Source organism: Lathyrus oleraceus, chromosome 3, assembly GCF_024323335.1.
Source record: "Lathyrus oleraceus cultivar Zhongwan6 chromosome 3, CAAS_Psat_ZW6_1.0, whole genome shotgun sequence".
In the NCBI taxonomy this organism is placed as follows: domain Eukaryota; kingdom Viridiplantae; phylum Streptophyta; class Magnoliopsida; order Fabales; family Fabaceae; genus Lathyrus; species Lathyrus oleraceus.
Window position 1 is genome coordinate 41638058 of NC_066581.1, and position 72089 is coordinate 41710146.

Consider the following 72089-nt stretch of genomic DNA (forward strand, 5'->3'; position numbering starts at 1 on the left):
CAATACACCAAAGTGCAACTCAAAAAAAAGGAACCTTGAGAGAATGTAGTAACATCTTTGTGTGGTTAATATATGGCGTCTCAAAGAAGAGTTGGATGCCTGCTTATCCGAAATCATGGAAAGCAATCCAGAGGGTTTATGCACTGTCGCAACACCCATAAAATGTTGAATTATCAGCACCCTGTAACCTAAATACAAATGATAGATCCCTTTGTTTAAGATGTTCCTGTCTGAAATGAATTTTATTCAATTTACTCATGGAAGGGGTTTTCTCAACAGCATTAACCTCAAGACCTCCAAGGAGACAGAAAGAAAGAAGATCTTTTTTCCTTAAGAGGTAGCGGCTTGTCTGGAGGATAAACGAATAAAACCTGAGATTCAACATTGGGCTCCACACGGGATTGATTTTGATAACCAAGTGCACTTCTCAATTTACCAGAGCCTTCAGACCTCCTCACTAAATATTGCCTCTGCAGCGCCTGAATGTCAGAATTAGGATGGAGTCCAACAACCACCATATTTTCAAACAACTTAGTCGGCTCCTTCCAAGACTTATGATCATTGTACTGTAAATGAAAGTTGGCAGCCCATTGACGCTTCTGACTCGTCAAAATTTCGGATTATAATTCGCATATTGAACTTCAGGAGGATGAGAAAAGCCTTTTATCATTTTCGTAACTTGATACTGCAGCCTTAGCTATTAAAAGCTCCAACTGATCGAAACCTCCCGTTGGAAACTTGGATAAATCTTTCAAATATTGCATAAGCTTCTCAGGTAAAAAAAACTAACTAACACTTGAAGATTCATCAACTCTGTTTATGAAATTTGGCTCTAGTTCTGAATTCAACTTTTGAAAATTTGGATGTCCGAAACTCTTGGGAAATTTAATGAATGGCTTTGGTGTTGCAGGGTGCTGCTATGCCGACACGAATTGGCGGCTGACTTCAACTTTTACCTCACCGTTCCGCTTCTGTTTCGATAGGTAATGACCGTAACCTTCAGCTCATGCACCGTAAATCTTACTCGGCTGTTTTCCTGCTATTGATGTAGATTGATAATTGGCCATAGTTCGACTCCGGCATGTTTTCATTTTTCACTTAACCTGCGTTTTGTTGTGTGCATTATTGTAGAAGCAGCTGCTGGCAAAGTTGAGGAGGTACAGGGAGATCCGGCAATTGAATGTTGGGACCTATTATATGAGGAAGCATTGCCGGGAGAATTCGCACCTCCTGCTTGATTAGAAGCTCCTACAGCTGATGCTTAATAATGGACAGGAGAAAATATGAAAGCAGGACCATGCACTAGATTCCCAGTTGACCCGGGATGTTGACCTTGTAGCACAAACTGCATCTGATGTGTTGAATTTACTGGATTGGCAGTTTTGGAACTTTTAGTTGCAGTGAGATTATGATCACTTGTGGCAGCCAATCCTTTCTCTTGTGCACAATTTTGGTTTGAAACTGGCAAGTGTTTCTCAGATTGCTTGCTAACAACCATACTTTCTTCCAGAAGAAAACAGTTGACATCGTTCCTTTTTGTGGCATAAATTGAACCAGATCCTGCTGACAAAAGGGGGTCTGTCTTTGTGAACTGCTGGTGTAGGATGTTACGAGCAATGTGATAATGGGTTTCGCATCTCTTTCGTTGTAGTTGAGAGAAAACGGAATTCACATGCTGTGCTGTTGATGAGCCAGTGGTTTTATCTGTCTTCACAACTGTCTGCAAGGGAGGCGTGCATCCAATGGGAGAGAGACTGCCCGACGGTCCTGATACAGCGAGCAATTGTTTGAACTTTGGAATTTGACAATGCAGTAGAATGTTCCTTATTTCTATCCTGCTCTTCTAATTTATTGTTTGTCTTTATCTCATTGTCATTGTTTGGCTTCACCATATAATGTTTTAACACATCCAACTTTTTCACGTCCAAATTTGCTGCTTCAAAATAATGCTCCTTTCTTTGTTGTTAATCTCGTTCTTCTGCCCTGTAGTCATGTTGCAGAATGGTTGCAACTTGTCTTGACTTTGACTCTCATGCATTGCCTTGATGTGGAGTTTCATAGGATGTCCTGACTTGCCAATGGTTCTACAAGTGCTTACCAACATCGCCTCTATGTTGCAACATGGCTTTATTTTGCTAGGCTTATTGGCTCAAACTAAGTTCATGGCATGATGGCATTGAAGACCATGTACAAATGGCCAAAACAAAATCAAGATGGAGTTGTAAAATGGGGTTAGGACTAGGATTGGACAATTGGTGGTTTAGGATAGAAAAGAATTCAAGTTGACTTTGGTCAAAGTTGACCAAAAAGTCAACTGTTGACCAAAGTCAACAATTGGTCAAAGTGTCAATTTTTGTGTATTTTTCTTGTAAATGGAATTCAATGTAATGGTTTAAAATGGATGAAATAGATTGAAATGGTTTGAAAATTATTGGGAATTGGTTTCACAATTGATTTAATCATGACTTGAATATTTGACTCTTTTTTTTTTAAAAAAAAGAAAAATAACTTGACTGATAATGTGTATGAACAAAACCATGAAATGAGACCATAAGGTTAGGGTTTTGGCATTGTATCCAGGAACCAATAACATGACTAGAAAGTGGCTTGAAACACAAGGAAACCGGTTGTTCAGATGACCCAGACATGTTAACAATCTCAAGAACAAACACCATGACTTTGGACCAAGACCAATTCTCACATAAAAAAAAAACAGAGTAAGGTTAGGCCAAGTACGCTAAACAAACATAAAAAATTCAGGACCAAAATCGGGGTATGACAATTGTCACTGTGTGTGGGGAAGAAGAATACATTGTCAGTAGTGTGCATACCTTCAGATATGTCGAGATGGATGGTGAATTCTTCGAGACTCCGTCTCAGTCATTTGAAGTGGTTCCTCCGCCCAATCCTGTCCTTAAGTCGACTTCCCTTGTGCCTGAGGTTATTCGAGCTTCTCCTGCCATGGTTTCCCTGAAGGACGCTCAAGCTGTGGTTGAAGATGGTGGCTGTACTGGCTGGGGTCAACTGATCAACATACTCTACAAGTCTGATAAATCTGGTCTGGGATTTAGCTCTGAAGAGATGGTCAAAGATCAAATCAATGCTGTAGAAGATGCTGACAGTGATTGCGACCTGGATAGCTGGATCTACCCAACAATTGGCGACAGACTCAATAATTGGAAGGCTGAAGACACTATCCCGATCTCCTTCAGTCAGGAGTAATTGTTATTGTCCATTTAGTATTGCAAATTTTAATTGAACTTCTTAAAGCATTGTGTCAATACCCGGGGCACAATAGCTAATTTGTTAAGGGTTTTGTCATTTCATAAGCATATTCATATTCAATAAATCAATGGACTTTTTCGCATTCGAATATTGCGCTCTTTATTTTTCCTGTCGTCTTTCAAACAAGCTAGGCATTCTTACACACACTCACGTCATAAATCGCAGATCCGTATCCACTCTGGATCCTATTGACAATAATTCCGCTACTGTTCATTATGACTTTGAAAATCCGATCTACCAAGCCGAAGATGGAAGTGAGGAAGATTGTGAAGTCCCTGGAGAGCTTGCCAGACTGTTACTGCAAGAGGAAAGGACTATACAGCCGCATGAAGAGTCACTCGAAGTCGTAAATCTAGGTACTGAAGTGGAAAGAAAAGAAGTCAGAATAGGAGCAGGATTGGAAAACAGTGTCAAAGAAAGATTGATTCGGATGTTACATGACTATGTAGAGGTTTTCGCCTGGTCTTATGAAGACATGCCCGGGTTGGATACTAATATAGTGGTGCATCGGCTGCCTACGAAGGAAGACTGCCGTCCTGTCAAGCAAAAGGTTCGCCGCATGCGTCCTGAAATGTCTGAGAAAATCAAAGCCGAGGTTATGAAACAATTCAATGCCGGTTTCTTAGCTGTTACTTCTTATCCTCAATGGGTTGCTAATGTGGTGCCAGTGCCAAAGAAGGATGGTAAGGTGCGAATGTGCGTAGATTACAGAGATTTGAATAAAGCGAGTCCCAAAGATGACTTTCCGCTCCCGCACATTGATGTTCTGGTAGATAACACCGCTCAACACAGAGTATTCTCATTCATGGATGGATTCTCGGGTTATAATCAGATTAAGATGGCACCTGAGGACATGGAGAAAACTACGTTTGTGACGCAATGGGGCACTTTCTGTTACAGAGTAATGCCGTTCGGTCTAAAGAACGCCGGGGCAACATACCAGCGTGCTATGGTGGTTTTGTTCCATGACATGATTCATCATGAGATAGAAGTATATGTGGATGACATGATAGCTAGATCTCATACTGAAGAAGAACATCTCGATCATTTATACAAACTGTTCGAGAGGTTGAAGAAGTACAAGTTGAGATTGAATCCAAACAAATGCACTTTTGGAGTAAGATCCGGTAAACTCTTGGGCTTTATTGTCAGCGGTAAAGGAATTGAGGTTGACCCGGCTAAAGTGAGAGCTATTCAAGAAATGCCAGTTCCCCGTACGGAGAAAGAAGTCAGAGGTTTCTTGGGACGCGTGAACTACATTGCTCGATTTATCTCCCACTTGACCGCTACTTGCAAACCCATCTTCAAGCTACTGAGGAAAAATCAAGAGATGATATGGAATGAGGAATGTCAAGAAGCTTTTGACAAAATCAAGAAATATCTCCAAGAACCTCCAATTCTGGTACCGCCCGTTGAAGGAAGACCTCTAATCATGTATTTGACCGTGTTAGAAAATTCAATGGGGTGCGTATTGGGGCAACATGACGAGTCTGGTCGAAAAGAGCATGCCATATACTACCTGAGCAAAAAGTTTACTGACTGTGAAACAAGATACTCACTGCTCGAGAGAACTTGCTGTGCTTTGGCCTGGGCTGCTCGCCGACTAAGACAGTATATGTTGAATCACACCACTTTGTTGATTTCTAGGATGGATCCCATCAAATACATGTTCGAGAAGCCTGCCCTCTCCGGAAGAATAGCGAGATGGCAGATGATCTTAACAGAGTACGATATCCAGTACACTACCCAGAAAGCAATCAAAGGAAGCGTGCTGGCTGACCATTTGGCTCATCAAGCGGTGGATGATTACCAATCTATGAATTTTGAATTCCCAGATGAGGATGTCATGTTTGTTACTGATAATGAAAAACCTAAACCAGATGAAGGACCCGAGTGGGGATCCCGATGGATTATGGTCTTTGATGGATCTTCTAATGCATTGGGCCATGGTGTTGGGGTTGTACTCATTTCTCCTGGAGGTTACCATACACCTCTCACTGCTAGACTATGTTTTCATTGTACCAATAATATGGCTGAGTATGAAGCATGTATTTTTGGACTCAAAGTTGCTATAGATTGGCGAATCAAGTTTTTGAGTGTGTACGGAGACTCAGCATTAGTAATCAGTCAGATCAAAGGGGAATGGGATACTAAACATCCAAATCTCATCCCTTATCGAGAGCAGGTGATGACATTGATCCCATACTTTGAAGAGATAACATTTGAACATATTCCACGAGAGGAGAACCAGTTGGCAGACGCATTAGCTACCATGTCATCTATGTTCAGAGTCAGATGGGGCAGCGAAGCTCCCATGATTACCATTGGACGGTTAGATGAACCAGCGTACTGTTATGGACTTAACACCGAGAAGGTACAGGAGAAACCTTGGTTCCACGACGTAAGAAGATATTTAGAAGCTCAGGAATACCCTGAAGGGGCATCCATCAAGGACAGAAAATTCCTGAGGAAGTTCTCCGCTAAATTCTTTCTGAGTAACGGAGTATTATACAAACGTAATCATGACTCGACTCTGCTTCGCTGTGTGGATAAAAAGGAAGCAGAAAGGATTATGGAAGACATGCATGACGGTATTTTTGGGACTCATTCTAATGGACATACAATGGCCAAGAAGATTCTGAGATCAGGGTATTATTGGTCTACCATGGAAGCGGATTGCCACCATCACTCCAGAACCTGTCACAAGTGTCAGATCTATGCGGACAAAGTACATGTGCCTCCTGCTCCATTGAACGTGTTGACAGCTCCTTGGCCCTTTGCAATGTGGGGCATCGATATGATCGGAGAGATTAAACCTACGGCTTCTAATGGACATCGCTTCATTCTCGTCGCTATTGATTACTTCACAAAGTGGGTAGAGGCAGCCTCATTTGCTTCTGTCACCAAGAATGTGGTGGCACGGTTCATCAAGAATAGTCTTATTTGTCGATATGGCATCCCTGAAAGAATTATCACTGACAATGGTACTAATTTGAACAACAAGATGATTACTGAACTCTGCACGCAGTTCAAAATTAAGCATCACAACTCTTCTCCGTACCGACCAAAGATGAATGGCGCTGTAGAAGCTGCTAATAAGAACATCAAGAAGATCATACAAAAGATGACAGTAACGTACAAAGACTGGCATGAGATGTTACCGTTTGCTCTCCATGGTTATCGCACTTCAGTACGCACTTCGACAGGGGCAACTCCTTTCTCTTTAGTCTATGGAACGGAAGCTGTTTTACCAGTGGAAGTCCAGATTCCCTCTCTAAGAATCATGAAAGAGGCGGGCTTAGATGAAGATGAATGGATTCAGACTCGACTCGATCAGATAAATTTGATTGATGAGAAGAGACTTGCGGCTGTTTGTCACGGGCAGATATATCAGAAGCGCATGACCCAAGCATTTAACAAAAGAGTCAAGAGACAGGTGTATCAAATTGGTGATTTGGTGATCAAGCGTATTATTCTACCCCAAGGTGATCCCAGAGGCAAATGGACTCCCACATACGAAGGGCCATTTGTAGTTAAGAAGGTATTCTCTGGTGGAGCCATGATACTTGCTACAATGGATGGCGAAGACTTCCCGCATCCCGTGAACGCGGACATAGTTAAAAAATACTACGCATAAAAGAGACCCGCTAGGTCGACGTACCTAGGCAAAAGTAAGGGCATCCCGGCGAACCAAAAAGGTTCGGGCAAAAATTAGGGACATATATAAAAAAAAATGTACACCCGGCAAGTCGAAAACCTGAAAAGGTGGCTTGGGCAAAAAAGGGTATCCTGGTGGGCTGAAAACCTGAAAAGGCGGTCCAGGCAAAAATTAGGGATTAAAGCGTATGACTATGTCCCGTTCTCTGCTCCTTTCAACCAAGTTTCAAGGGACTGAACAAGCCAATCACTTCTATCCGACAGCAGGAGATGAGATGCTTGAAGACATAAGGGCAGTAGTAGACTTAAAATCAATAGGACTTTTTCTGCATAGCTTTCTCTTTGTTTTTGACAATTTCCTCTTACTAGGATTTCTGTCTCCTTGTACACAATTTGCCTGTTTATAGGCCTTCTTTCAAAAATCAATACAACCCTCTTTCGAAAAAGATGCTTTTGTTTTTTACTTTTCTGTTTTGGTTGCGTAAATGTCCGTTGATTTAATTTGAATTAATATGTGCATTTGAATATGACCAATGTTTACCCGAGTACATGCATAGAATAGCAATAGCAATTACTACCCTACTGCAGGATCAAGGAAAAGGTCTAATCATGCTTCCAATGAATCCACTACCAATTCTCTTCCCCCAGCAAGCCTGTTTTTCCCCAGAAGAAGTTGGCAGTATTCCCCGGCACAGCCAGCTATTCCCCAACAGAGGTCGGCATCATCAGACAGATTGATCATCTCATCCATCCCCAGCCAGGCTCTGTTGAATATCTCTACCATCAGACAGAAATCAGAACCCCCAGCCGAGAGAGGGTCCTCAACACGAATATCTCCAATCAGTAGAGGGGGATTTATTTTCCCCAGTAGAGTCCCCAAGCAGAACTTCTCATACGCATAACTCATTCATTACATCATTTCACAGCATACGCATGCATACAACATTCGCATTTATTTTCGAAAGCATAAAACGTCTCATGCATCATGACATGGCATAAAGCTAACCTTTCTTTGCAGGTTAATTATCCTCTTGATATAGTCAAAGTAAAAGGCTCATTCAGGCAGACGCCTTTATCAATCACAGACAAGATTCAGATACATATTCCAGATGCAGTTCATGGGAACATTCATTCTGACAACACTTCGATATCCTCCTAGCGATGGCATCTTTAAGCCCATCCCAGCAAGTACAACGTATACAGATATAGCCTAGCATACGGTTCATGCTGATTCAGCTCAACATATGACTCTTTCAACTCAGATACGATCTAGCATACGATCCATTCTGACCTTCAACCACTCAAATACAGTCTAATGTACGACCAAGTTAGACCTTTATCTCCTCAGATGCTACCTTCGGACAGGTACATTCCTGAATGGTAGTCTAGTATACGGCTACTCCCTTTCTCAGGTGCTACCTTCGGACAGGTACATTCCTGAATGGTAGTCTAGTATACGGCTACTCCCTTGCTCAGGTGCTACCTTCAGACAGGTACATTCCTGAATGGTAGTCTAGTATACGGCTACTCCCTTTCTCAGGTGCTACCTTCGGACAGGTACATTCCTGAATGGTAGTCGAGTATACGGCTACTCCCTTTCTCAGGTGCTACCTTCGGACAGGTACATTCCTGAATGGTAGTCTAGTATACGGCTACTCCCTTGCTCAGGTGCTACCTTCGGACAGGTACATTCCTGAATGGTAGTCTAGTGTACGGCTACTCCCTTGCTCAGGTGCTACCTTCGGACAGGTAAATTCCTGAATGGTAGTCTAGTATACGGCTACTCCCTTGCTCAGGTGCTACCTTCGGACAGGTACATTCCTGAATGGTAGTCGAGTATACGGCTACTCCCTTTCTCAGGTGCTACCTTCGGACAGGTACATTCCTGAATGGTAGTCGAGTATACGGCTACTCCCTTTCTCAGGTGCTACCTTCGGACAGGTACATTCCTGAATGGTAGTCTAGTATACGACTACTCCCTTTCTCAGGTGCTACCTTCGGACAGGTACATTCCTGAATGGTAGTCTAGTATACGACTACTCCCTTTCTCAGGTGCTACCTTCGGACAGGTACATTCCTGAATGATAGTCTAGTATACGACTACTCCCTTTTCAGCAGCTTCAGCCTAACGTACGGTTCATTCTGCAACTCAGATGCGATCTAGCGTACGATCCATTCTGATCTTTCATCCCCAGCAAAGTCATCTGCCTAATGAACAGCTCACTCTGGTATTCAGACACGGTCTAACGTATGATCCATTCTGATCCCTTATCCCCAGCAGTATAGCATACTCTGACTCCCCAACGAAGTCAACAGCATAATGGAGGGTTCACTATACGGTCTGATGTATGACCCGGTGTGACACCCATGTCTCTAGATATCGTCTAACGTACGACACAATCTGGAAATCTCCTCAACAAGTTTCTTGGATGGCATCTTTAAGCCCATCTCCGTCAAGACAAATGAACAAGTGCAAATTTTTGGGGCATTCTAAGTGTTCAATAATCTTTCACCTCCAGACCACGAACGGCACACGTCATTCTACTCTCTCAGTTCAAGAATATTGAACAGGGGCAGCTGTCATACCCCAAAATTTGCCCGTTGGCATTACCAAATATTTTCCAAGACCCTCTGACTTGTTCTGCAAGGCACTGGTATCAAATGGACAAAAGCCCACTCACATAAGGCCCAATCCACAGGCGGCCCAAAACAGCTGGCTCGCTAGGCGAGCAGCTCCTTCGCCTAGCGAACATTTCATCATGCCACTCGCCCAGCGAAGCGTTGGATCCAGGAAAAAGCCCAGACCTAGTTTGCTCGCTAGGCGAGCAATTCCTTCGCCTAGCGAAGTTGGCGAAAGTTTGAGATTTTTGGACCTCATTTTAAGCCCATTAGGTCACCATTACCTCTACTATAAATACCTGCTCCTCTGCCACGAAAAAGAACACACACAGAGACGGACTCACTCACCCGGAGACACTCACACAGAGATCCCGAGAAAACCCTAGCACCGAAACCCTGCTGGTCCAAAGAGTTCAGAAGGCGGAAACCCTGAAGGCCGCTTACTCGCTCCGAAGCTACCGTCGCCCAACTCGATCCGGCTCGCCAATCCAAGGCTGCAACTCGATTTGCAAACAGGTTTGCCTCACTATTATCGCTTTAGTTTCTTAATTGGCATATGATTATCACTTTGTGTCCTTATTTTGCATGTGGTACCACTTTAGTATCTTAATTTGCATGTGATATCGTTTTGTATTTTCACTTGGCATATGGTACCACTTCATGTTCTTAATTTGTGGATTATAATTGAATTCATAAACATTTTGAAGTCTTGAATGAGAATTTAAATGTGTTTGCCTATTGTGAAACTGAACCATATAATTATATGTTGGATGCCATAAGCCATGCTGCAGGTTTAGGTCATAATGTTCTCAAATTTCAAACCCGTGGCCGCTCGCTAGCTCATCGCTAGGCGAGCCCGCAGCGAGCCTTCGCTGAGCCTTCGCTAGGCGAAACAGAGGCGACCGGGCCAGGGGCTGCTTTGCTTTTTGCTGCCTATTTCATGTTTACCTAATGATGATTCTGCATTATTTGGCCTAAATTCCTGGCTGTTATATTTATCTTATGGTGCAATTTCCAATAGTATTTTATGCTTTAATCCGTGTGTTCATGGTGTAAAGGCCAGCATACTTCCGAAGAAATAGCCGGCTAGGTACTCCGCTTTACGCATGGGAAGCCTTCATGGAGAGGGATTCTAAATTATTTCACTTTAATGTGAAGATTCATATTGATTGCCTAATTAATTTTAATGTAGTGATCCTTAATGTGTTGATTTTAATGTATCGATTTAATGCGGTATCACCATAATTACCTAATGAACTTAAAACATGGACTTTAAATAAATGATATCGGACCTCTCTTTATTACCCCACGATTACGTAATACGGTCATGTCCCGCGAACGTGGGGATACACTTAGCAATGGCCCTTCGATTAAATCATCATAAAATAAATCATAGTCCCTCGGATGTTGCCTTCGAAATTACGATTTTGTCCCTCGATGACCCTTCGGTGTAGCCTACGGTTAAATGATGATAGTCCCTTCGAATGCTAAGGTATCCTCACAACTGTTGCCTTCAATGACCAGCCGATGACCCTACGATGACCCTTCTACATCCCAAGGATAAAACTACTTACTTCTCAATAGTAAGGACAGTTTTACCCTCATAAGGATAGGAAATGACCGGAAAGGCCTCGGACAGGCATACCCTTAATTGCTCATTCATAACCTAAAAAAATACTTTTCGCACCTCACACCTTTCAAACTTCCTTTTGGAAAATCACCACTTAGCATACATCCGTACTAGGATCATTGCCGAGTTATATTTTTCTAAACTACTTTCAAAAAACCAAACGAGATAACCACTTTGTATACATTCATGCAAGAATCATTACAAAGTTAAATTCTCATTTTCAAAACATTTTTCACACATTTCTCAACCACTTTTTCAAACCTAGAAAACATAAATGATTGAGCAATTAAGAGCCCATGGATAACCATGGATACAAAGGGTGCTAATACCTTCCCTTTGTATAAAGTACCTCCCGAACCTAAGAATTTAAAATTAAGGTCTTTCCTGTTCTTTTCCACCTTTCCTTAAGGGATAAAAGAAAAGTCGGTGGCGACTCTTGCTAACCGCGACATTGCGATTACAAATCCAAATAAAGTCCAGTTCACCGCATGACACACAAGTATATTATTCACATCAAAACATAATCACAATTCAAATGCTAATGTCACCAACTCCTTCATCAATATGCATGTGGTACCAGGTTTTTCGGGTCAGAGGTTTGTTACTGATTGCATATGTCTTTGGTTCCTCTTAAACCGTGTCCATCTCTAGACATGAGACCGCCACAGTTCCTCTATGAATGTCCTTGTGTTATGTGACGTTGATTCATATCCTCGTTCATGATCTTGATTTGTGTATGTTTCATTTTTGTTTCACTTCTTTCAACTCAATTAGGATGAATGTGTGTTGTACCTATGATGTGTGTGTTGCTATCTTCCATATTTTGGCTTACTCTTGGGCTTTCTTACGATGAGACTCTTTTTGTGCACGTATATTCACTTGCTTGCATTTGTTTGATTGAGCTTTGCTTTAATTGTTTCATTATTTCATATCCATATTCGATAAATGTACCCCCATTGCCATGACGTGTAATAACTTTATCGCTTTATTTTTGTTTGCTTTATTTATGTACTTTCTAACACAAGAATAAAATCAACTCTTTTTCAAAAAGAAAAAAAAATCGATCCAACATCAATTTTTTTCTCAAAGACCAACCATTTCAAACCTTTTATTTTAATTCATTTCTACCATTCACAAATTCTCAAACTTTTCACATTCAAATCATTTTCAACTTTCAAACCATTTTGGTCAAACCTTTTTGCAATCATTAATCAAAAGTTTGATCCCACGTCAAGTCATTTTCCCAATTAAAATAAAAAACATTCTATTTTTATTAAACACTTTTCAATAAAGATGAAAATGGAACATGATGGATACCACGAGCTCTAAAGGCTAAGATTTGATATTAATATCTCGCCCATCCGAGTTCTCACCATTATTCAAAACACATTCAACCAATCAAACTCTTTTCTCTCCATCGTGCGATTGTTCCTCAAACCCTTTTCCAAACGAAGTGTACTTTTTCTTGAGACGATGCAAAAAAAATGTTTCATCCACTTGAACGTATGAATAAGCTTCTAACGTTGCCATCCGGTCGTGATACAAACATTCCTTTCTCCACTTGTTTTGGGTAGCCAACAATACTTGTCGATTGATCCAAAATAGCTTTCGCTAAAATTGACCAACAAATAAACATTTTCTTCCCAGAAACTACGTAAGCCTCGAGTTCTTTATTGCACCCGTAGATACGTAGGAGCAGGATTTGTAAATCTTGTCAGACACATTAATAAAAAATCTAAAAACATTTTCTCTTTTATTTTGTCATATACTTCTTCCCCTATTAATAACTCGAGAAATCTAACATTTATAAGCTAACACTAACGTAAATAACTAACAAAACGGTTCCCGTTGAGTATAACGGACATGGGGGGAGCTAATACATTCCCCTTGTGTAATTGACTCTCAAACCCTTATTTGATTGCGACGACTAATATCATTGTAGTTCTTTTTTGGGTTTTATCTATATTTTCCCTTTCCTTTTTAGAAATAAATAAAGTTCAGTGACAACTCTGTTCAGTCCATCCCGCGAGCGTGTGATTGTGCTTTGCTAAATTGTGTTCTCATTTTTCGAGGTAAAACAACAGTCATGAGTTTTTTTCACTGAATTGGCTTCTATTTTCATTATGTATGATAATATGGTTTGTATTGTGTATGATGATACATATGTTTTGGTGTTACGTTGGATGATACTCATGGTATCTTATCTTGTAGGGCATGGAAGGATGTTGATAATGATGGAGCAAGGGCATGGTGGGATTAATACGAAGTTGCATATGGGGGAACACGTGAAGCTAGCTGCAAGAACTTGTTAATCTCTTCTTTTTATTTTTATATTATTTGTAATATTTGATGTAAAAATGTACCATTAAGGTAAACAAGACAAACTTATTTAATATATTTATTGTACTATTATTTTGGTGTAAAGTGTAAACATGTAAAAAATACTTCTATTAATAATGCTTTTTTCATTCTATTTATTTTCTTGCAAAATATGTAAGAATAACATCTACTAGAAAAAGAAATGTCCCTAGATGTTTTTTTTTTTATCTTTTGCAATTTTGACAATTATCTAAAGTAATACCAATATAATTGTAAAAATGCTATCTTATTCTATTCTCTTTATTTTAGATTTTTTAACTAGAATTTAACTATTAATGCATGGGAAATTAACAAAAGAAATTAGTAAAAGATAAATAAAAATGCAAATGATATCTAAATAAAGTCAAAGGTAAAAGAATCAAACATTGTCTTTGACCTTCTTCAAAAGAAATCTAATGATGGTGCAGATGAAAGCATATTGAGACAATGTGAGAAGGATGAATGTGTTAAGAAAGACCAAAAGGTCAAATCCCTGAATTTATTGGATGTAGATGGATAATTTTGACTGATGAAAACGGCATGACCAAATGTAATAATCATGTTAATGCAAATGAAAAGCGAAAATGCAATGTAATTATAATGGGACAAAATTGGGGTATGAAAACTCCCACGTGTCAAACAAGTATTCCCCCATCTTCTTGCCTAAACTTGTTTATCTCATTCCTAACTCGGATCGTTTTGCTCGATGGAAAGTACATCGTAAGAAAAACCGTTTTCAATTGGGTCCATGAAGTAATAGAATTGGCGGGCAAGGATTGAAGCCAAGCCCGCACACGGTCTCTTAAATAAAAGGGAAATAAAAAAGACAAATGACATTTTGGTCAACACCATTGGCCTTAACGATACCACAATTATCAACAAAAATAGAAAGATGAAGATTCAGATTTTCTGAAGGTAAACCGGAAAATTGGTTTTCTTGCACCATACCAATCAAGGATGGTTTTAGTTCAAAATTATTAGCCGCTATCGGCGGATGCACAATACTACAATGCAGTTCCTCTTCGGTGGGAATAACACGATCCTTAAGAGGATTTGTATCAACCAAATCGACCATAGCTTGTAATATAAGATTTCAGCATCTCTCGAGTAAGAAACCTTCAATTTCGTCTACGGGTTCAACTAAGCTATCAATATAACGAGTTTTATGCATACAATGTTGTCCAGCTTGATCGCCAACAATCTCACATCCTTCACACCTCTGAACCTGACAAAACCATACTATTCCCTCCTTTGTCACGTTTGTGAGGGATAACTACCTCATAAATGTCACAACAGTCTCTAAATATAAAATACATCTCCCTAGCCATGTGATCCTCCGAAAACTGAGTGAAATAGAAACTTGTTAGGATTCTCCTATCCATCAAGTTTTTTTCTTTCCCATTTTCAGAATTCCATTTTCCTTTAGCTCGATTAAAACTTTATTTTTTCTTCTTGACTGTTCTATATCCTTCTTCATTTCCTTCACACTTGCTAGAATCTTGGTAAAACATATATGAAAAATACTAAAATATATGATTTGGCCTAATAAAAATCTGTTAAATTTTTTGTTTGAAAATAAGTTTTTTTTAGAGAGAAGTGAGACGTTTTCTCTAACATTTGTTTATAATGACGAAAAGGAAAGGAAATTAGAGTACATTAAAAATATCTTTTATAATTATCATGGATTATAAATTTGTTAATAGGTAGTAAATTTTGAAGGAAAAGAAGAAAAAAAAGTTACACTAAATATATATTATAATAATTCAAATATATTATTTAAAAAAATATTAAAATTAAATTTGGCATGCAGGGAGTAAATAGTAACAACACCAAAAGCAAGACAAAATTTAAAAAATGGAAAAAGAAAACGAAAGAACGGCAGATATCGAATTTGGTACCCTAACACGTAATCACAATTTCCCCCTTCTTCTTCCCGCCACACTGCGTCAGTTCAGAGAACGAGATCCTACACCGTAGAAATGGAGTTGACGTTGAGTGATAACTCCCTCAAAACCTTTGCACGATGCATCACGTGCCTCGCACGCATCGGAAACGAACTCTCAATTCAAGCTTCTTCTTCACAGGTAACACTAACATACATCTTCAACACTCTCACTTTCTACTTCGAATCAGGGTTTTCGAACCATATGTTCATTACTTTCTACATCAGTGAAAACCTAGCAGTAATCACTTATTTTGTTGCTTTTGATTTTTTGCAGCTTCTTTTCCACACTATCAATTCATCACGTTCTGCATATCAATCCATACATTTCAAACCCAGCTTCTTTGACGTATACACGGTTTCCAGTGTTCCCGTGCAATGTAGCGTGCTTCTGAAGGTTATAATGGTCTTTTTTTTGTTTATCATTTTGCGCGATTTTGAATTGTTTTTGTATGTGAAGAATTTTCTGACTAATATACTTTGATTAGGCTGTTTGTGCTGTTCTTAGGACACCTATAGCAAATATTGATCATTTGACAGTGAAATTACTGGAGCCGGATGCTCCGAAAGTTGAGTGGATTCTAGATTGCTACAGCGGTAAGTTGATTAGTTTAATTAATTGGAAATGGAAATCTCTACTCGTCTTTTGTATCAAACTTGATTTTGTAGTTTCTTTTTTAATTGAGTTTGTAACCCTTTCTACTCTGTAGCAGTTTTGGAATCCAACCTACACACAGAATTTAAATACTGATAATAAGACAGTTTTTTCTAAGTTTGTCAGGTGTTAACACATTTGTTTTTAGATTGGCATTGTATTAGATGTCATAGTGAGATCCAGTATTTTGGTTAGCTGCTCAAGGATCAGTTGAAGTCGACGACTCGATGTAACTTGTTTTGGCTATTTTTAAATCTGTTGCATGTGAAAGTTTTAAAACTATTCAGCAGCAATATTTTCTTAGGGGTGTATTTGAGAGTTGGATTTTGAATTGTTTTGAAATATATTTGATATTTTAAAGAAAATTGAAAGAACAACATGATAAATGATCATACAATACTTCAATCATCACACTTAATTCATTTTTAAAAACATTTTATAGTGTCCGTAATTTAAAAAAGAAAAGTAAGTCCTACCCTCCATCCAAACATACTCTAAAATAAACTCAGGGATGAGGGAATGTGAAACAATGTATGAACTAGAATATCTAGTATTATTTGGGCCGGGTTACTATGTAAATGATGCTACTATGCTAGGCATCTCTATCCTCTAAGCTTCTATTATCTCACAACTCAGCACTGTAAATATGTGTGTGATTCCCTATTGTGAATTAAGAATGATATTTTATTTGTTAACTGCAGGTATGAGAAAAACCTATTGGATTACTTGCAATGTTGAACCTGACATTCAGCACTTGTCCCTTGACAGGCAAAAATTTCCAAGCAACTTTGTCGTGAGGCCTCGAGATCTGAACAGGTTACTTGCTAATTTTCAGTCATCTCTTCAAGAAATCACTATCATTGCAACCGAACCTGCTTCTGTACCTCCTGATTCTGCTAATGAAATTGGTGGAAAGGCCGTTGAACTTCGAAGTTACATTGACCCAACCAAAGGTAACAAAGATGCTTCTGTTGGTATATTTATTGGCAGTATATTCATGTCAACAATTTTGTTATGGCAGACAATGATTCATTGCTACACACCCAACTCTGGATAGATCCTAAGGAGGAGTTTTTGCAGTATGTTCATACTGGGGACCCTGTAGATGTGACTTTCAGTGTAAAAGAACTGAAGGTACAGTTAGCCAAGTCTTTTGATTACAGTGGGATATTTAAGTTCAACAATTTTGACAGAGATTGCTGTCAGATGATATTACGATTTTTATCATGCCATTTTCCATAATGTCTGTTATTACTTATTCTATCTTTCTCCCGTTCTAATGTTAATTTAAACCTTTTAGGAATGTACCTGATGTTTTTATCACCAAACTGCAGGCATTTCTTTCATTTTGCGAGGGCTGTGAAATTGATATCCATTTACATTTTGAGAAAACTGGCGAGTAAGATAAACTTTGAGCCCATATCTTTATTCTTGCTTACATGCATATCAAACATATCCTAGAAATGGTGTCAGAATATATATTTATTTGGCAGTTGATATACTTTTAGTTGCAAAGTTGAGAGAAGATATAAATGGGAAGTTAGGGATATGAAGGAAAACCTCTGTACATGGTCTATACGTAAGCAGAAGTAAAACATAGAGCTAAAAATTGGAGAACAAACAATACCGCAAATCTCATGTTGTGAGTACCTTGGTTGGTTCCATTATTTAAACTTTAAAATGACAAGAGATAGAGTAAGATGTCAACCATAAGATCCAAATAGTATGCATGAAATGTTGTACGGAGCTGAATTTTGATTGATAATAAGAAAATAAGTAAACGCAATGTTGCAGACTTGCAGCAGATATAATGCTACAATTGAGGAGGTGTTACACAAGAAAAGATATAAATAGAATTAGAATCATTTGAGAGAAACTTTGGATAGCCCCAATGGTAAAGCAAACAAAACTATAAGCCAAATCACGAAGAGAAACATAAAGATTACCTATCTATGTTTGAACCAATACATAATAGACTTTGTAACGTCAATTTATCCATGACGTTCCGAAATAATGTTTAGTTGTTTTGTTGTTGTCTTTAATAGTTATGATGTGTTATTGATCTTTATTCTTGAATGACATTGCACTTGGCAATCAGACCAATTCTCATGGCACCTAAATTTGGTTTGGAAGATGGGTCCCATTCGAATTTTGATGCTACCCTTGTACTGGCAACCATGTTAACATCTCAGCTTCATGAAGGCGCAGCATCAGAACCTCCAGTGGTGCCTAACAATACACATGCTCGAACTGAAGAAAGAAATGAATCTCCATTGCAGCAAGAGAACTGCAGATTGAATGCATCAGAGCTTCCGTCTGACCACACCCGTATTTGGTCAGACCTTTCAGGTAGTTTCAGTATTGAGTTGTATGATTTGTCATGGATCTAAATTCTCAGCAGCATTTGCATTTTGCAGCAACTGCAGTTAAGAATACTAGTGCCATGGAAGAAAGGCAGGCCCAAGAAAGAACAACTTTGAATGATAACGAACAAAGAGAAATTCAAAAGATTAGTACAGTGCAAATTTCAAGAGGAAAATTAGCCGCAGGAAATAATCCCAGGGATTCCAATTTGTATCCTTGATGTTACTCTTTGTCTCAATATGTTATCATTTCCAGCATCACGTACCCATAAAGTGTTGGATTGTAGTTCTGCTATGTCTTTTAATAATTTTTAAATTTTTTTGTTTACTTGTGTCTTTGTTATATGGCATCCGTGTCCTATTTTGTGTCCCTGCAAGTAGTTAGCTAAAAGATTTTGTTCGGACTAAGTTTAACATAGATGTTTGATTAAGTCTTTACTTGACTTTACCTTGACTGGTATCTAGCTGCCAACCAACTGAAAATGATCATGTACAAGAGCCTCAAGGTTAGTCCCAGGCTGGTTAATGAGCTTGCATGATGCTCTTATTGTTCCTTCAGTTACTGATATAATTTATGCACTTATCTAGATATGTTGCCAAACAATGGTCAAGCGGTTTCACAGCATCATCCCAGTAATTGGGTAGATGCTGAAGAGGATGACGAAGACGACGCCGATGAGGATGAGCAGTACATTCAGGCAACACCACCATACTATGATGAACAATAATTCAAAGAACTCTACTGTAATGGCTCTTTATCTTGGTAAGTGCTCTAGCTTATTCTTGTTAAATGCTTTGTTTCTTGCCGCATTCTGATTGCAGTCGGCAACCCATCATCTAGAATTTCAAGTTACTGAGTAGTTCATTTTCTTGTACACTATTTAATTAGGGGAGTATTTTGAAGAGCCTGTTAAGAACTTATTTGACAAATCTCATAATATGAGCACTTGCGTTGGTTTTTGGATATGCTTATATAAGTAACTTATGATATGTATCTAATTTGTTTTCAACTTATTTCAATAGTCACCCCAGATTAAACTCCTTAAAATTGTTCAGTGGATAATCCTTAATTCATATGTTTATCCAAAAGCACCTTAAGTTTACCATTTAGAAGAGCATTCTTCCTTTTGCAGTTACATGGGCATCCATACCAATGCTCATACCAAATATATTATTGCCTTATGTCTGAATCATATGCAGCTTCCCTTATCCACGCTCCACAAAAATTAATAGGAAGTACACTCACTCTAGATTGTTAATTTCAGACAGGGGTGCTACACGCCGGACTCCCAAAATATTATAGCGGCACAGCGGATAGTGGGACAATCGCTATGGCGAGGTTTAAAAACTAAAGTAAATACTTAACATGAATACATGAATACATAAATATTTCCAATAAATTCTAACAACATACATAATGCTTTAAAAATAGAAGTTGCAACAACTTACATAAATTTCAACATCACCACAATATAAGTTCTCATCAAAATCAAATTATAAATGTGTTCAAAATGACTAAACGGAATTCTAAACGTAAACAAAATGACTAAATCACATCCACCTCGTCTTTACTTCTAAGTTCCACCACATTAAAATCATCTTGCCAATCACTTGATTCAACTTCAAACTCTTCTTCCACCTCCAACTCCTCATCTCCATTAGACACTAATGTAGCAAGTCTAGAGTTATGTCTAGTAACTCTTGTTGGTTCATTAGCCGGCATTACCAACAACTTCCCAAGTCAAACCGTCTTCTCCCAAAACCAAATCATCTTCCAATATTCCATTTTCATCCTCATTTTGTTGCAACCATTCATAACATTCATCAATATTGTTGAGGAGAATAGGATCAGTTCAATCATTGCTATTGAAACGTTCTATAAGAGGCAAAAATACTAATATTGCCCTTTAATATCATATTTTATATTAGTGAAATAAAAGGCAAAAATACCAATGTTGGCCTTTAAAAAAATTAAAAATTATAATATTGCCCTTTCTAATATCATATTTTATATTAGTGAAATAAAAGGCAAAAATACCAATATTGGCCTTTAAAAAAATTAAAAATTATAATATTGCCCTTTCTCCACAATAGCGGTCTGTAAACTGCTACAAAACCACTATTGCGGCACTATACAGCTATCGCGGTTAGCGGTTCGCAGGCCAAAAGCATAGCGCCGAGGTCCTCTACTGCTACGCTATACTGCGCTATCGACAACCTAGCACTCACTTGAATCACATTGAAACAATTTAATTTCTAAGTCAGAACAGATCTACATTGTCAGCTTCCTTAGATCACAGGGATACGAAATTGGATCTTTTTAACTTATGGTTTTAGATTTGATCATTAAATCTATTTACAGGAAAAAAATTGTCCTTGTTTTACCGTTGGGAGAAATATTCAAGGGTTTAAGAAAAAGGTAATACTTAATTTGATTCAACCTTCCAACAAGACACTGGTATTTCAAATAGCTTGTGGAAGAAAATAATAAAGTGAACAAATGAAAAATAGGAACTGGAATAAAATATTGACCTTTCTTTAGTTGTTCAAAAATAATAACAATATAATATAATAAATGCCATATCTCACATCTTTCTGGTGCATCTTTTGCCAGCTAATTTGGTTGACAATGTGGAGGGCAGAGAACTTGTCTTGGACCACTATACCCATTCAGAAGGATAAGGAGGTAGGTAGCTACTTGTATATTATTTTACATTTGAATATCAGGATTTCCTGCAAGATTAGTTATGGGAGTTCGACTACATGGGACTCGTTCAACTGTTTATACCAAATTCCAGATAATCCTAGATTTGACATTGGTTTCTTCTGGATTCTAATTTAATATTCCTGACATGTGAATATATGTTTTCTTCCAAAAGTCTTTCTTGAATATATGAGAACCTTTCCTTAGTCTTTTCTTAATTTCTGTGATGAAATTGCCAAATTTATATATTTACCGATTGGAGATTATGTTTTATTATTCCCTTAAGTCAGTTCAAAAGTTCAGATGTGTAACGAGATTTGATAGTAGGGACATATGTTGCGAGATCCTACTTATTCATTTTTATCATTTTTTTTTGCTGTTATGAGTGAATAACCAATTTGGTAGATTTTAATTTTAACAAATACTGAGTGAGAATATATTAGCCGAAAGCAAATTATAGCGTATTCTTTCTTTAGCATTTAGGAGGATGTTTCAAAGCGGGGCTGAGGCTGTTCAGCCGCTGACCCAGTCTCTGTTCAATCATAAATGAATAAATCAAAGTGTGGTGATTTAAAAATGACATAAAAGTGTTGTTTTTGACATTGTCATTTCGGGTTTGGTAGATAGTGGACATTTCTCTCGAGTTATTAAGACTAAAAAAATACTCTAAGTTAGTAATAGGATTTGTTTAATCATTTTTGGTTAGTTAGCAGCTGGAAATGCCGGAATGAAAGGAAGCTTCGGAACTTGAACGCGTAAACACCTGTCAAGGGAAAATGTAAGTGCAGCTAAATCAAGTTATTGGGCTCAAGTACGAATAAGAACAATCTAAATTTAAATTATGATTGAAATGATTTATTGGTCAATTTTTATCTACTAAATCCTTTTTATTTCTGATTTTTTTATCTTTATTTTTTTAATAAATATATTTTTAATTAACTTATTGTGTATTTATTATTATTTTTAAAAAATTTCTCTTGCCCTTAGATGTGACGATATTTCGGGTTTAATTAATGAGATTAATTGTTATGTATTGTCGGTGTAAAATTTTTTACACTATCAATACATCATAATTATCCGATTGTATTACTTTTCAAGTGGATAAAATAAAATTCAAATCTTTTAAATAAATCAACATTTGTGATTAATGATAGAATAAAAAAATTCCCATCCTGTTGATTTATATCAATTAAATTTTTATTTATTATATTTGTAGTTTTGGCCTCTTATTAATATTTTATTTTGTTTGATCCTAGACTAGACGGCTTGATATAGAAACTCAACTCAATATAAAAATAATACATAAGGGTTATGTAATATGAAAATTTTAAAATGCCTCTTAAATATGAAAATATATTAAAAAATGCATTAAGTTTTCAGGAAAAAAATCGGAAATGTATTTCTAAAAGTTGTGTTTGATATTCAAAAAATGAAAGTTAACTTAAATTAATATCACTAATTATTATAACATACATAAAAAACGTAACATGACATAAATAATCGTTGATGTAAATTTAATATTACATTTCATCATCAAGTGATGTTTGATGATATTTTAACATTTTTAGAATATTTTTAGTCGATTTCGTAATCTTCGCATCCATTTCGACCAGACATTTAGTTTCGTAACGGTGAAATGTATTTCACATAATAATTAAATCTTCATCCGTCTTCAATTTAAACTTAGTGAACTGCATATTCTATTCATTGTCAATCGAGGGTGAATGATAACTCTTCGATTGCTTGGATACAAATTATCTATATGAATTTTAGATCAACAAGACAAGTGATCTTTGTGAACCTAAATTCAAGAGGGAGTTTCTTCCTTGAAGTAGACAAAAGTGAGATATGCATATTGGAACATTTTGTGTGCGTTTGTGCTAACAAGATGAGGAATGCCCATATTTATACAAATTTTGGATCGATATGACATTAGAAATCCAATCATGTCTTTGAGGGCATTTTGGAGATGTACTTTAGGATACACACGGTCCTGTTTAATGAAATCGGGGTGGGTACAAAAATATATTTCCAAATAAACCCCTATTAGCATTTTTTTAAGAGTGTGGTGCGTTAGAAAATATATTTCCGAATAAACCCGGGTTAATATTTTTTTAAATGGGGTGCATTCTAAAATGATTTTCCGGATTCACCCACAATTGAAATTATTATAGAAGTCACAACATGTTATGAAACACAAGTATATAAAAAATTAGAAAATTGAAATATACATTAAAATGTATGAAATTGTATACAATTTACACCGTCAATATCAATCCAACATTACATAAAAAACATGTGTCACCGCCTAAATACATTGTTAGATAAAAATTAAAATGAATAAAAACACGTGTTTCACCTAAATCTATATCTATGTGTGGTTCTACCTTTGACTTGTGCTTATTTGATTCTCTTTCAATCTGGTTCAACTTTGTAGATTCTTCCATCTTATGGAAAAAAGATTTGACCAAGTTTTAACTTCCTTTGTTGAATGAGATGTCCACTCCGGTGATGTTTGTGGTATATGACATCCCGGTTTCAAGTAAACTTGAACAAAATATAGTAGTTTTGAAAGCCACCCAATACACATAATACTGTCGGTTTGATTTTGAGGTGACACACTCTGAAGTGGAAAGATGTTTCTGAGAAGCAGTATCTTGTCAAATAAATACACATTATATTATACACACTTGCAATAAGATGATCCGTTTCAGAGAAGTGCATCCATTTTCCCTTCGGTGCCGAACCGCTAACACAAGGAATAAGAAATCCATTAATTGCATCAAAATGTTCTTTTTTTGGTATATTATTGTGTATGATTATTTATGCGCATTTAACTCTTTAATAAGTTGTTTGTTGAAAAGTGTATGATTTTCCCATCCTTTACCGAGCAAAGTTGAAACAACTTGATAACACTAGTTAGCGTTACCCTCAACTTGTACAATTCCTTCAATGTATTTGTGCATAAAAACCAACATCTCTTCAATGTATTTGATTTTTGGTAAATATGGTAAAAGAGATGGTTTTCTGATGCGAGCACCTTTGAAAATACATTTTTAAAATTTTGAAGTTGGAGAATCCAAAAAAAAAATGTCTGAACATGTTCAAAACAGAAAGGAGACTGCATCGTTGAATTGTCACTTAGTGTTGGCTTGACCTTCTTATGTGCACCCTTTGTTTTTACTGGTTGCGACAGTGGTTTCAAATCTATAGTTTATGGATAGGAAATCTTTCTCAGTTTCTCTTTGATGTGGAGTTTCATGTGTGTCACCGACTTTCAAAAATGCTTCTTATCTGGTTAAGATAGATATATTCGATTTACCGTCCTTCATCACACCATCATCATCATACCAAAGCCTTTTTAGGGTGTAAACCTCATCCATTCATATTGAGTTATTAAGTTTCATCTTCTTTGAAATTAAACAAGCAAATGGAATACCACATGTCTACGTAAGTGTGCATAGCACTTTGATATATATGAACATACTTTCTCAGTTTGTTTGGCCTCATGATAAATAAAATTCAATCTCGCTTGAGATATATTATCCATCAATTGTGAATAGAGATTATTGTTTATGAATTTGTGTTCTAACATTGTAATGTTGCGACCAAATGATGTTTGTATCTCATTGTGCTGATTTTGGATCATTTGGTTCAAAGAGTCTCGGTCTCTACATAAACCACCTTTACTATTTCCCCACAAATTCTTTGATGTAGCTTGAGCAGATTCAACTCGGTTAGTTGTTGTATTTCCAAAGTGTCTAACCTGATCGGTCAAAGCACACACAATCTTCTCATTCACCTGACCTATAATTTTTCTTTTAACATATTTCAAGAAATCAAAATATTTCTCATACCCTCTTGAAATGTATAACATAATCGACATATAACTCTTCCGTAGAAGAATTTATTATAACAATCCAGGTATTCATTATGATTTCCAATATCACAATAGATTTCACCATTTTCCCATATTCACCCTTTATTTGTTTGGTATCTACCAATGGTATACCTACAAAGCAATGCATATGATGTAGGAAACACTTTTGCAATCGAATTCATCAGTGCGATATCATGATCAGTTACAATGACCGTTGACATGCTCTCTTAGTCATTCAACATAGTTAGACACACTTTTAAAGCTCAAGTAATATTTTCCTCTTTTTCACTTTCCCAAAATGCAAATTCAACCAAAAAAGTATTTTTCTTAGAAGTAACACCAACAATTTCCAATAGTGGAAAGACATACTTATTGGTCTTATATGTTGAATAACGAGTATAACGGAAAATATGTGAACAAATTTATGGAATCAAGATGACTCCAAAATATATCTTAGTTTCTTCATCCTCTCACACTTTTTACCTATATACATGTCATGATTATGTGTACCACAAATCACTTTAATTTTCATGTATTATTTGCCATAAGGCATTTGTGCAACCTAAAAGGGCGCTTACATTTTCTTGAACCAATTTTCAACTTTCGGATATGATTTGTGTTCTTGCCACTTTTTTCTCATCATAATGTCACAAATGCATGTCTTCCATTTGAACCATTACCTGACCTTTTAATTACAACACCAAAGCCCGATTTGGAAGCCTCCGTACATATCCATTAGAGCATATGATCATGAACAACAAAACTCTTGTTCATTTGTAAATCGTTTGCCAACATCTACCTTGACATCAACCGGTTTAGTATCCGTAGACACAATAGGTTTGGAGACAACATCAAGATGCACCATATTTAAGGTCAATCATCACATAAAATATTTAGAAATTGATCAAAGTCAACTCTGAACTAATCCTGAAATATAATTCTTGATAACATGCAACAAAAATCCAAAAATGTATTTCCGGACGCAATGTTTTCTTTTTTAGACAAAAAACTAGATTAATGTAAGTAATGAGGAAGAAAATACATGTACATTACCTTAAATTTCAAACTCTTTTTCTATTTTTGATGAGAAATAAATAGAGAAATGTTGTTTTGAAGTAGAAAAGTTGATTGAGTGTGGAAGGATGTTTTGGTAGGGTTTGAAGAAGAAATGGTGTCTTGATCACGAGTGAAACAAACATGTAAGGTGATATTTTATTGAATTTCCTGCTTCACAATTCTGGAAATGCACTTTCAGAATATTCACCGAGTTTAAAAATACATGCAAAGTGATATTTTTTCAAATGACCATTTGACAAATGCATAATTACACTTCCTTATTTATTACTGAGTTGTCAAATTAACAAAATTATTAAAGGAGTTTGTCCGAAGATACACTTTAGGACTAGTTTTTGGTGTAAAATAGGGGTGTGTCTCCCTTAGAAAGTGTTTTGGTGTAAAATAGGTGCTTCCGGATATGTACTTCCGAAATTAGAAGGGAATTTTCGAATTTATATCGGGTGCTTCTCTAACATTAAGGGTGGGAGAAGTAATTTCATAAAATAATAGTTACATAGTAGTCTTTATTTTGTTTGGGCTTAGGCCCTCTTGTATAAAAATGACTATTACTTGTCTCTGTAGCTCATTTGCTCCATCTTCTTTTTACCGATAAAAGATGATATTATCATCGACATAATAAAAATGAGAAATATCGGAGAACCTTTTAGCAAAGGATAAGTTCATCAAATTAATAAGGGGATGTAATGTCTCCTTGTTTAATGACACACTTGAGTTTAAACCAGTTAGAAGGCATACTATTGATCAAAATATATAAAGAAACAATAACCACACACTTCTTAATAGTAGCAATCAAATTGTTAGAAAAATTCATTGATATCAAGGCTTTCTCTTTATAACACTCCACTTAAATCTATTATAAGCTTTAGTCATATCTAACTTAATATCGACAGAACTTTTAGAAGTATTCTTGTTGTTATTAAGAGTATTATTAAGATAAGATGGAGAAATCCATTATTATAAATATGTAACACTTAATGAGATATATCAAACATATAATATCAGTATAATTATGGTTAAATCATAAAGGGTTCATCAAGCCCAATAAAGGTCGTATCATTTCTAAAGGCGGTGGACTCACTTATCTCCTCCTTAGTGAAATATTTTTTCATCTCTTTTTTAGTCTCCAAGGTAATTATATTCCTGACTATTTCAAAAATATTTTGATTGAGCCTGATATTATTATAGGAGAAAATGGTGAAGACATGTTCATAAACTATGAACATATCCCCCTCCTTGTCATAACATGTGTCATTAAAGCCTTTAATATCATTGTGTTTCAGGAGATCATTGTCTGCCTTAATGTGCATCCCCACAATATAATATTCTTATGATGATTTAGCTACTACAATCTTCTATTGTGAAGATGGAGGAGTCTTTCTCCCATATACTTCCACTTTAAAGAAGTATTTTGGACTTGTGGTTGCTTACAAATAAATTAGTTCAACATATCAAGCTTCATATGTTAGTACATACCATATAGTACCTGCAGGAGTGATAAATGTTGTGCAACCCTAAAACTCAACTTTTTCTCTTCAGATTTTGTATTCATCTTATAGATAACTGACTTTTCTTCGACATTACCAGAAAAATTGTATTCCTTTAAACCTTTTTTATCTTGTTGGCTTCTACTTTATTTTGACCAACTTTAGATTTTCAAATCTCGTATTGAACTTATAATATTTTCCACTTCTTTGTCTAGTTTTATGATGTTACAATTGCTCACACTTGACCTAATATAAAGCATGAAAAATATATCAACATCATTATAACCAAAATATAATATATGAAACCCAGGGTTTGAAATATGCATTAACCATGCATTTACTATTGTCACGTTGCAAAAAAAAAATACTTGAGTGCATCGTACGCTCGAAGATACAACATAGTCACCACCGAACTTTATTTATTCCCGAAGAAAAGGGAAAATATCGATAAAACCCATGAGAAGAGAAAAAAGGGTAAGGAAGTCGGTTATGCAAGGGGAATGTATTAACACCCCTCACATCCGTTGTACTCAACGGGAACCATTTTGATTGTTCTTTATTCAGATGAGTGTTACTATCTAAAAGTTACTTGCGAAAGGGAAACAAAGGTTTACAATTAATGTGCTCGCCAAGATTTCGAAATCATGTGCCTACGTATTCTCATAGTGCAATAAGTAAATCAAATCTCCATAGTTCGTGGTAGAAAATACGGATTTGTTGGTTGTTTTTATTGAACAATGTTAACGTTCACATTCTAGCAGTTAAATGTTACTTGTATGGTCGCGCGTGGGAGACTTAAACGTTGTTTGTTTGCGGTAAAACGAAAATAACACGTCCTTTGTGAAAAAGGTTTTGAATGCCCTAAGTAAAAAATTGAGTTTGATGGGTTGTGATTGATTTTAACTTTGAAAAAGATTGTCTTGATTTGAATTAGACTAAAGTCTATGAATGGAGGTGAGTACTTTGAAAAACTGGGCCAAACGTCCCGTATCCAAAGACATTCAGAACAAGGGTAAGAATACTCCTTCTTATTCTTTCTCCATTTCTTAAGGCCTGTGGCATACAATTTAAATTGTATTTTTAATTTATTTGCAAAAATATTTTAGTATTAAATGGAAAAAGAAGAGGAAATGATAGATGGAGTCCAACAATGATCAGGGCCTTGATGTCCATTATGCTTTAGAGTCTTGGAAGGGAAGTCTTGAACTTGAGATCCGGTGTAGTGCACGTACCAAGGTGTAACTCAATCAAGTAGCCAAGAAACTTATGGTCACTTGAATGAATAGGGGAAACACACTAATTATTCAAAGTAGTTAATTGATCATGAATAAACTTGATCAACTAATCAAAGGGTGTGAACATGTCAAAACAAACATTAAACACATGGAACTGTAAGACATTAGCAAGGCATTAAAAATTGAAATTAATCATATTAAAACCTATTTTTTAATGAATTTTAATGAAGAATTAAAGAAACTCCACAATTAAATTCAATTAAATTCTAAAAGAGGAATTTACTCTAATTAACCAAATTCATGCATTTTCTATGAATTTATCATGAATTAAAATGTGCATGGTCATGAATCAAAAGTATAGATAAAATTGAGAAAAGATTTGAAAAAAAAAACAAGAAATAAGGGATTAACAATTAATTCTGCATGGGTGATAAACTAGAGGGCGTGCAGCCTGGAAACAGAGGCTTTGAGCCTAACAGATAAGGCCCAAACACAAAGTATTATCGTTGGGTTCAACAGGGGGTATACCAACAGAGACAGAAGCGCAAGAATGCAAAGCACCATGGGCTTATTATTATACTTGGCCCAACCAAAAATGGCAAGGGAGGAGGAAAAATTCAGCAACATAATTCTCTCCTATACACCTCATGTTCATATCATTTCTCTCTCAAGAGCACCTCCACCGAAGTTTTGCTCCACCGCTCCAGAGGCGGTGGAATTGGCCAGAACAAACAAATATCACCACCAATATACTCCTCTCAACCTCCTGTTTCTTAATCTTTCCTCAATTCATTCCAACACTCAACCAATTTTCAGAATTGCATCAATAAAGTGATGAACCCTAACCTCTAAAATAAAAATTAAATGATGGAAGAGAAAATCAAGCCACCAAACCTTGGGGCTTTGATTCTCCATTGCAAGATTTACATTGTAGTATCAAAAGTTCAGTAAACAAAGAATTAGAAAAATTGACTGACCCGCAAGACGAAGGTATGTCTTGGAAATTGTTTGAATCTGAAGATGATGAAGATGAAGAAAACTATAGGTATGTTACTTTGAGCCTTCAATCTTTTACTTCTGCAATGAACTTCTTCTTTTCAAGAATTAAATCTGTAAAATTCTGAACTGGATTATTATTGTTGTTATTGATTATGTGAGTGTGAGGGTAGTGTAGAATGTAGTAATGAAGTGTAGAGGGCCTAACTCAATTGGTGACAAGCTTCAAGGTGAAGCTTGCTCCAATAATGGTGTTTTGGAGCTTTGGTGTGAGGTGAAAGAGATGAATTGAGAGAGTGAATTCTGAATTTGCAGTGATTTTTTTCAGAGAATGAATGGTTATTATGATTTTTGTTGATGATTGAAGAGAGTGATGAGTTTATATAGATGAATTGTTTCGGTCAGTTTTTCGGGAAATTATGGTTAGAAGTTAGGGCAACAGTTAGTGTTAGTGGATTTAATGAGGAAATTGGTTACAAGAGTTAACCGTGTTAGTGAGCTGTTAAATTGTTACGTGGAACTGTTATTAAAATGTTGAATATAATTCTAGGGATTGTTATGGAATTTAGCTTGGCTTGTTGTTAGGATTGGAATGAGCAAGTGTAGTTCAAGTGTTGATGAATGTTAGTGATGTTTGGATGAATTAATGTAGGATATGAAGTTGTTATTTGTTGTTGCATAATTTCATTGTTGTTATATGAACTGGTGTAGGAATTGGTTTGTGTTGGAATGGCACTATAATGCTGGAAATGGCATTTTTTGGCTACTGGTTCAGGTGTAACCGATTACAAGCATGAAAACACGTGTTCTGGTGTGTGTAATGAGGTTGTAACACATGTGTAACTGGTTACATAATTCTGGGTAATTGGTTACCAACGTGAATTTTTGCCTATAGATGTTGGAGGAAACCAGGTGTAATCGGTTACCAACATAAAAATTGGTTTACTAGTGTGTTGATACAGGTGTAACCGCTGACCCTCATTTAGGTAACCGGTTACCAACATGAAAGTTTGGATTGTTTTGCTATGTTATGATGTATTGGCTCATGTGAACGTAAGTTATGAAACTTCTTGATCTTTGTGGCTAATTATGTATTGAGTATGCCATGGTTTTGCAGGGCTAGCGCATGGTAGGAACAACACTTTGGCAAGTTATTTGGTCATAAAGAAACTTGAATATTTGGAAGCTCAAACATGGAGGGCTCATGAGGGGATGAAATAAGTAGGGTCTAGGATAGCCAGTTGACTTTGGTCAACTGTTTTGACCAAAAAATCAATAGTTGACCAAAAGTCAATTGTAGGTCAAATGATGCAAAATTATGTAATTGATTTGGATTCTTTTGTGTAATGAAATTAGATATATTTTTGTAATGAAATGGCCCTTTAATTATTTCTTGTGTTTTTTAGAAGAAAATTTTCCCTTCAAATCTTGGTTTGAACATCCGAACTTGTACTTGAATGATCTTGAATGAATCTTGAATTTGAAGGAAGGAATCTTGATTTCTTTGACTTGACTATGAATTACAAAGCCTTGTCTTGAATCCATACTAAATGACCAAGTACATAAAGAGATTAGTCGATCACACTTGCAATCCATAATCAAATCCAATGCCGTGATGTAGTCCTTATGATCTACAAATGTCACAAACCAAAATTAAAGTTCCAAAGCTTTCAGCTCAGGAGACATGATCAACACAAGTCAATTGTACCACTAAGATACCATAAGTTTAGTTCTCAAGAATACCATAAAAAGAGACTTGTCAAACACTTGTTCCATGCACAATAACCTTTGAATTAATGATGCTTATCTAAGAAATGCAATTGTAAATGAATGAATATGGCATGAGTATGTAGATGAATTAAGGATCAAAGGTCATACGGAAAGTGGAAAAGAGGTAGAGAAAATTTTGGGGTATGACAACTATTAAACAAATAAATCAGGTTAGTTGAGAATCCATTAAAATGTTTATTTCTCGGCCAAACATGTTTTGTCATCATTCAATTAAAACCATTTTAAACAAATATATATTAAAAAAATAAATTCAATTTTCCTTTAATTATGAGACATTTTAATAAAATTGAGAACATACAATATCATATTAGATAATTTGTTGAGTGAAAAGTGTAATTTAAGTGTCTGTAATCGGTTATTGCGGGGCTGTAACCAGTTATAACTCAAACGGAATCGTCAGGTAACCAGTTATACATTGGTTGTAACCGGTTACAGCTGAAACATAATCTTTTGGTAATAAATTACACTATGTCTATATCTGGTTACACCTGTTGTAATTTTCCCTATAATCGGTTACTTTAGGACTCTAACCAATTACAATGTAGGTTTTTGTTACTTGTGCCTCACTCAATGTAAATGTATATATACACCATAGGCATCTTAATAATATATGTTCCCATTTTAACCATAAATAATTAATCTCTCTCATTCTCTCTCTCTCTCTCTCTCTCTCTCTCTCTCTCTCTCTCTCTCTCTCTCTCTCCCCTCCACATTTAAAATATTTATTCCTGTGGTTCATTGTTCCAACATTTGGCATTAAGAGTTTGGTTAGATCCATCAAACACTTAGAGTGCGAAAATATTTTCCATCTCTAGTGAACGAATCCTTACGAATCTCCCAATTCTCGATGCGAAGAACTACAATAAGTGGTGTATGCATATGAAAGTGTTGTTTGGTTATCAAGATGTTCTTGAAGTGATCAAGAATAATGTTACTCCACTTGTAGAAGGTGCAACGACTGCACAAAGGACTATGCATAAGGAAGAGAAGACAAAAGAATACAATGTGTTGTATCTGGTTCATTAATGTGTTGATGCATATAATTTTGAGAAGGTTGGTGATTGCACAACCTCAAAGGAAGCTTGATAAATATTAGATAAAATTTATGCAGAAGTTGATAAGGTAAATGTGGTGAGGTTACAAACTCACAAGAGGCAGTTGTAATTGTTTCAAATGGAGTGAAAGGAAACAATTAACAAATTCACAACAAGAATCACAAGATTGGTGAACCAAGTAGAGGTGTGTAGATAAACGATCATATAGTAGTATACTGTTGTAAAAATATTGCGTTCTTTGGTGTCAAGATTTGACAATATAGTAGTTTCAATTGAGGAATCGAAGGATCTCACGATAATAAGCAAGGAGGAGCTGCAAAGCTCTCTTGAAGCTAATGAGAAGAGAAGGGAGGAAATGAATGTTGATAAGGCAAAGATGGAGATCTCTTTGCAAGCCCATTTCAATGAAAGAGACTACCAGGAAAAGGGAAAGTTTCCCATGAATAAAGATAGAGGAATCTTTCAGAATTTTGATGGAAGAGAATCCTAAATTTCCAAAAATTTAACATTCCTAAAGGGTGAAAGCAGTGGAAATATAATTGGGGGATTATAAAACTCTAGAGATGACAACATTAGAGGAAGGGGAGTAAGTAAGAAAGGAGACAAAAGCAGTGTGTAATGCTTTAGTTGTTAAAAGTTTGATCATTTTACAAGAGAGTGTAATGCCAACATCAAAGAACCACAAGAAGATGAAGCTAGAGTTGCAAGACAAGAGTATGATGATCAAAACACACTCTTGGTGACGATCACTGAAGAAAAATACAACTGTAGAAAGTTACAAGATAACTTTAAGAGGCTATAATAGGCTTCCAGATAAGGCTGTAACTGGATACCAATATGTTATAATTGGTTACCAGTAGAAGAAAATGCCATGGTGACTACAATAGAGACTGTACAGTACATCGATAAATGATTTTTAGACTCCAAATGTTAAACTCACATGACAAGAAGAAAATATTGGTTTGTTACAATCAATCGTTTCATGAAGAACAAGGTAAAGTTCGCGGGTGATACCAGTCTAGCGGCAGAATGGATCAGTGACATATTGATCAGGATAAGGGATGGTAACCATTCTATGATAAAGTATGTATTGTATATTCTCATAATCAAGTGTAACATTCTAATCATTGTCCAATTACTTGATAAGGGTTAAAAGATTCATATGAAGAACAAGGTGTTACATGTTATAAGCACAAACAAAGTTTTGGTCCTAAAGGCTCCCATGGCTCCAAATAGAACCTTCAAGGTTGAACCAAAGGTTATCGAACATAGATTTCATGCTATAGTAGATATTAGATAGGAGTGGATAAGACATTATAGGCTTGGGCATCTTAATTTTTGAGATCTCAACGCCTTGCAAAAGAATAAGATAGTAACGAGGTTTCCATCGATTAACATACCGACTGAAATTTATGAAGAATGTATGCAAGCGAAGTAACAAAAAGGAAAGTTCAACAAAGATGCGGCTTGTAGAACCAAGTGTCATCTTGAGATGGTTATTCATATGTATATGAACCAATGCAAGTTGATTCTATTGGTGACAATATATATTTTTGCCCCATTCATTAATTATCATAGTAGAAAACTATGAATGTACCTAATCAAAATAAAAGATGAGGTACTTTAGGTGTTCAAGAAGTTCAGGTCCATGATTGAAAGGAAAAGCGATCACAAAATCAAAGTTCTCAAAATGGATGGTAGAGGTGAATATGTCTCAAATGATTTTGGGAAGTTTTGTGATCAATAGGGTATTATAAATGAGTGTTATACCCCAATTTTGTCCTACCTAGATTATATCATATTCATCTGCAGTCATATAACCATTTCATTCAGTCATGTCTCTGTTCATCTGTATGCATTCAGTTATTGACCTAACCCTGTGAGCTTGATTAATGCAAACCTTTTTTCAAATAAAATATCATATGCATCATGACCATTTCATTTGGTCAGGAAATTTCATAATCATCCCTTAGTGTGCATTATGTAAATTAGTGAAAGATGAAATAAAATGAGGAAAGTCCAAGATTATAACTCTTTGGATTATATTACATTGCCCCCTAACATTTGCATTTGTTCCCAAGTCCTTAGGACTAACTTCATCTGTGAGTTACTTTGGATTTAGTTTCAAAAACATTGATATCATTTGGATTGATCAAGTTCATTTAAGGTTCACAAGTGCAAATTCCTATATTTATTTTAATCATACGCCTTTTAATCATTCCATTAACATTACACTTTTGATATCACGAGATACAAATTAGGAACATAATAAGAATTAGTTCTTATTTATCTTAAATTTTACCTTTTCAATATTATTCCAAATGTTGGTCTAATATGGCGCGTAATTTTGCTTAAGATGCAAATTGATTTAGTAACCTATAGTGCAATCATTTTAATATTGCAAAAAGTACATGGATTTTTTTATTTTTCTTCTTTAAGTTACAACAATATGATATAGAGAAGTACTAAGTAAGTTTTTATTTACAATATTCAATTTATCATTAAAATTGAAAAAAGAGAACAAAAGTACAAAGTTTGGTTATTACAAAAAAAAGAAGGGGTTTGTTTCTTGAAATTCAGCTTGCAGTAATCTTTGTGTGCCATCTCCCTTACTCGTTCATCATCAAGCTTCCCCTAAGCCAAGCCACGTGGTTATCAACTCCAAGCCATCACATATGCAGATACAAAAGACAAAAAGGATAAATTCTGTTAGTATACAAATCAGTGATCATTCAATCATACATGATAATATACATAAGTCACCAAAACATCCACACACACCATATTCATCAAATCCACAATAAGCAAATGTTATACCATACATACATGACCAAATTCAAGCAGAAAAGTGAGTCAGCAAACAAAACAACATACATACATCATGAACCACAATTATGCAAACGTTTGACACACACTAAAATAAAGCAAAACAGGCTCACACCACCACCCAAAAAACGATCCCACAAAATCAGGGTCTCAAAACCCTTTCTAGCATAATGCAGTTTTCCTATTTGATCTTATCCCTCATTCACATGCATTATCAACAAAAATTCTCACAAAAATCTTCTCACACGTATGAAATTTCCACCCATTCACTCCCTATAAATACACCAACATTATGCAGCAAGAAGAGGGACGAAAATCACATTGTTACGCTGCTAAAATCATTCCATAAAGCACACTAAAGCTCATACTCTAAATTACTCATAGTTTCTAATTGAAACTCTGAGATAGTTGAGCTAGACTTACACAAACTTATCTTTTTAACCAAATAAATATGCAACAACCAGGAAATAGAAAATCAAAGAAACCAAACCACACACGTATCACAACATTAACAGAGCCAGAAAATTATTCAATAGAAAGAAATAAAAGAAGTTCTGAGGAAGCTTTACCCGTAGGGTTGGTTTCACATTGCATACCTTTTAAGAAGCTTCAAAAAGAGACTTTGATATTTGAAATCTTTAGCACTGTGTCCTAGGATTCACTAGTCGATTCTTCAAGTAACCTTTAATAAGAGACTAACAGTTGTTTAAGAAATTTCAATGTAAACAAATTGACACGTCCAGTGGGAGGTGTGCTAATTTTTTTTTATCTTATGTAGATATTTATAGTTTTCTCTTTAAAACTTGTTATCCATTCATGAATGTGTCTGGGTTGTTTGCATGCGTTTAAGAAGTGGAAAATCTTTACCAAAAATGACATGTCATTCTGTAGACAACACTAATGCACAAAACAATCCCTAGAATGTGGTAGAACAATCAGTCAGATCGATGGTTGAAAAAACGGTTGTGTCAACACCTGTTAGGACAACTGCTCCGATGGTGTCATCAACACCAGTTGCACCGGTAGGATAACAAGGGGTAACTCCTCCACCGCAATAAAAAAATACTTTGTTTAACCCCACGATCGCAAGACGTTTGATCGATTTCTCGATACCAATGAACAATAGAGATTACCTTTACGACATGTCAACATCGATGTTGACTGACCTACATACTAACATGTGTCTACTTTTAATGATAACGCAATGGAAAAATAATCTATATTGTTAAAAGATTCTCCTATGTCAAAACAAATTTAAAAATACAAAATGACATTGAATTTAATTAATTAATTAATTAATTTAGAAAATACAATCAAATTTATAGATACAATTATTATATATTATTTTATACATTTTTTAGTGAGGTGAAGTTTATTTTTGATGCGGTGTAAATATTTTATATACTAGTTAAATATGATAACACTTAAAATGAAGAAAAAAAATCTTCAAGTATATTTCACATGTAAAAAAATTATAATTTGATATAATTTAATATTTAAAGTAAATAGATAAGATAAATAATTTATTACCATAGTAATTTTTAAGAATTTAAATCAATATTATCTCAATTATTTTAATATAATTTGATTTTAAAATTAAAGAAATACTTGTTATTTATGAGATTTAAAATAAAAACAAATTACCTTAAATTTTTATTAGAAGGTGTTAAGTCAATTTTTTTATTTCTAATATCATGTCATAATTTTGTATGTTTATCTAGTATCTAATAGTATTTTTAATGATAGTTGATCGATTGAATCAATTTTTATATAAGCAAAACATTTATCTTCTTTAAAAGTTTGTATGATTGAAAAATTTGAAGAAGAGGGAATCAGAGGTGAGGAAATATTTTAAATTAAATATATTTAATTCAATTTTTTTAAGAAAATAAAATCATATAAATTTTATTAATTAGTTAACTATTTTAAAAAACACAATCAATTTTAAATAAAAGTAACGCTACCTAAGCGTAACCAAAACTAATGGGTATTAAAGAATTAACATGCCAGGAAATTTATTTATTTTAATTGATTTACAATGAAATAGAAATAAAAAATATGAATTCTTTAATAACAATAATCATTTCTCTTCGAAACTTAATTTCACTCCCCTTTGTAATTATATGAAAATTATATTTATTTTAAAAAATCAAGTAAAAGAAAGCAGAAGAATAACAAATATTACATATATTCATAGACACAAATGCACCTCCAAAACAAATAAAAAATAATTTCACAAAATAAATAAAAAAGAATAATAAAAAACAACAGTGTGATATAGTTCAGCATATCAAACTTCATTTGTTACTACAGACTACCATTTAGTACCAGCAAGAACAACAAATTCAATTAAACAAATTCAATTAAACAAATTCATGACAGTTTTAAATTGCTTTCTTAAATTATAAATCGTAAAAAATAAAAAGTTATGAGAATGGCATTTAGTGTAAATAAAGCGAATCCGAGTGTCATTATTCAACCCACAAGCCTTTTAAATAAGACATTAATGCCCCGTTCCATTTTCTTTTTCACATACCAAAACAACAAACCAACCTCAAAACTCAAAATCAATGGCACCACCAAGCTTCTATTCACACCTCCTCCTCATAATTTGCGCCACCGTCTTGTTAACACTAACGATTTCACCACCGACAGTAGATGCCGGAGGATTCAACTTCGGAATGGAATGGATTCACCAAACCAAAACAACCTGCGAAGGTTCCATCGCCGATTGCATGTTGCAACAAGGTGAAGAAGAGTTTCAGTTTGATAACGAGATCAACAGGCGTATTTTAGCAACAACAAAGTACATCAGCTATGGTGCGCTTCAGAGGAACACTGTGCCATGCTCTCGCCGTGGCGCTTCGTACTACAATTGCCGTCCCGGTGCTCAGGCCAACCCTTACAGCCGTGGATGCAGCGCTATCACGAGGTGCCGGAGTTAATTAATTATTATTTTTCTTCAATTTTTGAAAAAAATAATAATTATTAATTAATTCAGTTTGGTTGTGAATTTTTATATACTTTAATATTGGACGTTTAATCCATTTTATTTGTGGGTCACTGTTGTGAGTTGTGACTCTTTTATGAAAATACTCTGTTATTTACCGTTGTTGATTATTGTTAATTATGTTATTATCAATTAATTATTTAATTGTTGTTATTATTAATATTTAATTTTTTATGGTAAAAATATAAATATAAATATAAATATAAGAGAAATTAATAAATATTTATTTTTTTAATATTCTTATTATTACGATATTGCGCGTTGAATACAGCTATGTATGCCAGCGTGTTGGTGAATGTGTGTGTGTGACTGTAATGTATTGTCGTATTCACGATGTATGAATGATAATTGAATTACATTTATTGTATTTTATACTAGTTTTTTGTTTTGTTACCGTTTTTTTGTTATCCACTGATTTTTTTTTTATTTTTTTATTTATCAAATCTAGAAGATTTGATTTTCGAAATTCGATTTGAAATGGTTACTACCGTTGCCTTAACTTGTTAAAAGTTTAAATGCTTTGCTTTATGTGTTGGCATAAGCATATAATGCTTTGCTTTCCATGCTTACATAAATAAAGCATGAGTAAAAGTGTTGGTGAGTAATAATTGAATTAATTAAAACAGTCTTGGTTTTGAAGGATTGTGAATTCGATTAGTTCTCAATGTTTTTCTTTAATTGAAAAGTTTGATTAAGTTAAATAATATATTATTCTATAGATTACTCAAGAACACATGGTTGAGATGGTAGGATTGAGAGGTTCATGATCGAATTCACTCGTGAGAATTAGTGTTAATTTTTTTGTAGAAAGAGTTTTACTTACGGACATTTTATTATTTTTATTTAAGGGAAACATTTTACTAAATTAGTGTTATATTTTTAAAGGGAGAATTGGTTGCACATTTTACTAATTTTAAAGTAATACCTCTAAAATACTTAACACAATTTACTATTTTTAAATATATAGTTTTGTGAAAATAATCAAACTCTAGTTTTTTTTTAAAATTTGTTTAAAATAAATTCTAAAATGTATTAAAAAATATTAAAATAAATGATAAAAATTACATATAAACTAAAATGAATGATAAAAATAAAAGTACAAATTAAAAATTATATAACAAAAAGTTAAAATAAATAATAAAAATTAAATGTTTTTACACGATGACCGACCTTGTATTAAATTTTTATAAGATCGAAGATTAATTTTTTTGAATTGTTTATTGTGATCAGTCTAATTCATAAGATTATGTTTTTTAGTATCAATTTTAAGAACTAAATATTAGTATTGCTTAATATTAGGTATAGGCCAAGTTTCCGCCGGCAGGAAATTTTATGACAATATTATTATTTTTTAAAAAGAAAAATATATTTTAGTGGTTGGTTGGTAATAATGATGGTTACCAAGTTCATACTCGGTCCAAATGAATTGTGGTCCCCTTGCCAAATTGTGTTTGTATAATATTTAATTAAAAGGCCCACAAATTATACTACTATTTGTGTATCTTTTTTTCTAAATGGGAAGCACGTAATGAAGTTTCTTTTGTAATGTAATGTGATTTCAAGAGGTGTGATTCCATTGGTCGTAGAGATGGGACCCATTTTAAAGAGTTGAAAATTTTAATGTGGAATGGAAAGTTGATAGTGATTTGGTAAAAAATCATCTACTTACCTAATGATTTTAACCTATCATTTGTGTTTGGTCAGCAATTATATTCATAACCTAACACATTTTATTTAGGTTTGGAACTAGAAGTGCAATTTACTTTACTTTGTGATATTGTGACATTTGATTTATGACACTAGTGAGATGTGAGTATGGGTGGGTGGGTGAGTGAGTTTGAATCCACAAGGCCTACTTTATAAGTGTTACTAGGCCAATCGAAAATGACATGTTGTTAAAATTTTGATATTTTCACATACGTGTTTATGGAATGCACCCTTCAAATTGTGGGGAACCAACGCCAAATTGTTTATGAATCGGCCATACTTGCTGCCAATGGATCTTAAACTGTGGACAATGTGGGTTGGTTTGCCAGATATGTGGAGTAAAACTTTCAGTACGGTGGAGAGAAGTGGATCTAACTTTTTTATTGAATGAAAATAATAGGGAAGTAAATTATGATAAATATGAAAAAAATAACATTATAACACTTTAACTAGAAATAACAATCTAGCAAGAAAAAGTCATTAAGGAAAAACTCTCTTCGGTATCAATATTGGGCCCATACCCAATAACAACTAAAAAAACAGCTAATATATGAGATGGTTTTTGATTAAAAAAACAAAAAAGTGTTTTAAAATATTTTTATAGCATTTTATTTATTTAATATAAAAATGAACAAAATATCCTTATAACACCTTAGCTAGAAAAAAAGTGTTTTTATAAAAAAAAAAATTCTTATTTACAACATAAATATTACTTTCATCATTTACAATGATATTTTTTTATAAATAATGTACATTAAAGAGGAAATAGAAAATATATATAAATATAATTTTAATATGAATAAATTTTTTGCATGTCTTCTTATTCTATTTATATATAACATTTAGAAATAAATAATTAACATATTTTTTTATTTTAAATCATTAGGACTCAATATTTAATATGCGACTCCTCAATAATTTGATATGTAACACTTTTACATTATTAGTTCTTAAAGTAGCATACTTTAATTCTTATTTTTTTTTATATTCTATATCCTTTATAAATCTTAGCTAGGAAAATGTATTGCTCTAAAAAATATTTTACTTATTTATATTTAGAAAAATACAAAATATCCTTATAAAATTTTAGCTAGAAAAAGTGTCATTATAAAAAATATTTTTATTATTTAACATCACAAATACTACATAAATCACTTAAAATAATATCATTTATATAAATATTTTATAGTAAAATAAAAAGTAAAAAACAATAATAATTTTTTCATATGAATAAAAAATTTTACAATGCTTCTTATTATATATGCATATAATATTTATATATAAATATAGTTAAGATAATATTTAATTTTACAGAATTATGACTCGACAACTTTTTTATATTATTAGCTTTCAGAAGTTATAATTTTGAAAGTTGTAGAGTTAATACAATTGTCTCTTTTTTAAAAATTGATATATTTTTCTCAAAATAAATATGATCTTTTGATTTCTAAAGAATTAAAATATTGATAACAATTACATTGTGATATTTTCACAGCTTATATTATTTTAGTTATAGTTAGTTATTTTAAAATGTAATTATTTTAATACATATTTTAAAAATAATTTGACTATTTTTTCATTTTATTTAAAGTTATTACTATTTAAGTAAAATATATTATTTAAAAATATTAAATTACACTGATATTAATGTGTCATCTTTAAAAAATTTCACACAGTTCATATAAATAAATAATTAAAATAATATTTTATCTTAAAGCATTATAACTAATTAATTTAACGTAATGTGCAACGTTTTTATATTATTAGCTCTCATAAGTTACTATTTATATAAAGTTGTATAGTCCATAGAAATAATCTTATTTACGACTATATTTATAACCGATCAATAATTTACAAGATTAATCATTTACAATTATATTTATCGACAATTGCAAAGACAAACAATGGTCTATACTCATTGAGTTTAGACAATTTCAGAGAAAAGATGATTCATCATAAAATAATTTATTATATTTGAGAACTAGACATATATTATCTCTTTCTTATCATTCTTCATCATTATTTTTTATGTTTTTACATGAATCTTAATCTTTTTAGATACAAGATTATGATATCATTAATAATATATAGAACAACTTAAAATAGACGAGGAGATGGATCTCATTCTTCAATTAAAATAACTCAATCTTCATAACTATTTTTTATTATCTTTAACCTTTTATTTGTTATTTTGTATAATATTATTTTTTAATTATTTTTAGTGTACAAGACATTTGTGACTCATCATGAGAATGATAGAAGTGAAGCGGAGAATGAAAGATTCTGAGTGATGATTACGTCAACACTCATCAGTGTTGATCTAATCTCCATTTCTTCAAACTTCTTCAAACCTAATTCTTCTCTACTTTTTCCTTTCAAAGAATCGGCATTCTCTACCACCAAACTTAGTTTCATAGAAGCAGAATATTCGTCAAAAACTTAAGCCCTAACCTAGAAATCTCTTACTAGATGAGGGTAAGTTGGTCCATTAAGCAAAGCAAAGAATGGAGACCACTCCTATACTCCGAAGTAGCTTCAAAGGTCATATCCATTCTGATTGAATGAGTCAAAGTCAATAATTTATTCCATCAAAAGCTTTAGATTATTCTTATTGATATCCATGATCTTGGGTTTGATAGTCAAACTCTTCCCAAAATCGACAATCATAAGTGCTTGAGCAGTTGATGAGGATGTCATTGTAGAAGGAGTTTTAGAGTTTCTAGGATTTTCTTTTTGAAATTGGGTGTTTTTCAGAGGAGGTTTGAGAAAACAAAAGCGCGTGTGTGTGTGTGTGTGTGTGTGTGTGTGAGAGAGAGAGAGAGAGAGAGAGAGAGAGAGAGAGAGAGAGTGAGAGAGAGAGAGAGAATGTGTGTGTGTGTGTGTGTGTGTGTGTGTGCGTGTCTGATATAATGAGTGATTTTGAGTGTAAAATAATTTTAATCAAAAATAGAATAAATAGACAAACATGTAAGAGGAATATTACCTAAGACAAAACAACAAGATCAGAGGAGTTTTTATCCAACAACAATAATCCATGTGTCAGAAGACATTCCAGATTTGTGACACGCAGGAGGACATGTGCCAAAAGCAGAGAAAAGTTTTGTCCACTTGTGTGAATTTAAGAGGTTGAGATCCTTCATAGGCTATTATACATCATAAGATGGTTCAGAGCTTTTGATCATAGTAGCTTCTAAATATCATCAGACTCTACTACTCCAATCAGATGTAAGCACAAATATGAAAAATAAGGTGCTTGACTCTGATATAGAATAAGATTTCTTGCCATGTTGATAGAAGTATAATTAACATATTGAAGTGTGATTCTTCTTTCATAAACAAGAAGCCCTTCTGACAGATAATTTTTTTAAAAGAAAGGATTATAATCAGTTGCATAAAACACACAAAGATATTCATACTTTTCTTTATGCAGCTTTAGATATTCTATTGAGATTGTTCTTTGAGAAACATCATTGTTCCAACATTACTCTTCAGAAAACATCATGAGTCTTTTCAGATTCCACAACAACTGGATAAACTTCAAGGATTTTCACAAAGTCTAAAGCACCTGCATTTTAGGATAACATCAGTCTTCTCAGTGCCAATAATCTTGCCTTACCGATTTCTTCCAGATTCCACATTTTCTTCCTCCTTCAGAGTTAGGATTTAGAATATAAGCCTTCTTGTTGTTGTAATTTGAAGTAACCATTGTCCTAGAACAACAGTTATTGCTTTGCTCTTTCCTTTAATATGTTTGTAGCAAAAACGATCTCGTTTTTTGGTACCCATACTCGTATGGGTCCTTCGAAGTTAGTTTTGCAGGGTTTCCTCTTGCTTTGAGCCTTAGCCTTGTGGTAGGGTCTAGACTCATTCTAGACTTTTGTTTATACAAGTTTTATCTTGGATAAGTCTTGACCTTGACTTATGAACCTCTTAGATCCTTTGATTCAACAACTTTGAGTTCTTAAGTTTTCAGAACTTCTGACTTGAGAGTCTTAAGTTCTAGTTTTCTTAGAACTTTTAATCTTTGAGTCCGAGGTTCTGATTTCTTTAGAACTTGTGAGTTATCAATCACAGGTTTTGAATGGTTCCGAACTTTATCATTTTTAGCAGTAGGCATAAAGTAAGCATTCATCCATTTATCAACGGTTCTTGAAGAAGAAGGATCTGAGGGTTTCATCAAGATTTTAGTCCTTGGATTATAAGGTTTCTGATTGTAACCAAGACCTCCTCTTTTCCTCTTACTTACTCCATAGATCATGGAAGAAAGTTTGGTTCTTTCAAACCCAAATATGATAAACTCTTGAAGATCTAATTCATGCTTATCAAGAGGTTTGTCATAAACATTTTTTATTAAAGCAATCTGATCTCTTTCAAGTTTTTCAATCTTATCTCTAGATAAGTTTAGTTCATCTCTTATAAGACCACATTGCTTCTTTAAAATTTTCATATGTTTGGCTTTCTGTTGACATATTTCTATAAGATCTTGACATAAAGTAATTATATCAAATTTAGAGAGTTTAGAAAATACCTCTTATGTATCCTCTCAATCTGAGTCAAACCCAACTTCTAATTCTGAATCTAAAAAGGTTGAAGCAACCAAAGCAAGGTTGGATTCTTCTTTACTTTTTATATTTTCTTCTTTGCCATTAAGTTCATCACATGTTACCATGAGACTTTTATTGACTTTACTTTTGAAGTTATTCTTCTAGAAGTTTTCCTTTTTGGCTTTGTCCTTCTGCAGATCTGGACAATCAGCAATGAAATGATCGGGCTTCTAACAGTTGAAGCAAACTTTCTCATCATCATTGTTTTCTCTGAAACTTGTTCCTCTGAAACATATTTTTTACCAGAGAACCTCTTGTTTTTGTTGGCAAGATACTTAAATATTTTTATGATAAGTGTCATGTCACCATCATCAGAATCTTCATCAGAAGCTTCATCATTAGTGGCTTCTTTTGCTCCCAAGCCTGAGAAGATTTCTCATACCTCCCAATAGATTTCAAAACCATTTACTTTGATTTCTTAATTGGTTATTCATCTTTATTGAGTTTTAACTCATGACTTTGGAGATTACTTATCAGACTTTCAAGATTGATTTTGTTCAGGTCTTTTGCTTCCTGAATAGCTGTCACCTTTGGTATATATCTGACAAGAAGATTGTTAAGAATCTTCTTGACATAATCAGAGGTGGTGTAGCTTTTATTCAAAATCTAAATCCCATACGCAAGTATTTGAAACCTTTAAAACATGGTTTCAATACTCCAATCTTTTTCCATTATAAACATTTCATATTGTTGAACCAACAAATTAGCCTTGGCTTCTTTGACTTGATGATTCCCTTTATAAGTGGAACATGAAGATTCAAAGACGGTTTTTGTAGTGGATTTGTCAATAATCTTTATCTACTCAGTGTGAGGTAGATATTTCACCAGAATACCCATCACTCTATGATGCTTTCTATAAACATTTTTCTGAGTAGGTGTGAGATTTTTTCTATTAGTCACCATGCTTACTCCATCAAATTCAAAGTTGATTCCATCTTTAAGGACATGCCATAACTCATCATCAAGCCATATGATATAGGTGTACATTTTCCCTTTTCCACCAATCAAACTCAGTGGAGTTACCACTGAGTGTTGGTGGTCTAGCAGTATAAGATGTACTTTGATCATGGTTATTATTACCACGAGGAGTACCACCATCAGGACTATTTACTTTAGGACCATCAAGCATGATGAATGATGTATTTTTCTAAAGATCTTTTCTTTACCATTGTTAAGTGTTATTGTATAAATCATGCTTTGATACCAACTGAAGGTGATAAAAATACACAAGAAGGGGGTTGAATTATGTATGTTAATTCCTTTTGTACTTTTGAAAAACCAACTTCCGAATCTGAACAAGTTCAAAGTCTGAACATAGAGTTAGTTTGCAGCGGAATGATAAACAATCAGAAGCAAGTAGTAAAGCAACATACAGAGTTTATCCTGGTTCCTCTCCTAAACTGAGAGTAGTCAAGTCCGCTTGTCCAACAAGAGATTTTCACCATAATCAAACTTATTGCACTTTGCTTAAGCAACCTAGCAAGAGACTTCAATTGCTCCTCCACCAAAAACTTAACCACCTAAACCATCACCTAAATCCACACCTCACAAATAACCTAGCCATGTTCGGACTCAATTCCAAGTTCAAGTTCATCTGAACCCCAAATTGAGTCTGGACAAATTGTTCAGGATCTATCTCTAGTTCAATCTACATCTGAACCTATAATCGAATTTGAACAAATGTCTTTTGATCTTCTTCATCCAGAAACTTCCCTAAACCTAAGTATCCAAGAAAACCAATCATTTGGCCCTTCATATACCAATATCCCATCTTTTCCACCTGTTATCCAAACCAACTTGGAAGAAATCAAAATTATATTTCTTGATAAAACGCATAATCTGGTTGATGAGAGAACCTCTGCTTCTGACCCAGTAACTTATATTGCTAAGTGGGATTCTCTCCAAACCTTTGTGTATCAATCATTCATAATTTGAAGGATGTTACTTCATAATCAGTCGCCTCTTCCAGTAAAAAACAAGAGCTTTTAGAGGCAAATATGACCTTTGTTGTTGCCACTCAACAAGCCATTGCTATAAAGCAAGCAGAAATGTATGACAGGGTGAATGCAATGAATGTCAAACAAGACATTATGAGTGTTGATCTAAAAGTTACTTTGGATCTTCTGAAGAAACCATAGGCTTAGGATTTAGAACATATTTTGTGTTTTATTTATTCATCTTCCTGAACTGATTTTATTTAATATTAAAATTTCCTTGAAATTATATATGTTTTTCTTTCTGTCTGATTTGAAGGTGTGAAAAACACAAGAAATGGGGGTTTGAATTGGGTTTTACAAGCAAAAGCTTTTTCCAAAACAAGAACACACCACTAACAAGTTAATAACAAATAGATAAAAACACAAGTATTTTTATCCTGGTTCGCTTGAAACTCAAAGCTACTCCAGTCCACCCGCCAAGGTAATTTTGCCTTATACACAAGGACTTAATCCATTATAATAAACAAATTAAAATAATCACAAAAAATATCCTTCTTTGTCTTATCAAGGATCCAACTATACCCTAGTCTCCTTAAGGACTCAGAAAGAATAACCTTTTTTGTCTTCTCGAGGATAACCTCTCAAGTAATCAAACAAACAGTTTGAATAATGATTTTGTATGTTACAAAATGCTTTTATACCAGCGGATTTTACACAAATGATAAACAAACACTTAAATAAAAATTGTGTACAAAAGAATGATAGTTTTTCACAAAGAAATAGACTTATCAAAATATTGCATCACCGACGGCTTTTATTCAAGTCTCCAAGTCTCACTTATATAGCATGAGAAGAAGTCCGTTGGAGGGCAAATAGGGAAAGCTCGTAGAGCGGTTGTCTACTATTGGATGGTGAAAGGAGTGATATTACGTACTGTTATTCATCCATAAAATCAGGTAGTGGAAAGGATATTTGATTTGTACTATATAATATTTGATCACGTTCTCATTTGATCTTATCTTCAAGTTCATTAGCTTCTGATGAAAGTTGATGAAGTATAAAATGAAGAAACATAAAGTTGGATTCAGAAACTTTAGAATCTCCGATCAGAACCTTGATAGCATCAGTATTTTGGCTTGAGATCTTCAGTATCTTCAGAATCTTCAGAGTCTTCAGAATCTATAGTCAGAACCTTGATAACCTCAATCATCTGGCTTGAGATCTTCAGAATCTTCAGTTACGTAACATATATTCAGAAGCTTGCCATTCTTCAGAAGTTTGGTGATCAGAGTCACGTCCAGAAGCATGAACTGAGAGAATATTGCAGCAGTAACATAGTGTCTCCTTAGAAGCTTCTCAAGAGTGAATCAGCACAGAAGTAGAAAGATCATCGCAACATCAATATTGAACATCTTTTAGAACTTCTAATAGCTTGCGCAAAAGCGGTTTTGGAACTCATTATTCAGAAATCGATGACGTCGCACATCATGTATTCTGAATTAGAACTAGTTGTTAAAGTTACACAATAATAAACCATTAGGGGTACCAAAAAATTTCTCACACAAATACAACATTGTTATCATCAAAACTCAAGGTATAGATGCAAAACCAAATATTATTCTAACAATCTCCCCATTTTTGATGATGATAAAACATGTATTTTGATTAACAGTTTTGTACAAGGTAATCACAAAAGAATAAATCTTACAAAAGCACAAAGCTCCCCCTGAGATGTATAATCCTAAAAAGATAAAATCAGAATGAAAGAATATTTTCCTAATTAACCTTTTTGAAGTACCAAAGTAAATATTCAATTAGAATCTGGTTGATCTTCAGAAGTTAATTGATATTTTCCAGATCACTGGTTTGATTAACATTAACATTCTGATGAGCTTCACTTAAGAAGTTTGGTTGAGTTATTTTTGAAGAAACTTTAGAGCTAGTAGTTTTCAGTCAGAACTTGATGTCTGGTTCTTTTGAAATTATTTTTAAGAGCTAGATTTCCTTTGAAGAGCATAACTTTTGAAAAGAACTTTCAGAACCTGGTTGAGAAGAAAAACTTTCAGAATTGAGAAGTCTTCTCAAGAACTTGATTTTCCTAGTACCCAATGTTCTAAGTTCATAACATGTATGATAATTCCTTGAATTCTCAATCATCAGCATGAAGGTTTTACAAACTCGGATAAGAGACCATTTCATAAGAAACTTGGTAACTTGTATTCTGATCTTTCAAACTTTATAAGAACTTCTAATGTTTTATCATAACCATTCTTGAATATAACCCTGCAAATCATTTAACAAACTATTCTTCGAAGTAGCTGTTAGCAGAAAACATTAATCAATGTTTGGGTTCTTAGTTAAGGAATTTAGGTATATCAAAATAGTTACACATTTCCCTTATATATGTTTCTCCCCCTTTGTCATCAATCAAAAATACATATAAATATTAAATAAATAATGAGAAACAAAAAAAACAGTTTTCATTGATAAGCCAAAAAGGCAGAGAAATGATACAAACAAACAAAAATATGGAAATACAAAGAACCACAATAGAAATGCAGCAAGTACTTTAATAAACATAAAGGGCACACACACTTAGATAGAAGTAAAAAGCACACACACGTGTGAAGACACTTTTTGAAAACAACTAAGGGTTTTGGGAAAGAGGAGGCGGCGGCGGGACAGTTGGGTAGTCATCCGAGAGATTTAAGGGATCCATCAAAGGATCAATATTATCTTCAAGATAGATCTCTATGTAGTATGCTAAAAATTATGGTGGATCGATTTTTGTGAAGATATGATAGTTTTCCAACGGAATATTACTACCGTTGATTTCTTCTTTGGATGGAGGAGTGCTTTCAATAGTGACAGATCTAAGAGGAGATATAGGTTGAGCTAGTTGTAATTGTTGAAATTGTTGCTGAATTTATTGTTGAGTCTATTATTGAGCAGCCATTGTTGAAGATGAAGGAGATGAAGAACTGTTGCAGAAAGGTGTTTTAGGCTTGAAAGATGAAAGTGTGGGAATATTGTACGCGTAGTGTGAAAATATGAGTGAACTGGGTTTATATAAAAAAATTGCAATGATGACAAGGTGAAAATACGTAGTCATAGGGGAAAACATAATATTTTGTAACCTAATTCCAAGAATTGTCAAACCCAATGTGTCACGCTTTCATCACGCATGCTCAGAAAGTGGGACAAGTGTTACCACTTAGAACCACGTGAAATTAAACAATATGACAACCATTTAGTGCAACGATTGTTCATAATCAGGAAGATAAATCGATAAAATTGCTTCTGATCAGAATATTTTTTATTCATGAAACTTCCTTACTTCAAAAAGCTCATGTTTCAAAGTCAACCAAAACTATTCTCGGAATCTAATCTAGAGTTTTGAAGACTTAAACATTCTGAATTACATCTTTTCATTCTGGACATAAATCCATAAATAAGTTTTTAGAATGAAGACAAATCTATCTTCAACAAGGGGTTTTATAAAGATATCAACCAATTGATGGTTTGTATCAACAAATTTTAGATAAAAAATTCTCTTCTGAACATAGTCACGTAAAAAGTGATGTTTAATTTCAATATGTTTAGCCCTCGAATGCAAGATAGGATTCTTAGATAAAAAAATAGCATGAGTATTATCACATAGAATATGAATGTTACTCTTGAATATCTGATAACCTTTCAGTTGACTCTTCATCCAGAGTATCTGAGTGTTGCATCCAGAAGCTATAATATATTCAACTTCGATTGTTGAAAGCGCAATTGTTGAGTGTCGCTTGCTGAACCATGAGATCATATTGTCTCCTAGAAATTGACAACTTCCATAAGTGCTTTTCCTTTCTATTCTGTCTCCAACATAGTCAGCATCACAATAGCTTACCAATTTGTATTCACTTGATTTTCTATAAAATCAAACCAAGGTTAGTAGTACCTTTCATATACCTAAAGATTCACTTAAGTAGTTAAGTGAGTTTCCCTAGGATATGATTGGAAGCGAGCACATAAGCAAACACAAAAAAAAAATCAGGTCTAGAAGCGGTTAGATAAAGGAGAGAGTCAATCATACCTCTAAATAGTTTTTGATTTACCTTACTGCTTACCTCTTTTATCTCCATAATACATGTAGGATGCATTGAAGTCCTTGCTTGCTTACATTATGATAAGTTAAACTTCTTCAGAAGTTCCTTTATATATTTGCTTTGATGAATGTATGTTCCTTATAAACGTTAATCAATTTAGATTCCCAGGAAAAAACTTGAGTTCTCCCATCCGACTCATTTCAAATTTTGCTTGCGTTGACTTAGCAAAATCCTTGCACAACGAAGCATTAGCAGGACCAAAAATAATGTCATCAACATAAATTTGCACAACCAGAATATCATTCTTAAGGGGTTTTCAAAAGAGAGTTGTGTCCATTTTCCCTCTGGTAAAATTATTTTTCAAAAGAAAGTTACTTAGTCTATCATACCAAGCTCAGGGAGCTTGTTTTAGACCATATAACGACTTTTCCAGTTTAAGAACAAAGTCAGGATTTTGAGAGCTTTCAAAATGAGTAGGTTGGTGCACATATACTTCTTAAAAAATATATCCATTTAAGAATGCACTCTTAATATCCATCTGATAAAGAATGATTTTATGATTGATTGTAAACGAAATTAAAAGACGAATAGACTCTAACCTGAAAACTGGAGTAAATGTTTATGTATAGTCTATACCTTATTGCTAACTATAACCTTGTGCTACCGGTCAATCCTTGTTTCTGACAATCTCTCCCTTCTCATTGAGCTTGTTTCTGAAGACCCATTTGGTTCCAATGACATGGAAGCCTTTTGGTTTCTGAACAAGATCTCAAACGTCATTTTTGGTGAATTAATTTAATTCCTCTTGCATAGTTAGAATCCATTCATTATCCATAAGAGCTTCATCAATAGATGTGGGTTCTATCATAGATACCAAACTTAGAAGAGTCTCTTCAGAAGGTTTGAATGAAAATCTAGTTATGATTGGAGCATTTTTATCTCCCAAAATCAGTTCTTCAAAATGAGGGATTCTTGATCTACTCTTCTTCTGATGAGTTGGACCAAGAACAACTTCTGGTTGAGTCGTACCTGAGTTGTTTGCTTTAGATTCTTTAGCTTTTCCTTCTGAGTCTTTTTCTTTAGAATCAGTATCCTTGGATTCTAAAAGATTGATCTTTAAATATGCAAATTTCTCAATTAGCTTTGACTTTTTAGGGTCAAGCTTATCATTGAAGTTAACATGAATTTATTCTTCAACAATTCGTGTTTATGTGTTAAAGATTTTGTAGCCTTTAGAGCATTTAAAATATCCTAACAATAAATATTTTTATGCTTTAGAATCAAACTTGTCAAGATTCTCTTTATTGTTCAACATAAAACATTCACATCCAAAATGGTGAAAGTAAGAAATGTTGGGTTTTCTGTTCTTCCACGATTCATAAGGAGTCTTACCCATAATAGGTCTAATAGAAATCATGTTCTAAATATAGCATGTTGTGTTAACTACTTCTGCCCAAAAATGCCCAATCATGCCATTTTCTTGAATCATGGTGCGAGCCATTTCTTGCAAAGTCCTATTCTTCCTTTCCACAACTCCATTTTTCTGTGGAGTTCTATGATAGAAGAAATCATGGGAAATTCCATTTGAGTCAAAAATATTTTCAAATTCACCACCATGATCACTTTTAACTCTGATTAGATATGTTGGCATCCATGTTTAAGGTTAAATGGAAAAATGAAGCACCTGTTATCTATATTGACCACCTGAATGAACCAACACATTGTCTAGCAATCGAGGCAGATTCTGATGATAAACCTTTGTTCTATGACATAAATGTTGGTGTAAGCCCTATAGGCCAATACTTTTGGTACTTGTATCGAATTATTTAAAGGCATTTTCTTTATTATGGTTGATTAATAAAGTCCCTAGAATAGATAGTCTGTTTAATGTATTAAGTGTGACTTAATCATGAGAACACATTAAACATAAGGGCACTGTTCTTAAAGTATCTGTAGTCGAGCTTTAATGTGAAGTGGGATAACATTAAAGCATTAAGACTATTATGTTTGTAGACTGATGATCACATCTCATGGATCATGGATAAAGAGTTATCAAGTCTTAAACATAGGTATGAATATTAGGAGTAATATTTATACCGGATTGACCCGCTATGAGAATACTATATAGAAAGTTATGCAAAGTGTCATAAGTTATTCTCATGGTGATAATAGTGTATACCACTCTTCGACCTGAAACCACTATGGATTCTAGATGTAGAGTTGAGTGCTTTATTGCTGATCCAACGTTGTCCGTAACTGGATGACCATAAAGACAGTTAATGGGTACTCCACGAAGCATGCTGAGGGACATGAGTGTCCTAGATGGAATTTGCCAATCCTGCGTAACAGGATAAATGTCTATGGGCCCAATATTGAACTGGACAAGGGTGACACGGTCTATACCTTGTGTTCAATATAGACATAAGGGCAAAGAGGTAATTATACACATAATTATTATCACATGAGGTTTTGTCAGATCACATGACATTTTCGTGACTTGGGTAGCAGTGATGTGTTGCTAGATACCGCTCACTGTTTATTATGTTAAATGCGTGATTTAATATAATTGCCAACGCCGCGAAAACCTATAGGGTCACACACAAAGGACGGATTGATGAGAGATAGAATAATTAAGGAACATCGTAAGGTACAGTGTACTTAAGTAGAATACGAAATATGGTAAGGTACCAAGTACTTAAGTGATTTTGGCATATTATGAGATATAGGCCAAAATGCACTTAAGTGGGCTTTTTGGCTTGAAGCCCATACACGTGGTTCTATAAATAGAGCTCTTGTGCAGAAGTTTTGTATGGGGAATACAACACAACTGAAGAGTTGGAATTTCGTATCTCTCTCTCACTCAAAGCCTTCATTCATAACAGCTAGCACTGCGATTGAAGGAATCCGTTCGTGTGGACTGAGTAGAGATGTTGTCATCGTTCAACGTTCGTGATCGCCCCGTGGATCTGTATCAAAGGTTTTGATCATTATCAGAGATCTGCACCAAAGGTTTGAATCGCCACAAGAGGTAACGATTCTATCACTGATCATGCCCATTCGTAAGGATCACTAAATGGAGAAATTTTTAAATTCCGCTGCGCCTTGGATGGCAATTCTCCAACAGTGGTATCAGAGCCACTTACGAAACCATGAATCTGATATCTGTTTTTGTTATGTAATAATATGATTAAAACAGAATGAATCAAAGATTAAATTGAGATCGATCAAGTTACATATATGTGATATATGTAACCCTGATGCAAAATACATTATATATGATATAATGTTCTTGTTTCGTTCATTCAAAACCTCGATGATTGTTTTCCTTTGAGCGATCAATGGTCGTTTGCTTCTTGATCCGACATTAGTATGGTGAAGCAATGACGTGTTGATCAATCATACTGAATTAACAATCGAGACGTGTTTGACGGTTTGAAATTGGTGCATTAGGGTTAGTGACGGCACAAGGGTTGTGTTGTCAGAGAGTTATGCGATTGGGGTTTGAACGCACAAGAGTTGTGCTTCCTAAACACTTTTTGGAATAGTGTTAACCGGTTAACGCGTATGGTTAACCGGTTAACAGAATGCGAAATAAAATTTTTGAAATTTTTTAACAGTGTTAACCGGTTAACGCATATGGTTAACCGGTTAACGCAAGGCGGAAAACAGTTTTCCAAGACATTTTCAAACAGTGTTAACCGGTTAGCACATTTGGTTAACCGGTTAACGCAAGGCAGAAAACAATTTTTTTTCAGATTTCAAAACAGTGTTAACCGGTTAACGCATATGGTTAACCGGTTAACGCAAGGAAATTTTCACCCATTCGGCTAACTCAGTGCTTTAAAAGTGTCAAGTGTTGATACGAAAAGCGACATCAATTTTAAATGAATTGTTCATTAAAATGTGATGATCGGTCGTCGAAATTTAATTTGATTTTAATTAATTAAAGGAATTAATTATAATAATAATAAAGTGTTTATTATTGTCTTGTGGTGATCGGTTATGGCCTTAGTTTTCCTTTGTTTTGTTTTGGGTTTTTAAAATACGACCTGCGTGTCGTGCCTCTCTCTTAATCTCCCAAATGTAACTTCTTTTCTCATCTCACTCCCTCGTATGTAAAACGAGTTTCTTTCATGTAATGTAATGATATGAAGAAAGCAAAGAAGTCAGTGCCAAAGGAGGACAACCTTGAAGATCTTGCTTGGAGAAGCTTAGATCGTTGTAGGTTAGCTTAGGTTCTCTCATTGGCTTGGGAGAACAATTGCGCTAGGGGCCATAACTGTTTCATTTTGTATGTATGTATGTTGATGCATGTGAATGTATGTTGATGCATGTGAGAGACGGTTTATATGATAAACAAGCCGGTGAGATCAGAAAAATTGCAATTCCCTCAAATTAAATATTAAGTTTATGCTTTCCAAGTTTTAACACTCATCAAGACTAGTATCGAATAACGTAGATTTCGCCTACGCGAGGTGCATGTTCTATATTAGTAAGGTGCGATGGGATAATTGTAATATCCAACTGTTAAAACAATGGGTCAAACTTAACTAAACAAATTATAATAAGATTATATATATGTTTAGAAGCAAGAGTTGGGAATGATCCATATGATGGATTGGAATAAGGAGTTATTCACCCAACTGAAATTTTCGAGAGTTGTATGAGATACAATTGGAAGGAGTTCCTACCTAAATAATCTAGTTTTGTGTACTCCGCCTACGCGGACTTAGAACGAAGTGAAATATGGATCTCGACCCACTAGAAAATCTTCCAACGGGATTTTCCGAATCAGATGATGAGGGTCATTTGTTTTGAGTAAAATAGTGGGAGCATATTTAATTAAAGGCCTAATTAAATATGTCAATGATACTTATATTTTCATTAATCCTTGTGTAGATTACCATGACAACAAACACCTCTAACAACATATTGCGATCAAACCTTGACAAAGAAAAATTGTCTGGGACAAATTTTCTGGATTGGTACCGAGACATGAGGATTGTCCTCAAACATGATAAAGGGAAAGGCAAGGAAGTTGCCAAACCCAAACCCACTAGTGCTACCTTGAAGCCTAGTGGAAGCATAGAAAAGGAAGGCACCTGCTTCCATTGCGGTAAGACCGCACACTGGAAGAGGAACTGCCCAAAGTACCTAGAAGATAGGAAGAAAGGAGTAGAGACTCCAACTTCAAGTATTTTTGTTATTGAAATTAATTTATCTACTTCTGCATCATGGGTATTAGATACTGGATGCGGTTCTCACATTTGTACAAATGTGCATGGACTGAAAAGGAGTAGAGATTTGGCAAAAGGTGAAGTCGACCTACGAGTTGGCAATGGAGCAAAGGTTGCTGCCTTAGCCGTAGGAACTTATGAATTGACTTTACCTAGTGGTTTAATAATTCAGTTAGAGAACTGTTATTATGTACCAGCAATTAGCAGGAATATTATTTTCGTTTCTTGTTTGGACAAGTTCGGTTTTTCATTCATAATAAAGAACAATTGTTGTTCAATTTATTTGAATGATATATTCTATGCTACTGCTCAAATGAACAATGGATTATATGTCCTTGATCTTGAAGTGCCAATTTATAACATTAATACTAAAAGGATGAAACCTAATGAGTTAAATCCAACTTACCTTTGGCATTGTCGATTAGGCCACATAAATGAGAAACGCATTTCCAAACTCCATAAAGATGAATTGTTGGACTCTTTTGATTATGAATCATATGAGACATGCAGATCTTGTTTAATTGGAAAGATGACAAAATCTCCATTCACAGGAAAAGGTGAAAGAGCTAATGACCTTTTGGCCCTCATACATACTGATGTATGTGGACCACTGAACATACCAGCCAGAGGAGGTTTTCAGTACTTCATCACATTCACTGATGATTTCAGTAGATATGGTTATGTGTATTTAATGAAACACAAATCAGAGTCCTTTGAAAAGTTCAAGGAATTCAAGAATGAAGTACAAAACCAACTGGGTAAGAATATTAAAACTCTTCGATCAGATCGAGGTGGTGAGTATTTAAGCCTAGAGTTTGATGATCATCTGAAAGAGTGTGGGATCCTATCCCAACTCACTCCTCCTGGAACACCCCAATGGAATGGTGTGTCTGAGAGAAGAAATCGAACCCTGTTGGACATGGTCCGATCCATGATGAGTCAAGTCGATCTTCCAAACTCCTTTTGGGGACATGCGTTGTTGACCGCAGCTTACACACTTAACCGTGTTCCATCCAAAAAGGTTGATAAGACACCATATGAGATATGGAGTGGTGAGAAACCACATATGTCTTACATGAAGATTTGGGGTTGCGAATTTTATGTGAAACGACAAATTTCAACTAAGCTTGAGCCCAAATATGACAAATGCTTATTTGTGGGATATCCTAAAGAAACAAGAGGATATTACTTCTACAATCCTTCTGAGGGCAAAGTGTTTGTCGCTCGAACTGGAGTTTTCCTAGAAAAGGATTTTATTTCCAAAGGAACCAGTGGGAGGAAAGTAGAGCTTGAAGAAATTCAAGAATCACAAAGCATCGATACACCTATGGAGGAATTAGAGCAGGAAACACAAATGGTTGTGGAAGAGCAACCTGCTCAAGTAGAACAAGACCAGCGTAGGTCAGGCAGGATACGTCACCTACCTGAGAGATATGGATATCTCATAACAGATCAAGGTGATGTATTACTCATGGATCAAGATGAGCCTGTGACCTACCAAGAGGCCATAACTGGTCCCGAGTCTGAGAAGTGGCTAGAGGCCATGAAATCCGAAATAGATTCCATGTACATGAACCAAGTTTGGAACTTGGTAGAGCCTCCTGTAGGAGTTAATCCTATAGGATGCAAGTGGGTCTTCAAAAAGAAGACTGACATGGATGGTAAGGTACATACCTATAAGGCAAGACTGGTTGCAAAAGGATATAAACAAATTCATGGTGTTGACTATGATAAAACCTTTTCACCAGTTGCAATGCTTAAATCTGTTCAGATTTTACTTGCCATCGCTGCATATCATGATTATGAAATATGGCAGATGGATGTCAAAACTGCTTTCCTTAATGGGAATCTTCTTGAGGATGTGTACATGACACAACCTGAAGGATTTGACATACCAGAAGAAGCCCATAAGATATGTAAGCTACAAAGATCAATCTATGGATTGAAGCAAGCTTCCAGAAGCTGGAATCTTCGTTTTGATGAAACGGTAAAACAATATGGATTCATCAAGAACGAAGATGAGCCTTGTGTCTACAAGAAGGTTAGTGGGAGCATGATCGTGTTCCTGGTGTTATATGTAGATGACATATTACTCATTGGAAACGATGTCCCTACCCTGCAATAAGTAAATACTTGGTTGGGGAAATGCTTTTCTATGAAGGACCTAGGTGAAGCAGCCTGTATATTAGGAATCATAATCTATAGAGATAGATCACAAAAACTGCTTGGCCTAAGTCAGAGTACATACATAGACAAAGTGCTGAGACGCTTTAATATGCATGATTTCAAGAAAGGATTCATACCTATGCAACATGGCTTGTGTCTATCATAAACACAATCCCCTTCAACTAAAGAAGAAAGGGAATGCATGAATAAGATTCCATATGCATCTGCAATAGGATCTATCATGTATGCCATGTTATGTACTCGACCAGATGTCTCGTATGCTTTAAGTGCAACGAGTAGGTACCAATCTGATCCTGGTGATGCCCATTGGGTAGCTGTTAAGAATATCCTTAAGTACTTGAGAAGGACTAAGGAATCATTCTTGATATATGGAGGTCAGGAAGAGTTGGCTGTAATTGGTTACACTGATGCTAGCTTCCAGACAGATAAGGATGACTTTAGATCGCAATCTGGTTATGTGTTTTGCTTGAACGGTGGCGCTGTGAGCTGGAAAAGTTCGAAGCAAGATACAATTGCTGACTCTACAACCGAGGCCGAGTATATTGCTGCCTCAAGTGCAGCAAAGGAAGCTGTTTGGATCAGGAAGTTCATTAGTGAACTTGGCATAGTCCCTAGCATTGTGGATCCCATTGGTCTCTATTGTGATAACAATGGTGCTATCGCACAAGCTAAGGAGCCTAGATCTCACCAACGATCCAAACACATACTTAGGCGTTATCATCTCATTCGAGAGATAATAGATAGAGGAGATGTGAAAATATGTAAAGTACCTACACTTGACAATATAACTGACCCATTGACAAAGCCTCTTGCGCAGCAGAAGCATGATGGCCATACTAGATCAATGGGTATACGGGGTATGCCTGATTGGCTCTAGTGCTAGTGGGAAATTGTTGGTGTAAGCCCTAGAGGCCAATACTTTTGGTACTTGTATCGAATTATTTAAAGGCATTTTCTTTATTATGGTTGATTAATAAAGTCCCTAGAATAGATAGTCCGTTTAATGTATTAAGTGTGACTTAATCACGAGAACACATTAAACATAAGGGCACTGTTCTTAAAGTATCCGTAGTCGAGCTTTAATGTGAAGTGGGATAACATTAAAGCATTAAGACTATTATGTTTGTAGACTGATGATCACATCTCATGGATCATGGATAAAGAGTTATCAAGTCTTAAACATAGGTATGAATATTAGGAGTAATATTTATACCGGATTGACCCGCTATGAGAATACTATATAGAAAGTTATGCAAAGTGTCATAAGTTATTCTCATGGTGATAATAGTGTATACCACTCTTCGACCTGAAACCACTATGGATCCTAGATGTAGAGTTGAGTGCTTTATTGCTGATCCAACGTTGTCCGTAACTGGATGACCATAAAGACAGTTAATGGGTACTCCACGAAGCATGCTGAGGGACATGAGTGTCCTAGATGGAATTTGCCAATCCTGCGTAACAGGATAAATGTCTATGGGCCCAATATTGAACTGGACAAGGGTGACACGGTCTATACCTTGTGTTCAATATAGACATAAGGGCAAAGGGGTAATTATACACATAATTATTATCACAGGAGGTTTTGTCAGATCACATGACATTTTCGTGACTTGGGTAGCAGTGATGTGTTGCTAGATACCGCTCACTGTTTATTATGTTAAATGTGTGATTTAATATAATTGCCAACGCCGCGAAAACCTATAGGGTCACACACAAAGGACGGATTGATGAGAGATAGAATAATTAAGGAACATCGTAAGGTACGGTGTACTTAAGTAGAATACGAAATATGGTAAGGTACCAAGTACTTAAGTGATTTTAGCATATTATGAGATATAGGCCAAAATGCACTTAAGTGGACTTTTTGGCTTGAAGCCTATACAAGGGGTTCTATAAATAGAGCTCTTGTGCAGAAGCTTTGTATGGGGAATACAACACAACTGAAGAGTTGGAATTTCGTATCTCTCTCTCACTCAAAGCCTTCATTCATAACAGCTAGCACTGCGATTTAAGGAATCCGTTCGTGTGGACTGAGTAGAGATGTTGTCATCGTTCAACGTTCGTGATCGCCCCGTGGATCTGTATCAAAGGTTTTAATCATTATCAGAGATCTGCACCAAAGGTTTGAATCGCCACAAGAGGTAACGATTCTATCACTGATCATGCCCATTCGTAAGGATCACTAAATGGAGAAATTTTTAAATTCCGCTGCGCCTTGGATGGCAATTCTCCAACAATAAATACATATCTGGAGAAACAACAATATCCCGAGGGTATATCTATTACTGATAAGAAAGTTTTGAGAAGACTTTCCTCCAAGTTTTATCTTGAACGATGATGTGTTATATAAGAGGAATTATGATTTTATGCTGCTCAGATGCATAGATAGACACGAAGCAAGCACAGTCATAAAATCCATACATGAAGGTTGTGAGGGTGTACATGCAAAAGGTCCTGTTATGGCCAAGAAGATCCTTCAGGTTGGTTATTACTGGACAACGATGGAGGTTGACTGTTAGAACTTCGTTAGAAGATGTCACAAATGTCAGATATATGGTGACAAGATATTTGTGCCACCAATTTCGTTGAATGTTTTGACTTCTCTATGACCCTTGTCTATGTGGGGTATTGATATGATTGGGATGATACAACTGGAAGCTTCCAATAATCATTGATTCATCCTAGTTGTTATTGATTACTTTACAAAGTGGGTCGAAGTTTCTTCATATGCCAATGTCACTTGATAGGTGGTTACTCGGTTTATTAAGAAAGATATAATATGTTGTTATGGTATTCCTAGCAAGATCATCACTGATAATGTCAATAATCTCAACAATAACATGATGAGGGATTTGTGCAAAGAATTTAAGATCAAGCATCACAACTATTTACCATATCGACCCAGGATGAATGGTGTTGTAGAAGCAGCAAATAAGAATATCAAAATAATCGTCCAGAAAATGATCAAAACTTATAAGGATTTGCATGATATGCTACCCTTCGCTCTGCACGATTACGGGACCTCCACCGGGGCAACTCCGTTCTCATTAGTGTATGAGATGAAGGTTATTTTTCCAATTGAGGTTGAGATTCCTTCACTCGGGGTTATTATGGAGGTTGACCATTATAAAGCTGAATGGGTTCCTTGTATGATCAGCTGAATCTAATCGAAGAGAAGTATTTGACGTTTGTCTGCCATGGTCAATTGTACCAAAGATGCCTCAAATGAGCTTTTGATAAGAAAGTTCTTCCTCGTGAGTATCGCGTAGGAGAACTCGTGCTCAAAAGACATTATGTTATTCTCTCGGATCCTTGGGGAAAATGGACTCCCAACTATGAATGACCTTTTGTCATTAAGAAGGCATTCTCGGGCCGAGCCATAATACTCACCACCATGGATGGGGAAGATTTGTCGTCGCCAGTGAATTTCTACATAGTAAAAAATATTATGCCTAAAAAGAAATGATGATAAAATCCGGCTAGATTGACTTTCGCAAGGTCAATATAGGCAAAAATAGCTATCCCGATGGACCAAAAAATGAATTGTCCATGTAAAAGTTAGGGATCAGATAAAAGTTATAAAGTTCGCTAAGTTGAAAACCCGAAAGGGCGACTTAGGCAAAAATGAGCATCCCGGTTGACGAAAATGATAGAAAATGTCAAGGCAAAGTCAGGGATAAAGGCATTTGACTATGTTCCTTGAGCCTACCTTACTACACCTAGATCTCAGACGGTCGAAGATCGATTCAATCATTGTCAAACAAAGCGAAATATTGGGATTCAGATCCTATAGTGGATGACAATCGATGTTGTAATCAATGGAAATATACAAAAATATTTCTCGTTGCCATTTCCTTTATTTTATCAATTTTTCCAATTTCCTCTTTAAGGATTTTTGCATCCTTGTACGCATTGTATGTACATTATTTTTTTAATCAATAAAATTTAGTTCATTTATCAATTGCTTTTTATTTCTCTTGCATTTTATTTGCAAAATAACTGATTTATTTTGATTACATAATGCTATAAAATTTAGGAAATAATAAAAGCTACATTAAAAGAAAACCTTATGCATTACTTTAACCTCATAAAGAATCCTAAAAGATGATTAGTAGTTTGAAAGTTTTTACTTAATATCTGGAAATGTCTTAATGATTGCCTGGTTAGATCATATGTCTTTGTGCCTTCCAGAAGGACCATGTGGAATCCCCAACAGTGGTGGTAATACACAACATTCTCATTGATAATTATTTCTTTGGTATAGCCAGTGATGAGTCGAAGTCTCTTATATGCCAGAAACTCCACCTTGTGAATGACATCCATATGACCATATGAAACATTCATGCATCATGAAAATAAAGCATACATCATACAACATGCATATCATGTTCCTCAATTGCAATCAATATCCCCACAGAAGATCAATAAATCCCAGAAGATGAACCTATAAAATCCAAATTATCATCCCAACATTCCATATGACCGTTCTCAACGGGTAAATTTTCAGATACTTTGGTATTTAATCCTCATCTACCTCGAATACCCGAAAAGCTCTCGTTATTCATGCATTTCGATTTACGAAGATTAAATAGGGGCAACTATTTGTTGGTGTAAGCCCTAGAGGCCAATACTTTTGGTACTTGTATCGAATAATAAAAGGTTTTTTCTTTATTGTGTTTGTTTAATAAAGTCCATAGAATAGCTAGTCCGTTTTATGTATCAAGTGTAACTTGATCATGAGATCACATTAAACATAAGGACACTATTCTTAAAGTATCCGTAGTCGAGCTTTATTGTGAAGTGAGATAAGACTAAAGCATTAAGACTATTGTGTATGTAGACTGATGATCACATCTCATGGATCATGGATAAGGAGTTATCGAGTCTTAAACATATGTATGAATATTAAGAGTAATATTTATACTGGATTGACCCACTATGAGAATACTATATAGAAAGTTATACAAAGTGTCATAAGTTATTCTCATGGTGATAATGGTGTATACCACTCTTTGACCTGAAACCACTATGGACCATAGATGTAGAGTCGAGTGCTTTATTGCTGATCCAACATCGTCCGTAACTGGATAACCATAAAGACAGTTGATGGGTACTCCACGAAGCATGTTGAGGGACATGGGTGACCTAGATGGAATTTGCCCATCCTGCATAACAGGATAAATGTCTATGGGCCCAATATTGAACTGGACAAGGATGACAGGGTATATGCCTTGTGTTCAATATAGACATAAAGGCAAAAGGGTAATTATGCACATAAGTATTATCACAGAAGGTTTTGTCAGATCACATGACATTTTCGTGTCTTGGGTAGCAGTGATATGTTGCTAGATACCGCTCACTGTTTATTATGTTAAATGCGTGATTTAATATAATTGCCAACGTCGCAAAAACCTACAGGGTCACACACAAAGGACGGATTGATGAGAGATAGAGTAACTAAGGAACACCGTAAGGTACGGTGCACTTAAGTGACTTATAGAACATCGTAAGGTATGGTGTACTTAAGTAGAATACGGAATATGGTAAGGTACCACACGCTTAAGTGATTTTGGGCATATTATAAGATATGGGCCAAAATACACTTAAGTGGGCTTTTAGCTTGAAGCCCACACAAGTGGTTCTATAAATAGAACCCTTGTGCAGAAGCATTCATTGCGGTTGCATTATTTTCGTTTTCTTTTCTCTCTCTCTCTCTCTCTCTCTCACACACACACACACACACACACACACACACACACACACATACACTCAAAGCCTTCATTGATACCAGCTAGCATTGAGATTGAAGGAATCTGTTCGTGTGGACTGAGTATAGACGTTGTCATCGTTCAATGTTCGTGATCGCTCTGTGGATCTGCATCAAAGGTTTTGATCGTCACAAGAGATCTGCACCAAAGGTTTCAATCGTCACGAGAGGTAAATATTCTATCACTGATCATGACCATTCGTAAGGATCTCTAAAGGAGAAAAATTTAAATTCCGCTGCGTTTTGGACCGCAATTCTCCTTCACTATTATACCCCGAAATGTACCATCCCCTTTTCACCATTTCATTCAGCCATTGACTTGGGAATCATCTGTATACATTCATGCTCCATTCATGTGCATCATTCATTCATTGATATTTGATAGTTAATCGCTAAAGATTCAAAGCTCTTGACTTGCAGGCTAGGATTTATGTGTGGATCATAGCTCAAATGAATGACATTGGCTATTCATTTGATTACAGGGGATGTGAAACCCTAATTGCCTGGTCTTTGAAGCATGAGTTCAATAAAATCTCATCATGGCACTCCTCATGGCTCTCAAATCCTAATTTCTTGATGATATGGTTTTAGGGCTTTATGGATGTTCTCTAGGATTTGTTCTGGTTATCAAAACCCTATTGAAGGTCTCATACATTGGAGACTTGCTTGTAAAGCATATTGATTCATTCAAAGGCCTTATTTGAGGGGTATGCCCATTGAAACCCTAATCAAGGAGGGCATGGTCCTAATGTGTCTTATACTTGACTTTTCATTTGGTGACAATGGAAACCCTAATTTATTGATCTTGGCATCAAAAGACTTCATTATGGCATGCCTTAAGTCATCAAACCCCTAATGTGGTCTCATTTTCATTGATGGCCTCCTAACCCTAGTTATATGTGTTGTGTGCTTCACTTAACCTATCATTCATGTTGTTGCCTTGGTTTTGGTTCCATTCATATGTGCTTGAGTCTATTGGTGCTAGCCTAAGTTATTGGCCTCACAAACTTCATCTACTTCCATTCATTCATCTGATCATGATCATGCTACCATTGCTTGGTTTATGGTTTTGAATATGCCCTAGTACATTATACCTTATAGTTTTGCTAAGGCATTTGTGCCTTTGTTTCATGTTTCACTTGTGGGTCTTTGATTTTATTTTGTTCAAGTCACAATCTTGTTCAATTCATACCCAGGTCATGTTCAATTCATACAAGATCATTGATTCATCAAGTCATTTCCATCCATTTCAAGTTAGTTCATTTCAAGTATCCATTCAATATCAAATTCAAATTCCATACAAGTTTCAAGTGACATGTTCATGTACAAAACAAATTCAAGATTAAAAACCTATTCAATTTCATTAAAATGCATCAATCTCGTTCATTATATGACCATAAAATGTTCATTACATCAAAAAATGCAAAAAAAAACATATGTTGACCAAATATTGACTTTTGTCAACTTTGACCAAAGTCAGCTCAACCCCTTTTTCCATCCTAAACCCCTAAATTTCCCATCCTAGCTTTAATCCCATTTTCCAAGTCCATTTTGATATTGATTTGGCCATTTGTACATGACTTTCAACCTTGATGCCATCATGCCATGCACTTGGTTATACTTAAGCAAGCCATAAACCTAGCAAAACAAAGCCATGCAACAACACATTAAACCATATCACATGAAGTCATACCAAAGTCAGAATTGAGGCAATGTTAATAAACCATACCTGCAAAACAAAGGAAAGTCAAAACACCCAATGAAATAAGCCAAACCAATGCACCTAAGTCAATGGGCAATCTGCAATCACATTGCAGCCAAGATTAAGGCAATGAACTTGGAGACCTGTTACCACTATGAGCATCCAATTTAGTCTATTAAGGGCAAGATGTACCATTAATACTGAAGGAGAATTGCCATCCAAGGCGCAGCGGAATTTAAAAATTTCTCCATTTAGTGATCCTTACGAATGGGCATGATCAGTGATATAATCGTTACCTCTTGTGGCGATTCAAACCTTTGGTGCAGATCTCTTGTAACGATCAAAACCTTGGATACAAATCCACTGAGCGATCACAAACGTTGAACGATGACAACGTCTCTACCCAGTCCACACAAACGGGTTCCTTCAATCTCAGTGTTAGCTGGTACGAATGAAGGCTTTGAGTGAGAGAGAGAGAGAGGGAAACGAAATTCCAAGTCTTCACTTGAGTGTTAGTCTGAGTGATAATGCTTCTACCCAAGGGGTTCTATTTATAGAACCACTTGTGTGGGCTTCAAGCTAAAAAGCCCACTTAAGTGTATTTTGGCCCATATCTTATAATATGCCCAAAATCACTTAAGTGTTTGGTACCTTACCATATTTCGTATTCCACTTAAGTGCATCATACCTTACGATGTTCCTTGGTTACTCTATCTCTCATCAATCCGTCCTTTGTGTGTGACCCTGTAGGTTTTCGCGACGTTGGCAATTATATTAAATCACGCGTTTAACATAATAAACAGTGAGCGGTATCTAGCAACACATCACTGCTACCCAAGACACGAAAATGTCATGTGATCTGACAAAACCTCCTGTGATAATAATTATGTGTATAATTACCCCTTTGCCCTTATGTCTATATTGAACACAAGGTATAGACCGTGTCATCCTTGTCCAGTTCAATATTGGGCCCATAGACATTTATCCTGTTACGCAGGATGGGAAAATTCCATCTAGGACACTCATGTCCCTCAGCATGCTTTGTGGAGTACCCATCAACTGTCTTTATGGTTATCCAATTACGGACAACGTTGGATCAGCAATAAAGCACTCGACTCTACATCTAGGGTCCATAGTGGTTTCAGGTCGAAGAGTGGTATACACCATTATCACCATGAGAATAACTTATGACACTTTGCATAACTTTCTATATAGTATTCTCATAGCGGGTCAATCCGGTATAAATATTACTCTTAATATTCATACCTATGTTTAAGACTTGATAACTCTTTATCCATGATCCATGAGATGTGATCATCAGTCTACAAACATAATAGTCTCAATGCTTTAATGTTATCCCACTTCACAATAAAGCTCGACTACGGATACTTTAAGAATAGTGTCCTTATGTTTAATGTGGTCTCATGATCAAGTCACACTTGATGCATTAAACGGACTAACTATTCTAGGGACTCTATTAAACAAACGTAATAAAGAAAAAGCCTTTTATTATTAATAAATAATTCAATACAAGTACCAAAAGTATTGGCCTCTAGGGCTTACACCAACAAATACAATAGCCATAAATCTGCAGAATAACCATGTCAAGACCATGTTAATGCTGCAAGGCCATGTTAATGCAAAATTCTGGAAATGATTTGTGTTCCACTTGCATTTAAATTGTTGACCCTCTTTTTCTGCACACAATTTTACATAAGGTGATCTTGGGCTCAGATTGAGAGTCCATTAGAGGGAGTATTCAATAAAATAGAGTGTATACCTGAATTCATCTCAGAGGCAGTCCATATTCAGATTAAGAACCTTCCCACAATGCTACACCTACATATTAAGATGATGCAACCTGCAAATCTAACAATTCAAGTCCAAATCTAGTAACCTGCATTAACAGGAAAATCATGAGGTTTCAAAGCTAAAGTCCTGACAGATTCAGTTACTTCAGTGCATTGCTCAACTGGTTTCTTCATATTAACACCTTAACCAAATTAACATTAATAAAACTGATGCTAACAATCAATCTAACTCAACTAACTTTTCTAACCGATTGGGTTAAGCATTGCAGGGACATTAAGGTGAAATACATCCTGCAGGAAATTGATTCACAATCCATTAACTCATTTGGAATTAACCTTAAACTCAAATGGGATTAACTTAAAATTCATTTTTCAAATTAACCTTCCAACCAAATTTATTTTAGTTTCAGTTTCCAACCTACCCTGACTAACTTTGGATCGAACTTGCTCAGCTAACTAACTTCCGCATTTGAGTTTCATTTGGAGTGAATTTTAACTGAGTTTCTAACTGAAACTCGATCTATAAACTTACTTCATCATCTCAAATTCGGGAGTTCAGATCAGAAACAAAATCACCCTCCATTCTCTCTCACTTATCCCTCTCAACCTCATTGTAAATCTCATTCTCCTCCATTATTGCTCAGAGCCTTAAATCATTTCTATGAAACAATAAGATCTAAGCCACTCTTATCTCACACAAAGCAAGAAAGCATCAACGCGTAGGGGGAAAAAGAAGAAAGAAGAAGAACAAAAATGAGAATAAACGAATTGGAGCATACCTGAATCCCGTCGCCGTCTCCAGCTTCGTCTTCTCCCTTAAGTTGCTCAATTCTTTTCCTCATTTCTCTTCAATTTTTGTTACCGGTGCATATCTTAGAGGCTAGGGAACCAGAACCCCAACCTTTTGGGCTCCAATTCATCCAGACTTTCATTTAATTTAGGATTATAAACCTATGGTTCTTCCATACTTTGGTTCGATTAGAGCTTAGGGTTAGGTTTCAAGAAAAAATAATGGCATTTTTGTGGTTAGCTTGAGAAGAGGAAGATGATGATGGCTTTGATTTTAGTTTCTGGAAATCTCTGCCACCGAGCGAATATCAAGCGCGGAGGAGACGAAGGTGATGAGTGAAAGAGAGGGAAAGTTTGAATTTTACTGGAGCCTCTTGATAGGGTACACGTGTTTTTATCCGTTGCAATATCATTGTGCATTTAACACATAGTTCACGTGACTCTATGGATGCTGAGTCATGGATGACTCAGCGTTGACCTTACCCTTCCATGGAGGCTGACTCCGTTTGGGCTTCATTTTGGGCTTAGGCCAAATTTGATGAGCACACCACCAACATTTTCCTGCACCTCCTCATGTTGAATTGATTTTTATTTGGGCCATTGAGCTAGGGCTCAAACGAGTTTTTGCTTGGCACACTCAGGATTCAGAGCCTACACCCCCTTTTTCTAGCCTATTCTTTTGTTTTCTCTATTAATTATTTTAATTTGATTAATTGGTTTGTTAATTAGATTAATTAGGATTTTAATTATAAATTAATTAGGATTAACATGTTATTTTTAGAATTTAATAGGTTTAGAATATTAATTGTTAATTAGGATTAATTATTCTAATTAGAAATAATTAGAATAATTGATTTTAATTTAATGTTAATTTTAGTTTTTAATTCTATAATTATTTTCCATATAATTTGAGAATTTTAACCCTAGGGTTTATTTGTAGATTTCATGTTCCTTTAGGATTACGGTTGACTTAGAATAATTGATCATGTTTACTCATTCTTTTTCATGTGATATTTGATGTTAGATTGTTAATTTGATACTAATTATGGCATAATCCCTTAGATAGGGTATACTTTTTAACCTTTAGATTATGTTGTACATGATTAACTATAGTTCTCAATTTAATTCATTCTCTTTGATTCAAGTTGATCAAAAGAAATTTTGATTAACTAAATCCTTTGATTCATGTATAATCCCACAGTCTATTCAAGTGATCAAAAATCCCTTAATCACATGATAAGGCTATTTTTGGAAGTTACTGATCTCAAGGCCTCAAGTCCTGACTTTCATGCAAGGTATCTCAAACAAATCAAGTTGTGGATTATACAAGGCATGTCAAAGGTGTTTCTTCAAGAGCTTGTCAGTCAAGATTAAAATTGTGTGACACGAGCCTTAAGAAGTAGGGAATGAATGAAAGTGGATAATTCCATTAACTCATTATGAATATCTTTAGGTACATGACTAATGCACAATTCAAAGACTTTAGTACAATTCATAGACTTTATCACAATTCAAATCACATGATTGCTAAGTCTCCCTTCAAAACAACAATGCAATAATCAAAGATCTCCATCAACAACTTATCAATCATGATTCAAGTTGTACACCATGAGTCTTAAGTAAAAAGAATGATGAGAATGGAGAATTCCTATCCTTGTCTAGGGTATCCTTGGATAAAGGATGAATGACCTAGTTGCTTAAGGTATTCACCTTTGTTCATAGACTTTAATGCAATTTGAATCGAATGATTGATAATATTTACATCATCATAAGGAGCATCAAGGATTCTTCTTCATTAACTTGAAAGTTATGATGAGAATCACATGCCACAAGCCTTAAGTAGTAAAGAAGGAATGAGAGTGGAGAATTCTGTTAACTCCTTTTGAATATCTTTGGGTACGGGACGAATGACCCAGTTGCTCATCGTATTCACCTTTACTCATAGACTTTAGTGTGGTTCATATCCAATGACTGCCAAGTTTTCTTCATTTTTTATTGTCATATATAATTCCTATTGCCTCATCAATCTCTTATTGTCTTTGTTTAAGTCGTAATAGGCTAAATTACAAAATCTCTTACTTTCTCATTGCACGATAAGAATACATAGTCACGAGGATTCAAATTCTCCACGAGCTATCTTATTTATTAACTCTTCATTCATCAATCAATACCATTCTTTTGAGATTAAAATACTTTACCCCCTAGATTCCATCCATATCCTTTTAAGATGATTTAATCGGAGTCCACCTTGTGAACCTAGAGATGTTTTCCTTGATGTCAAATACTTTATTCTTTCTTTTTTGGCCAATACACCTATTTACTCGTTGGTTCAGAGTTTATTCCTTCATGGATCCAAAACACCATTATTCTTTGATTTCAAATTGTTTGTGATATAATGTTGCTTGTACCAAACAACACTTTCTTTTGGGCCACATACATATCCTTTTAGGATGATTTAGTCAGAGTCCACCTTGTGAACCAAAAAATGTTTGCCTTGATGTCAAAACACTTTATTCCTTTTTTTTTGGGCCAATACGCCTATTTACTCTTCGATTCGAAGTTCATCCACCTTTATGGGTTCCCATGTCGCCATTGTCTTTCAGTGCAAGTTATACTTTTCATCACTTATCTCTCCCTTTGTTTTTGTAGTTCCACGAACTACGATGCTTTGACTTTCCCATTGCACGATGAGAATACGTAGGCACAAGACTTCAAACCCTTGACGAGCACAATCTTAACTATTCCTTTCTCTGCCATAAGGCACCACCCATATCTCTTATAATACATATCATTCACCTTCATCATAAACCATTCATCCCAGTGACATACCGTTTCTTCGAAATCAAATACATATTTCTTTAGAATTCCATAAATACCCTTTTAGGATGATTTAATCGGCAGTCCGCATCTGTACCCAGAGTTATTTGTCTTGTACACAAACATTTTATTCCTTCTTTTTTGGCCAATATGTCTGTTTTCCTCTATGGTACAAATTTCATTCCCTTTATGGGTTCCAATGTACACTTACCTTTGGTTCCAAATTATATCGGTTCAGTCACTTTACCAAACCCTTCATTTCTTTGACTTTGGTTACTTTATCTATCATTCAATTAATCTCCATGATGCATTCGTACTCTACCTTCATTCACTTTGTGTGATATAACTGTTATCTTTGAGCCAAATATACTATTTCTTTGAGCTCTATCTTGTGTCTGCTTGTGAACCAAAAGTTGTTTGACTATGAAACCAAACACTTAATTCTATTTGTTTTCGGTCGTACCATATAATGGCGAATGCTTCAGGCTAACCACATATTGGTTAATGTCAATTTTACTCTTGAGTTTAGATTTCACCCCATATTGGAGTCAAACAATATAATCATTTGGTTCACACCATACCTTTATCACTTTTTTTCACCTCCCACCATTAGTTATATAAACTACGGAGCTCTGCATTCCTTATTGCACTATAAGGATACGCAGACATGCGGACCCTAATCCTCTACGAGCATTTTATGTATTTCTCTTCTTTTTCCTTTATTCTTTCGCGAGTAATCTTTAGATATAACATCCATCAGAGCAAGAACAGTCAAAACGGTTCCCATTGAGTACAACAGATGTTAGGGATGCTAATACTTCCTCTTTGCATAACCGACTTCCTTTCCCAGTTATCTCTTTCCCCTGA

The 72089-nt window shown here is 35.0% G+C and overlaps 2 protein-coding genes across 7 annotated transcripts; both read left to right on the forward strand.

The window, feature by feature from the left end:
- Positions 1-15406: 15406 nt before the first annotated feature.
- Positions 15407-22080, forward strand: LOC127132378 (uncharacterized). 6 transcript variants are annotated; one of them, XR_007806695.1, is made up of 13 exons: positions 15407-15633; positions 15769-15888; positions 15980-16088; positions 16848-17099; positions 17168-17280; positions 17481-17545; positions 18245-18495; positions 18564-18720; positions 18975-19015; positions 19098-19272; positions 20872-20928; positions 21124-21195; positions 21920-22080. XR_007806695.1 is itself a non-coding variant. In XM_051061323.1 (11 exons), the coding sequence occupies exons 1-10, from the start codon at positions 15529-15531 to the stop codon at positions 19235-19237; spliced, it is 1353 nt and encodes a 450-aa protein (XP_050917280.1). In that variant the 5' UTR covers positions 15408-15528; the 3' UTR covers positions 19238-19272; positions 21124-21419. The 6 variants fall into 6 exon arrangements, 1 of the variants encoding a protein (XP_050917280.1); XR_007806694.1 differs by lacking the exon at positions 21920-22080 and having other exon boundaries at positions 21124-21419; XR_007806691.1 differs by lacking the exon at positions 20872-20928 and having other exon boundaries at positions 15408-15633.
- A 15991-nt stretch (positions 22081-38071) lies between these two features.
- On the forward strand, positions 38072-38711 carry LOC127132380 (protein RALF-like 33). The gene has a single exon (XM_051061324.1). The coding sequence runs from the start codon at positions 38128-38130 to the stop codon at positions 38500-38502; it is 375 nt and encodes a 124-aa protein (XP_050917281.1). The 5' UTR covers positions 38072-38127; the 3' UTR covers positions 38503-38711.
- Positions 38712-72089: the final 33378 nt, after the last annotated feature.

Excerpts from the sequence above, each read along its gene's own strand:
- LOC127132378 (XM_051061323.1), top strand. The coding sequence starts at position 15,529 with ATGGAGTTGACGTTGAGTGATAACTCCCTCAAAACCTTTGCACGATGC. Across the intron at positions 16,089-16,847 it reads GATTCTAGATTGCTACAGCG|GTATGAGAAAAACCTATTGG; the intron begins GTAAGTTGATTA and ends TGTTAACTGCAG. Across the intron at positions 17,281-17,480 it reads TCAGTGTAAAAGAACTGAAG|GCATTTCTTTCATTTTGCGA; the intron begins GTACAGTTAGCC and ends ACCAAACTGCAG.
- LOC127132380 (XM_051061324.1), top strand. The coding sequence starts at position 38,128 with ATGGCACCACCAAGCTTCTATTCACACCTCCTCCTCATAATTTGCGCC.